The 72,089-nt window shown below is 41.5% G+C and overlaps 2 protein-coding genes across 2 annotated transcripts; both read left to right on the top strand.

The window, feature by feature from the left end:
* Positions 1-21,995: 21,995 nt before the first annotated feature.
* LOC308571880 (vomeronasal type-2 receptor 26-like) lies at positions 21,996-31,847 on the top strand. The gene is made up of 6 exons (XM_081167494.1): positions 21,996-22,388; positions 23,950-24,241; positions 26,031-26,891; positions 28,399-28,626; positions 29,557-29,683; positions 30,473-31,847. Exons 1-6 carry the CDS (start codon positions 22,171-22,173, stop codon positions 31,381-31,383), a joined length of 2,637 nt encoding a protein of 878 aa, XP_081023620.1. The 5' UTR covers positions 21,996-22,170; the 3' UTR covers positions 31,384-31,847.
* A 2,355-nt stretch (positions 31,848-34,202) lies between these two features.
* LOC308571883 (vomeronasal type-2 receptor 26-like) lies at positions 34,203-41,610 on the top strand. Its single transcript, XM_081167499.1, has 5 exons — positions 34,203-34,480; positions 35,519-35,810; positions 37,898-38,113; positions 38,550-38,676; positions 39,549-41,610. The coding sequence occupies exons 1-5, from the start codon at positions 34,230-34,232 to the stop codon at positions 40,448-40,450; spliced, it is 1,788 nt and encodes a 595-aa protein (XP_081023625.1). The 5' UTR covers positions 34,203-34,229; the 3' UTR covers positions 40,451-41,610.
* The last annotated feature ends 30,479 nt before the right edge of the window (positions 41,611-72,089 follow it).

Genomic DNA, 72,089 nt, shown 5'->3' on the forward strand with positions numbered 1-72,089 from the left:
GGGAAGGCTGGACATGCCTTCAAAATTATGCAGAGAGCCTCTACTCTTATAGAAAGCTCTCTGCTGCAGATGGTATGATCAGTACAGTAGTGATGGTTGGGTCATGCAGGACTAAACTGACCACAACAAAACCCCTTCCGCAATTTTGCCCTCTATATGTGAGCAGAGTAAGGTGTGAAGAGGTTTTGTTTCTTTTTGTTTCAGATATGAATGACTGTAATAAATGCACAGATGAAACATACCCAAGCAAGAATCAGGATAAATGCATTCCCAAGATTGTAACCTTCTTATCTTATGAAGAACCTTTGGGGCTCAGTTTAGGCTGCATTGCTCTTTCCTTTTCTTTGATCACAGCTCTGGTGCGGCGGACGTTTATGAAGCACCATGACACTCCCATCATTGTTGCCAACAACCGGCAGCTCACTTACACTCTCCTCATCTCCCTCCTGCTCTGCTTCCTTTCTGCATTGCTATTTATTGGCCAACCTCAGAAGTTGACATGTCTCCTCCAACAAGCTGTATTTGGCATCATCTTCTCAGTGGCTGTTTCTTGTGTGCTGGCCAAAACTGTCACAGTGGTATTGGCTTTCATGGCCACCAAACCAGGTTCCAGAATGAGAAAGTGGGTGAGGAAAAGTCTGAGCAACTCTATTGTTCTTTGTTTTTCCCTTATGCAGGCTGGAATCTCTACCACATGGTTGGCAACTTCTCCCCCCTTCCCAGATGTGGACATGCACTCTGTGACTGAAGAAGTTGTCCTGGAATGTAATGCAGGGTCTGTAACCATGTTTTACAGTGTCCTGGGCTACATGGGCTTCCTGGCAATTGCCAGCTTCACTGTGGCTTTCTTTGCCAGGAAACTACCTGATAGTTTCAATGAAGCCAAGTTCATCACTTTCAGCATGTTGGTCTTCTGCAGTGTGTGGCTATCCTTTATTCCAGCTTATATGAGCTCTAAGGGCAAATACATGGTTGCTGTGGAGATCTTCGCTATCTTAGCCTCCAGTGGTGGTCTTCTGGGTTGCATCTATCTTCCAAAATGCTATCTTATTGTGTTGAGGCCTGAGCTGAACAACAGGGAACATCTAATAAGGAGAAAATTGTGAAGACTGATGAAAAGGAAAGTTGTGTCGATTGAGCTTTCAGCAGCTCTTCTTGAAATTCAGAAGCCCTTATATAGAGTTTGGAACTCTGTGCTCACCATAGATGGACAAATCTGTCATTTCCAGTTGTTTAACCTTCCCGTTTTTTGAAGGACAGCCATTCATATATATCCCATGCCATTCTTACTAAATGCAATATTTCTTCTCAATCTCTGTGATTCTGTTCACTCATTAGTTATATTTTTTAAATAAAAACTTTATCGCTGGTGAGGGTTCTGATTTGCACTACAACAAAGCTGGAGTAAATTAGTTTCAAAGCACTATATCCCTAGTTTTTATTGTTCCAATCCCAATCAGCTTTCATGCAACATGGAGGAATTTAAAGATGCTCTGCTGCATGTTTCCCCTCTTTGGTCAGGTATCAGCAAATTCAGTAAACAGCACTGAAGAAAACGAAGCAGTAGACTGCAATGTGTAAATGTGGGATATAAGTTCCTTTTCACCCCACTAGTGTTCTACCAAATCTATAGAAACCGATTTCCGCCCACTCCCCCCCCGCCACCATATATTTTAACTTGAATGAATGAATCTTTATTTGTGTCAGCCATCAGCCATAGCAATAAAACAACAATACGATATACAAAGAATAGAAATACAAATAAAAAGTTGATTATATAAAATATATTTTAGGGTTTTGAATCAATAGTCAAGTAGCGGATCTTATTCTAATTGCCCCAGCTAAAAACCTTGCAACCTTTTGTGTCACCTGCTCATCTTGATCTGCCAAGAGAAAGGATAGTGTGGCAGTGGCTGGGCAACCCGTAATGGACAATAAAAAGGGGTGATAACCTCATTGCTCAAGTCTTTATAAAGAGTGCAAGCCAGAAGACATGTGTCACTGTTTCAGTACTGCCATCTCCACAGGAACATAAGCGTTTTTCGTGTGGAAACTGTTGAAATTGTCCCTCAAGTACAGCCAAGGGCAATACATTCAATCTTGTGAGAGTAAAAGCGCATCTGTGTTTTATAGTTGCTAGGTTATGCAGATAGGGTGCCAGAGAGTCAAATGGGAAGGTGGAAAATAGTCATACCATGGGCAAAATTTCCTTATTGTGGCCAAGTTGTTCTAGCGCTCGATATCATTTAGGCACAGACAAATTAGACTGATTGCTTTACTAAAACCCAAAGTGAGTAGCTGTTGTGGTGATAAGCCACAAGAGTGAAGTTTTTGATACACAATTTTAGACCAGGCACTCTTGTGACAATCTTGCAGCACTAGGGATATTAGACCGGAGGGATTTGAGTTTAGGCAAAGCCAATAGTTAAGTGTCCTGTGCCAGATCGGTAATTCTACCGAGGGAAGATTAACCTCTAGGTGCAATGATGCATTTGGGACACAGGGTGGTACTTGATACTAAAAAAATATATTTTAATCCACCAGTACCTGTGGTAATTTAAGTGTGGTTCCAAAAGAGCATAGACACCTCTTTTTGAAAGTGAATTAATCAAATGTTTATTTCAATTTTACAAAACAATTATTTAAAAATGGATGGTTATGTTTAATGAAAAGGATACAATGTAAAAACAACAACTCTCAATTCAGTTATTATGATTCAGAATGTTTAATAGGCTGCTGTTTCTTTAACAAGAAGGGGGATAGCTATGAGAGTTTCATTCCCCACAATTCAGATCCATAGCCAATTACACTGACTCAACTCCATTTAACACCGTGTTCACTAGGTCCTGATAACTGCACTTGCAAGTCTTCTCATAAAAAAAACTTAATTTAAATATTTATTCTAATAAACATCATTTTGTATGCAGTTTTTACTAATATACTCATGGGGGGGATCCCCTAATTTTTTTTGTTATTTTTGCTAACATATGTATTTTTAAACAGCTTTCGGTTCATTCTATACAACAAAGTGTATAGGAAGAAGGGTTTCTTCCTGCAGGCTTCTTCTTCTGGAGGCTGATTTCTTGAAACCCTTTTTGATTTCCTGTATTCTAGATGTTCTTAACTCTTTTTTTTCATGTTTTCAAAAATTGTTTAACTGGAGGCCTTACTAAAACCTTAAGTAAAAGCATGGGCTGTTGGTGGTTGGGAGGCATTTGTCTGATGCCTTGCTATTTTCTTAATACCTAAATGCCATAGTATTCTACACAGTATAAGGAGTAGCTTAATAAAGTTAAATATCAATAAAAGAGCTGTTCAATTGAGGCAGCAAGGGTAAAAACAAGCTAACATCCAGCTGGTGGCAGCAGGGAAATTTGGAAGGCAGGGTTCAGTTGCCTCCATTCCCTCTGAGAGTACAGGCTGCATCCCAAACTACCCCAACTCCTGGTGTTGTGGAAAGTCCATTTTAATTATGCTTGCAGCTTACAATGGAAAAGCAATGACTGGGTCATGCTAAGAACAACCCATGTGGCTCATCGATCCCTGTAGTTTTGAAAAGAAGGCTACTCCTATCATGAAAGAAGTTACTTTTGTCTCTAGCTCCGGAGCACAGCATTATTTCTGGTGTCATTTTTTTCTTGTATACCATTCCAAACACATTGTCAGATGTGACAAACATAATTTATTCAACAATTCCATTGGGAACCCCAAGAGTGGAACCCATGACCACCTCCCTCTTTAATTACTATCAAATGCCTAGTAATTCATTCTTCTTGTCTAGCTCCCTGTGGGATTCATGAGCCACAAACAAGATTTACAGCAAACGCTGTTAAGCAAAGGCAACCAAGACTGTTATAAATATACCCAGCACCATGTGGGGCAGGGGAAAGGGACTGGTAGCAGAAACAGTCCTCCAGTGTGATCTCTAATAGTTTCTATTATTCACTCCAAGGCTCAAATAAAGAAGGCTGTTAGTCATCAAGACACTATATATAGTGTTGTAAAAGAAAATAGCAGAATTTCCGTGTAAAAAATAAAATTAGCCTTGTAGTGAGGATGGTGGTTTTAGTGGTCTTCCTGCTGGCACTGCTTCCTCACAAGTTATGGACATCTCATGCTGCTAAATGTAGGGTTTGTGGTCCACGTTACCCACAACACATGTACCATCGGTCAGGAGACCTCATCATTGGTGGCATTGCAACTCATGGTAGCTTTTTCGACAGTTCAATAGCTTTCACTGAAGACCCTCCACCAGCATTGCTTGAAGATTTCTTGTAAGCACTTATTCTCTATTTGTTTTAATCTCTTTGTATTTTGTCACTGAAATGAGCAGTGGTAGAACTACAGTCTATAAACAGTGGCTTCTTGTCTTAGATGTATAAAAAGGTAATACATTAATAGAATGCTGAAATGGAACCCCCCCCCGGGGGGGATACATTTAAGCCTTTAGAAGTTATTTTATTTCTCTTCACTATATCTTTCATTGGCTGTGTTATCAAAATTTTGCTGTGATTTCTTTGTTCCATCATATCTCTCACTTCTTTCTATTCTCACACTTTTGTTCTGCTATCTTAGCATAGGGCATATTAGATTCATGTTATCAAGAAACCCTATTGTAAGGTGTATCCCTTAGTGTTTAATGCTCAGAAACATCATTCTGCACATGATTGTGCAGTGCAAGTGTTTATGGAAGCATGGCAGAGGAAGTGAACAATAACACTAGATAGTCTCATGAACAGAAGGTGTAAGTGTAAAAAAAGAGGAAGGGTAGGAGAGCCTACTTAATGTTGGTTCAAGGAAAAAAGTACAAAGAGGGAGAATTTCCTTTGATGCCAAGAGCCAAGTTTGAGGCAAGTACTATTTGGTGAGAGAACCTCAGAAGAGATTTTAATTCACAAAATAGGCAGCAAAGTAAAGAGTGGAAATATAGGCTTTAAATTGTTTAAGATACACCTTTCCAAGGGAGTCCCAAAATTGCCCTTTATAAAAGTTCCTTCCAAAGATTTCCTATTCCCCAGCATAGGAAAAGACCACAAGTGGAAAGGTTTGTTTTTTTTAAAAAAAATGCTTACTTAACAATCTCTCCACAGGTCAAATTAATGTGCTGTTGCATATATGAGTCAGAAATGCTGCACAGGGAGTAAAACATGGCTTTATTACCAAATGATCAAAGTTCATAAATTATTGGTATAAGAACATGAAAATGGCTGGTGAGAGCTGTGTGGCTGAGCTGGAGCAAGCAGCTCAGATGGCCTTGCATGTTGAATTCTCAGGTAGACTTGGGGAAGGAACAAAGTCTTGATTACCTATTTCCTCCTCAGGCAAGGGGAAGTGACAAAGTTACTTACCCCCAAGGTAAGGGGAAGTGACTCACATGTTAGCTAGGAGAACAATAATCAGTTACTTATCAACTAGTTAAAGTTCAGAGATGGTTCTTCCTGATTCTCTAAAGTTTCCATGGAATCTTCCAGTTAAACCCTTTCACCATTACACAGGCATTCCCATTTTCAGTGTTAATTAAACCAATTTTACTTAAAAAGGGCTTCATCTATTGTTAGGCTCTCTGCTTTCTGTCCTAGCAGTCCCAATGGGCAGCAGCTACCACTGCTCCTGGGGAACAGAAGCAAACCACAGCTTGCTTTTGTATATGCAGGCTGGGCACAAAATCACAAATTGTCATCTCTCTATAGCCACAAGATGCACTCTTGGATCACCATAAGCACCCTGTACCTTCATAACTTCCATCTTCTCTGAAATGGGGAAATAACTGGAATTCAGCATTTCTTTCTCTGTCTTTTGTTTCCTTTATCTCTTCTCTTGGCTCTCTGTCCTACCCCTTGTACTGTTGAAACACTGACTCATTTTGAAATAAAAAAATTCCTTCCAGTAGCACCTTAAAGACCAACTAAGTTAGTTCTTGGTATGAGCTTTCGTGTGCATGCACACTTCTTCAGATACACAGTGTGCATGCACACGAAAGCTCATACCAAGAACTAACTTAGTTGGTCTTTAAGGTGCTACTGGAAGGAATTTTTTTATTTTGACTATGGCAGACCAACACGGTTACCTACCTGTAACTGACTCATTTTGAGTTTGTTCCATTGTATTCAGGACTCCTGACAGATCCCTAGTACCACCCCATTTTCTTATGTGGAATCAGGAATCTTTCTCTCTCTTTCCCATAGCTGTAATTGAATTGTTGATTCAATGGCTTACAGCATTTCTAAAAACATCAAGCATTAAAAACCTTCCAATGCCTTCAGATGTTTTCTAACAGTCCGATAGTTGTTTATTTTCTTGACATCTGAAGGGAGGGTGTTCCACAGGGCGGGTGCCAAAACTGAGAAAGCCCTCTGCCTGGTTCCCTGTAACCTCACTTCTTGCAGTGAGGGAAGCAGCAGAAGACCCTCAGAGGAGGACTTCAGTGTCCACGCTGAACGATGGGGGTGAAGATGCCATTTGGGGCTTTAAAGGGCAGCAACAACACTTTGAATTGTGTGCAGAAACGTACTAGGAGCCAGTGAAGATCCATTAGGACTGGTGTTATATGCACTAGCAGAGGAAGAGGGGGGCAGGGGGAGCGCACCGCCTCCTGCAGTGCGATCCTGGTGGGGTTCCACCATGTCTGCTCCCCCACCCACGCTGGGCGCCCTGCTGCCAGAACGCATGCCCCATCCCTTTGGGTGGCGCACCACACCCCCGAGGCTCGCACCAGCCCTGCCCCCACCTGCTCTCTGCCCCCGGTGCTGGAGCGAAGCTGCCGGTCCCGGCGGCCACTCCCAGTCACCAGTCTAGCTGTCACATTCTGGATTAGTTGTAGTTTCTGAGTCAACTTCAAAAGTGGCCCCATGTAGAGCACATTGCAGTAGTTCAAGCAGGAGACAACCAGGGCATGCAACACTCTGGTGAGAGAGTCTGTGAGCAGGTAGAGGCTCAGCCTATGTACCAGATGGAGCTGGTAGACAGCTGACCTGGACATAGAATTGACCTGCACTTCCATGGACAGCTGTGAGTCCAAAATGACTCCAAGGCTGTGCACTTGGTTACCCCGTTCAGGACACCCCACACCCACCCTCCCCCTGTCCTCCAAAAACAGAACTTCTGTCTTGATAAGCTTCAACCTCAATCTGTTAGCTGCCATCCATCTGCCAACCGCCACAAAACGGTAGCAAAATAATAATAATGCTGAGGAAGATGCAGAATATAGCAGGTTTATTATTATTATTATTTAGATGTGGAATAGTTTGATACAGAATGCAACTTTCATTCTAGTGCAGTGCCAAAGAATTACCAACACATTCTGGCCCTGGAATTTGCAGTGAATGAAATAAATGAAGACCCTCTGATCCTGCCCAATATCACCTTAGGCTTCAACATCTATGACAGCTATTTCAAGGCAAAGCAGACCTACTATTCTACAATGCTACTTGTATCTACATTGGAGAGGTTTGTTCCAAACTACAAATGTGACATCCAGAATAAGCTAACTGCAGTGATTGGAGGACTAGACTCCAAAATCTCTATTGCAATGGCAAATATCCTCGATATCTATAAGATTCCACAAGTAGGTAAGGCACACATGCTCATTTGCATGTGGGAATAGTGCAGAATTAATATCTATCTATCTATCTATCATCTATCTGTCAGGAGTTCAGCCTACACTCGAGTAGGACTCTGGCAGAGACACATGCTCAACTGGCATGTTCCCTCCCTCCTGATATTTCTTTCGGGAGCTTCAAAAGCTTTCTTCAGCCCAAACACCACAGCGACCGATGCCAACCAACACCGGCACACTTAGGGATCCGCAGAGTTTGCGCAACTTGCGTGACAGACCTCAGCAACTCAGTATTTTGGCTAATCTACTTTATTTATATATAAACACACAGAGAGCACTGCAACATGGCTCCCTCTCTAGCATCAGACAGCAAAAAGGAAAAAGGACAATAGTCCCACTTCACAGAACACAGTAACACAAACATCCTGCCTCCGTCACATCCCACTCTGTGGAGTCAAAACATACACCATCATGTGAAAGACAGCAATCCCATGACTGCAATCATGGAGCAGGAATTGTAACACTATCATCTATCTATCTATATCAGATATGTATATAATGCTTAATGTTTGGATATTTAATTGATGTACATAAATAATAATTAGAATTAGAACTCATCATAGAACCAAAAGCATTGCTTTTTCATGCTTTTAAATGTTTTGTGGACTAGAAAAGATTTCAATGTGCAAAGGAAGCACATCAGTGACAGAGCAAGAAGGGAGGTCCACTACCCAAATGTTGGGGGAAAAATGGGGTTCAAAGCCAATGCCTTTGGCTGCCTGGAACAGTCAACAGAATCCAGATACCAATTTTTTCATAAAATGGGACATTTGTTTAGGCAATGAGACATATGTGGATACAATTGTGCAAGGTCTCCTGTTTGTAGGCATTGTACACCATAATACATTGCAGTAAACTCTGGGTTGGACCACCCATGTACACATACATATTTATTTCTTTTTTAAAATATTTGTTTCTGACTGCTTGTGAAAGAGCATGAGTTCTGAGGAAAGAAGTTCTTTCCCCAATCATAAAAGGAATTTGGTTAGACTATATTGTCTCTTGGTCAGCCCTGTATCTTTAGCATGGGATAACAACCACTAACTTTATGAGGTTGACATACACTTTGTGTCTTAATGTCAGGGCTGGAGAACCTTTTTCAGCCAAAGGGCCTCATCTTCTTGTAGGCAACATTCTGAGGGCCACATGGTGGTGGTGGGCTGGGAAAGAATAAGAAGTCGGTGGGGCAATGAATATAAAATTTAACTTTGTGTTGTAGGCTAGGTTCGAGACAAACTCACATACCCTTCTCTATTCTCCATTCAGGAAGATAAGAGGCATAATCATGGATTTGTCAGGAATCTCTGCCGCAGTCAGAGGTAACTGGCCTCACTCCAGGCATCGGCTGAGATCCTTGTTGACCTTCGCCACCTGCGTCTCCCGGCAGGATACAGGCAAGGTCACAAATCGGCGATTCTCCTCAAACGTGAGAAGAACACACCCTCCTCCTCTCCCTCCCTGCATTCCCCCAGGGAGGGGAAAAGAGACAGACAGGAGTCGTATTTACATGTCTTTTATTCCTGTCATTCAGCAGTACAGAGAAACGTGTCTGCACTCTCCAGTCTCCGGCAGTAGAGTCACAGCTCCACCCCTGTACTTCCAGTACAGGTCAGATGATACTCTGAGCTAACATCCGGTGCTCAGTACAGAGAATAGACTGCCCCTTTTTCCCAACAGTACAGCTCCAGACAGCAACATCCTGTTTTGCATTCCAGCCACCTGCAGCTGGCTTTCGCATTGCTGCTTTTTCCTGACAGGATTAAGGACTCACTCTAGCTTGGCAAAAACACTCATTGTAAGAAGCAGGACCAGTGACAGGTGCATATGCGCCACTGAGGTGCAAAGATCCACCCAGTGCCCCCATACTAACTTTTATGGAGTTTTTGGCGGGAGGGGGGAGCCAAAGTTGTTGACTTTTGTAAAGGAGGAACTCGCTCACCTGTAACAACGATGCAGCGGTGAAAAACTGCTTTCTTTCCTGACTCGTCAAGAATATTTGACACTATGGAGTAACAGAGCGACAGAGGCAGGGGTCGGGGATTTTTGTTTCATTGCTTTTAACTGCCAAGCGATCGAGAGGGACAGGTACATAGTAGATATATATTTGGCGCCCCCCAGAATTTGGTGCCCGGGTACCCCTTGCACCCCTGGGTAAAGACAGCCCTGTACTGGTATGGCCTGGGGAGAGTTCTGAGGAACAGATAAAGAGGCCTAGAAAGCTGCATTTGGTCTCCAGGCCTGAGGTTCCAGACCACAGATTTAATTGACCACTACACATGAAACTACAGCTTAGAAATTACTATACTTATCTCTCCTTCTTATATCTTTGTCTTTGTTCAGCTCGTGTATGGTTCTGCTCCAGTGATGAATGATAAAGCCCCGGGACTTTATTTCTTCCAGATGACCCCTAAGGAAACCCTTCAGTATTCAGGGATACTCTCTTTATTACTGCATTTTGGTTGGATATGGATTGGGGTCATTGTTATAGACACAGACAATGGAGAGAGATTTCTGCAAATAGCAGTTTCACTGTTCTCCCAGAAAGGTATTTGTTTTGCCTTCATGGAAGAGCTCCCCTTTGTAACTTCTTTAACTGAATTTGATGATAAGTTAGAACATGGGTCAAAAATACACGCTAAAGCCATGAACAGCAAAGCCAATGTAATAGTGTTTTATGGAGAATCTAATGCTATGATATATCTGAGATGGTTTCCGTATCTGTCAAAAGAGGAACATGAGACAAATATATCAAGAGGGAAAGTGTGGATACTGACAGCCCAGATGGAGCTCACTTCATTGGCCTTTCAAAAGAATTGGGATACAGATATAATCTTTGGTGCTCTCTCTTTCACAATTCACACCACTGACCTACCAGCGTTCAAGCCATTTGTTGAGAGCATCAGTCCTTCCAGGACAAAAGGAGACAGTTTTATCAGAGACTTCTGGCAGCAGGCTTTTGGCTGTGTATTCCCAAATTCTGTTTTTGAGAGGGGAGATGGATACATTTGTACTGGCGATGAGAAACTGCAGAACCTTCCTGGAACGTTTTTTGAAGTGCGCATGACTGGTCACAGTTACAACATCTACAATGCTGTCTATGCTGTGGCCCATGCTTTGCATGCCATGGCCTTGTCTATAGTGAAACACCGTGCAATAGTGGATGGAAGGGTTTTGAAATTTCAGAATCTCCAGATGTGGCAGGTAGGGGCATGAACATCATCATATAACTTTGCATGGTATCTTAGATCTTACAAAAGGTGTAGAAACCTATTCCTCATATTCTTCCTGTGCTCACATTATCATCACTCTTTCTCTCCAAATCATATTAAAGCTATAGACAAGTAAAAGTATAGGGTGTTTATAAACATGTGCAATTTATGAAGCACAAATACTTGGGGAGGTTTTTGGAGCTGCAAATGGAATAGCAACTTTGCTGCAGAGCTTGGCAATCCAAATGACATTCTGTAACTAGGCTAGGAGTAACCTTTCTGTAGCCGTGAGAAAAAGCTGTAAAAATTTATGCCATAACATGACTTTCTCAGATAGTTGGTGATGGTGCTATCAAATTATTATAATTTATTATTTATTAAATTTGTATACTTTCCTGTACCTGTAGATTTCAGGACATTTCATGACATAAAATTACAATATAAAAAAAACCATAAAATACATCCCCACATAAAAGATTTAAAAAGGCATTGGGTGTCAATCATCCAAAGGTCTGGTTGAAGAGGAATGTTTTTGCCTGGCACCTAAAGATATATAATGAAGGCACCAGCCAAACCTCCCTGGCAAGCGCATTCCACAAACAGGGAACCACTGCAGCAAAGGCCTATTCTCATGTTGCCATCTTCTGGACCTCTCGTGGAGGAGGAACACAAAGAAGGGCCTCAGATGATGTTCTCAGGGTTCATATTGAATGCAGGTGGTTCTGTGTTCTAAGCCACTGAGCCTCTTGGGCTTGCCAGTCAAAAGGTCGGTGGTTCGAATCCCCGCAATGGAGTGAGCTCCTGTTGTTCGGTCCTAGCTCCTGCCAACCTAGCAGTTTGAAAGCACGCTAAAAAGTGCAAGTAGATAAATAAGTACCGCTCCAGCGGGAAGGTAAACGGCATTTCTGTGCTCTGCTCTGGTCGCCAGAAGCAGCATGGTCATACTCTGCCGCCAGTACGCTCCACCCTTCCTCCCCTCTCCCCGGAAATGCCCTGGGGTGACACCCATAATAAGCCATGAACGGGCTCATTCCCGTGGACACATGTTCAGCGTTATTGTATGCAAATTCGGCCAACGCTAGTTTCTCCACCCAATCGTTCTGCCTCTCGCTGATGTAGCAGCGTAGGTATTGTTGGAGTATACTGTTCGCTCTTTCCGCTTGCCCGTTGGTCTCCGGGTGTCTCGCCGTCGAGAAGCTCACCTCGACTTGCAGCAGGCTCATGAGCTTCCTCCAGAACCGGGAAATTGTTTCCCGCGGTCGGATAAAACCCTCAAGGGGGCACCATGCAGCCTGAATATGTGATCCACAAACAACCTGGCTGTTTCCTCTGCCGTCACCGCATGCAAGCAAGCAATGAAATGGCACATTTTTCTTAGTAGATCGACTACCACCATGACTGCCGTTTCCCCCCTTGACGTGGGCAAATCGGTCATGAAATCTATGGACACCACCTCCCATGGTCTTTCCGGCGTGGGTAAGGGTTCCAGTAACCCTGCGGGTGCAGCCCTCTCCCCCTTTGCCCGCTGGCAGCGGTTGCACCCCCATACATATTCCCGTACATCTTCCCTCACTCTTGGCCACCAGAACTGCCTGGTGACTAGCAACATGGTTTTGTCTTGACCAAAATGCCCCGCCGTCGGGTTGTCGTGGAGTTGTTTGAGCACCCTTCCCCTCAAGTTCTCCCCCGGTACGTACAGTGCTCCCTTGTAATACAGTACTCCTTCCTTCTCCTCAAAACCACCATGGTTTTACCCTGCGTCCCTGAGTTCCCTGATTTTGGTTCGAGCAAACTCGTCGTCTCTCGTAAGTTCGGCTAGTTCTCGTCTCCTGACCAACACTCCCCCACACACCCATCGGTCCTCGGTGAACACGTGTCTGACTTCTGGCGGTCCCTCTCCTTCCATGTACTCTGGCTTCCGGGAGAGAGCATCTGCTCTTATGTTTTCCTCTCCCGGCACATACTGAATCTCGAAGAAAAACTTGGAGAACTCCTGTGCCCATCGCACCTGTCTCTGGTTGAGCACCCGCGCAGTCCTCCAGTATTCCAGGTTCTTATGGTCCGTACACACCTGGATCTTGTGCTGCGCCCCTATTAGCAAATGCCTCCAGCGTCAAAATGCTGCATAAATCGCAAGCAGTTCACGGTCATACACCGTGTAGTTTTGCTCCGACTTGCTCAGCTTCCTTGAGAAAAAGGCGCACGGTCTCCAGCTCGACTGGTGTCCCAGCTGTAGCAGTACCGCTCTGACGGCTCGGTCTGACGCGTCTGTCTCCAGCCTCATTGGCTTCTGCAGATCTACGTGCAGGAGCTGCTCTTCCGAAGCGAACGCCTTCTTCAGCCTTTCAAAGGATTGCTGTGCATCTTCTGTCCAGACGAACTTCCTTTTGCTACTGAGACAATCTGTGATGGGCACGGTTAAGTGGGTGAAGTTCTTGATGAACTTCCGGTAGAAGTTGCTGAGTCCTAGGAACCTCTGCACGTCCTTCCAGGTTTTGGGGGTCTTCCATTCCAGCACCGCCTGCACCTTGCCGGGGTCCATAGCTAGGCCCTTGTCCGACAACCTGTACCCCAGGAACTCGACCTCTCGGGCGTGGAATTGGCACTTCTCCAGCTTGACCCACAACTGGTGCTTCTGTAGTCTCTTTAGCACTTCCCGGACATCTCTGACATGTTGCTCCTCGTCGTGCGAATAGATTAACACGTCGTCCAAAAAGGCTACGCAGTTCTTGTACAGCAGGGACCCCAACATGTGGTGCATGAAAGCTTGAAAACAGGCAGAGCCCGACTGTAATCCAAAAGGCATAACTAAGTACTCAAAGGCCCCCAAAGGGGTGAACATGGTGGTCTTCCATTCATCCCCCTCCCTCATCCTAATAAAATTGTATGCTCCCCGAAGGTCCAGCTTCATAACAATTTTTCCCTGCCTTACTCGTGTTAAAATGTCGTCAATCCTGGGCATTGGGAAGGTCACGGGTTCTGACACCAAATTGACGGCCCTATAGTCCACAACGAGCCTGGGCTGACTAGTGTCTTTCTTGTCTACAAAGAACACAGGGCTGCCCCCCACCGCCTTTGATTCTCTTATGAAACCTCTTTTCAGGTTTTTATCAATAAAATTCCTTAACTCCTGCATTTCCCGGTCCGACATGGCGTACAGCTTACCCATTGGCAGCTGAGCCCCTGGGATCAAGTTGATTTGGCAGTCGAAGGGCCTATGGGGGGGTAGTCTATCCGCTTCCTTCTCACTGAAGACCTCCTGCAGATCAGCGTATTGAGGTGGTACCTCCCCTTTCTGCTCCACAGCCATCCCAGCCACCCTGGCCACGGCCATTCTCGGGGCTTCCCCCCCTAGACAGTGTTCCAAGCAGTGTGCTGACCCAAAGGTGACTGTCCGCTGATGCCATGCCACTACTGGATCATGTAGCGCCAGCCAGCTCATTCCTAATATGACTGGTGCTCTAGCGTTAAGTCTTTGCTGAAAAAATTGCAAGAACTGCCTGAATCCAGCAGCGCCTTCACTTTAACTGGGTGCCCGTTTGGGAGTTCTAGTACCACCTCTATGGCTATAGCTGCTTTGGGGGGGTCTGGCTGGGGCACTTTTAGTGGTTGCTGGCCTGGCTGCTGTGCCCCATGATTGGCAGCCAAGCGTTGGCATTTCCCTGCCCCTGCTCCTTTTCCCCCTCCTCCTCACAGCCAGCTGCTCCCACCATCCCTTGCCAAGCATTTCTTTGAGGGCAGACCCCGGCAAAATGTCCTAGCTGTTGGCAGAGGAAACACTTCTTGGCTGTTTTCCCGTCCCTTCCCTCCTTCTTGCGAACTTCGCTGGAGTTTGAAACACCGCCCGCGCGTGCGCCATCGTTTTCCATTGGCTCCACTGGCTGGGAAGGCTGCCTCGGTATTTCAGGAATGCGGTTGTCATGCCAACGCTCTCCTCTCCCTTCCCGCTTCTCTTGAGCCCGCGCCTCTTGGCGTACGCCAATCACAAGCACAGCCTTAGTCAGCTGATCCATCGGTTGCGGGCGGGGTGCACGGGAAAGCTCGTCCTTCACCGATGGGGCTAATCCTTCCTCAAACAACATTTGCACGGGTTCCGAGCCCAGATCCCACCCAAGTCTGTGGATAATCATCGCAAAACGTGACCAGTACTCTCTAACTGATTGGATCCCCTGCTTGCAAGCCATCAGTTCCTGGCGAGTCACACTTTGCTCCACTTGACTGGAAAACATAGTATCCATGGCGCCAAAAAATTTCCTAAGGTCTTTTAAGGCAGCGTTCTGCATTGCCATTAAGGGCCTGATCCATTCCCTGTCCGCATCTTGAAGATGCCCTACAACATAAGCCGCCCGCTCGCCATCGTCAGCAAAGTCATCATACTGCAGTTCCAAAGCGTACTGTACCTCCGTTCTGAACGCATTATAGTCTCGGGGGTTTCCCCCAAACTTGTGCACCAGTCCTGGTACCTTCCTTGCGATGGGGGTGGGCCTCCCCTGGGCATCCTGAGTCCGCCTTTCGTCCAGCCGCGCCATCAACAGAGCAACCTGCCGTTCCAAATCTCGGTTTCTCTCCTCCAGATTTGGCACTGCCGCTGCTCCCTCTTGGGCGCCTGCTCCACTGGTTTGACTCATGGTGCTGCCTGTCTTGTCGTTGTGCACAAGCAACGTCAAGGACTGACGGATTGCTGTAATGGGAATTTGCGTAAGTTGCTCATGCGTAAGTTGCCGCCACTCTTGTCCAGGTTGCCTGGATAAACCTTTCCCTGGCTGGACAGCCCTGACGCTGCGGCTGTCTCAGTCACTGGCAGAATCCGTCAGTGGGCGTTTCCCGAACTTCTTCCAACATAAAAGTTCCTTGACGGATAATCTCCGCCTAGTCTCCCTGTGCAGAAGTCTTCTGCGCAGGGTGGGTGTGGGCAGCGGAGGACCCGTGCTCTCCCCGCTGGTCTCTGGCGAAGAGTCCTGGAGCCATCTCTCCGAAGCCCGCCTCTGCCCGCCTTTCTCCCTGGTGTAACGCTGATTTCCTTCCCCGGCCGATGAGTCCCCTCTCTCCCTGCTGGGCCCTTCTCCGGCATCGCTTGGGAGCCTTTCCTCAACTCCTGGCTGTGATGGCAGTTCCCTGAGATCGTGCTGGCCACATGACCCAGAACGCTGTCTATGGAGAAACACCAGCTCCCTTGGCCTGAAAGCAAGATTAGTGCCACAACATCATAGTCACCTTTGACTGGACTTAACCATCCAGGGGTCCTTTACCTTTTTACCTATAGAGAGAAGTGGTTGTTGAGGTATTGCGATCCTGAACAATTAAACAGACTTTGAATCGGAACTGGAAACTAATTGGCAGCCTGTGCAATCAGGCCATATGCTCAAAACATCTTGCTCCACTGAGCAACCTGGCCACTGATTTCTGCATTAGCTGAAATTTCTGAACCATCTTCAGGTTGTCTTTCTTCTTTGTGGTCTCTAAACTTACAGCATGAGCAGCCTACATTCATGTAATTTTGTGGATTCACATAGTGATTCCCCCACCCCATTCCATGGCAGCATTCTGATGCCACAATTAGACCTTAATTTGCAAAATCCATCTCTAGAGATTATTAAATTGTTGCCTTTTCTTTTCCAATCTAGCTCCATCAATTTTTGAGAAGTGTCTCATTTAACAACAGTGCTGGGAACAGGATTTCTTTTGACCATAATTTGGAATTATTAGCAGAATTTGATGTTATCAATTGGATAGTTTCCTCAAATCAAACCTTTCACAGAGTGAAAATTGGGACTGTGGATCCTGACAGACCTTCAGACCGAGTGCTGACCATAAATGAAGATGCCATCACATGGCACAAGTGGTTTAATCAGGTAGGATCTGACTGTTGGCAGCTTTGGAGATCTCCCATTTTTTGAATAGTACTGCCTCTCTGTGTGGAAGTGCAAAGCAAATTTCTGTGAACAATTGTAATCTCTCTTTTAGCCATTATGTTAGAAACTAGCCTTCTGTACTGCACAATAAATTTAAGCAAATTGGGTATCACCCAATCAGTTTTCCAAAATCTGTCAAATATCCGAGAAGTGAATGTGGATAAAAATAACAGAGTTGTTGTTGTTGTTGTTGTTGTTGTTGTTGTTATTATTATTATCATTATTATTATTATTATTATTTTATTTTAAAAAATGCTATAGAAAACAATGAACTTGTAAAGGAAAAAATAATATGATGCATTGGAGTATATTGAATATTATGTTAAACAGAAGGTTCTTAATCCTATTTGTAAAATACATTGTGTTTTAAATAAATATAATTTGAATTCTGAAATACTGTTCAAGGGGCAGAAAGGGGTAATTTATGCTTATGTTTACATGTATACCTTAATCAATATTACTTTTGTTATACAGTTTGGCATGAAAAATAAACAGCAACAAAATAAACAAATAATGTGTTATAAATATAGGCATAATACTACAAAATATACAAGCTTTGAATTGCAACTTGTAAGATCAGACCGATTCATACATGAATGAAATGCCTTCTTGCTATAGAGAGTCCTGGGGTGGGGGGACGGGGACTAAATATGGTTAATAATTTCAAACTATGTATTCTCATTAGGCACAGCCTCTTTCTGTCTGTACAGAGAGTTGCCATCCTGGTTTTAGGAAGAAAGGGAGGGAGTCGGAGGCATCTTGCTGCTATGATTGCATCCCTTGCCCAGAAGGAGAGATTTCCAACCAGGAGGGTATGAAATATATTATTTAGGTCTATCAAAAGAATGGGTGTTATTCAGAGGAGTGTGCTTATAACCGTGAATGCTTCAAGGTTACTTTTTTGTTCTTTGAGTGATAGGTTTTGTTAAATGGTTTGGTGAATTGGATCTAAGAAGAAGCTGGTCCATGTGGTATCATTTGGACCTGCTGATTGTAAAGAAATTAATTCAATTAATATTGCAATGCATTTTTACTAGTGCTGCTCTGCCGATATCTAACTAAAGAAAGCACCATTCAAAGATGTTATTGAGGTACACCTCAAAATCCGGATAATCAAATTAGTGTTGCTCCTTGGCTATAAACTACAAATTGCCTGTTTTTTTGTTATGTTATGTTTTGTTTTTAAAAAGAAAAGCCCATAAACAGTGAAATTTGCAGCTATATTTTGCTTTAGCAGCTATCATTCATGTTTTGTGAATGGCACTGCAACAGGCTTTTACTTCAGTCTTCCTTTAAACTGTTCTTGGATTCTGCAGGGGGTGAACAAAAGTTCCCCCTTTAATGATCATGGGTCTTCTGCCACATTTAGGTTGGCACTGTAATCTCAGGCTGCTTAATACATCATTGTTTTTAGTACTAACAATGCTGCTTAATATCACTGAGGCTCTAAACCACATTTGAGAGTACCAGCACTGAACATATATGAATTTGACTGCATGAAAGAAACATTTTTATGCATCGTCTTGAAATGTTATGGCGTATTTGTAAAATAAAGATCTTGGCTTTTCTATTTCAGACATGAATGACTGCATTAAATGTGCTGATGAAAAGTATCCAAGCAAAAATCAGGATCTATGTATTCCTAAATCTGTAACCTATTTGTCATATGGGGACCTCTTAGGACTTGGCTTAACCTGTTTCGCTCTAGCCTTTTCTTTCACCACTGCTCTGGTGCTAGCAATATTTATAAAACACCATGACACTCCCATCGTCAAAGCCAACAACCAGAACCTCACCTACACTCTCCTAATCTCTCTCCTGCTCTGCTTCCTTTGTGCACTGCTATTCATTGGTAAACCACAGAAGATTATGTGTCTCCTCCGACAAACTGCTTTTAGCATCATCTTCTCCGTGGCTGTTTCTTGTGTGTTGGCCAAAACTACCACAGTGGTCCTGGCTTTCTTAGCCACCAAACCTGGATCTAGGATGAGAAAATGGGTAGGGAAGAGGCTAGCCAACTCCATTGTGCTTTTCTGCTCTATTATTCAAACTGGTATCTGTGCTGTGTGGTTGGCAACCTCTCCCCCCTTCCCAGAAGTAGACATGTACTCAGTGAGTAAAGAAGTTGTATTGGAATGTAATGAAGGGTCTGTGGCTATGTTTTACAGTGTCCTGGGCTACATGGGCTTCTTGGCAATTGCCAGCTTCACTGTGGCCTTTTTTGCCAGGAAACTACCTGATAGTTTCAATGAAGCCAAGTTCATCACTTTCAGCATGTTGGTCTTCTGCAGTGTGTGGCTATCCTTTATTCCAGCTTATATGAGCTCTAAGGGCAAATACATGGTTGCTGTGGAAATCTTCGCTATCTTAGCCTCCAGTGGTGGTCTTCTGGGTTGCATCTATCTTCCAAAATGTTATCTTATTGTGTTGAGGCCTGAGCTGAACAACAGGGAACATCTAATAAGGAGAAAATTGTGAAGATTCTGATGGAGGGGAAAGTGGTGTCCATTGAGCTTTCAGCAGCTTTTCTTGAAATTCAGAAGCCCTTATATAGAGTTTGGAATTCTGTGCTCACCATAGATGGAGAAATCTTTCATTTCCAGTTGTTTAACCTTCCCGTTTTTTGAAGGACAGCCATTCATATATATCCCATGTGATTCTTTCCAAATGCAATATTTCTTCTCAATCTCTGTGATTCTGTTCACTCATTAGTTATATTTTTTAAATAAAAACTTCATCGCTGTTGAGGGTTCTTATTTGCACTACAACAAAGCTAGAGTAAATTAGTTTCAAAGCACTATATCCCTAGTTTTTATTGTTCCAATCATAATCAGGTTTCATGCAACATGGAGGAATTTAAAGGTGCTCTGCTGCATCTTTTCCCTGTTCGGTCAGATATCAGTAAATTCAGTAAACAGCACTGAAGAAAACGAAGCAGTACACTGCAATGTGTAAATGTGGGATATAAGTTCCTTTTCACCCCACCACTGTTCTACGAAATCTATAGAAACCCATTTCCACCCCACCCCCGCCACCATATATTTTAACTTGAATGAATGAATGAATGAATCTTTATTTGCCTCAGCCATCAGCCGTAGCAATAAAACAACAATACAATATACAGAGAATAGAAATACAAATAAAAAGTTGATTATATAAAATACATTTTAGGGTTTTGAATCAATAGTCAAGTAGCGGATCTTATTCTAATTGCCCCAGCTAAAAACCTTGCAACCTTTTGTGTCACCTGCTCATCTTGATCTGCCAAGAGAAAGGATAGTGTGGCAGTGGCTAGGCAACCCGGAATGGACAATAAAAAGGGGTGATAACCTCATTGCTCAAGTCTTTATAAAGAGTGCAAGCCAGAAGACATGTGTCACTGTTTCAGTACTGCCATCTCCACAGGAACATAAGTGTTTTTCGTGTGGAAACTGTTGAAATTGTCCCTCAAGTACAGCCAAGGGCAATACATTCAATCTTGTGAGAGTAAAAGCGCATCTGTGTTTTATAGTTGCTAGGTTATGCAGATAGGGTGCCAGAGAGTCAAATGGGAAGGTGGAAAATAGTCATACCATGGGCAAAATTTCCTTATTGTGGCCAAGTTGTTCTAGCGCTCGATATCATTTAGGCACAGACAAATTAGACTGATTGCTTTACTAAAACCCAAAGTGAGTAGCTGTTGTGGTGATAAGCCACAAGAGTGAAGTTTTTGATACACAATTTTAGACCAGGCACTCTTGTGACAATCTTGCAGCACTAGGGATATTAGACCGGAGGGATTTGAGTTTAGGCAAAGCCAATAGTTAAGTGTCCTGTGCCAGATCGGTAATTCTACCGAGGGAAGATTAACCTCTAGGTGCAATGATGCATTTGGGACACAGGGTGGTACTTGATACTAAAAAAATATATTTTAATCCACCAGTACCTGTGGTAATTTAAGTGTGGTTCCAAAAGAGCATAGACACCTCTTTTTGAAAGTGAATTAATCAAATGTTTATTTCAATTTTACAAAACAATTATTTAAAAATGGATGGTTATGTTTAATGAAAAGGATACAATGTAAAAACAACAACTCTCAATTCAGTTATTATGATTCAGAATGTTTAATAGGCTGCTGTTTCTTTAACAAGAAGGGGGATAGCTATGAGAGTTTCATTCCCCACAATTCAGATCCATAGCCAATTACACTGACTCAACTCCATTTAACACCGTGTTCACTAGGTCCTGATAACTGCACTTGCAAGTCTTCTCATAAAAAAAACTTAATTTAAATATTTATTCTAATAAACATCATTTTGTATGCAGTTTTTACTAATATACTCATGGGGGGGATCCCCTAATTTTTTTTGTTATTTTTGCTAACATATGTATTTTTAAACAGCTTTCGGTTCATTCTATACAACAAAGTGTATAGGAAGAAGGGTTTCTTCCTGCAGGCTTCTTCTTCTGGAGGCTGATTTCTTGAAACCCTTTTTGATTTCCTGTATTCTAGATGTTCTTAACTCTTTTTTTTCATGTTTTCAAAAATTGTTTAACTGGAGGCCTTACTAAAACCTTAAGTAAAAGCATGGGCTGTTGGTGGTTGGGAGGCATTTGTCTGATGCTTTGCTATTTTCTTAATACCTAAATGCCATAGTATTCTACACAGTATAAGGAGTAGCTTAATAAAGTTAAATATCAATAAAAGAGCTGTTCAATTGAGGCAGCAAGGGTAAAAACAAGCTAACATCCAGCTGGTGGCAGCAGTGAAATTTGGAAGGCAGGGTTCAGTTGCCTCCATTCCCTCTGAGAGTACAGGCTGCATCCCAAACTACCCCAACTCCTGGTGTTGTGGAAAGTCCATTTTAATTATGCTTGCAGCTTACAATAGAATAGCAATGACTGGGTCATGCTAGGAACAACTCATGTGGCTCATCGATCCCTGTAGTTTTGAAAAGAAGGCTACTCCTATCATGAAAGAAGTTACTTTTGTCTCTAGCTCCGGAGCACAGCATTATTTCTGGTGTCATTTTTTTCTTGTATACCATTCCAAACACATTGTCAGATGTGACAAACATAATTTATTCAACAATTCCATTGGGAACCCCAAGAGTGGAACCCATGACCACCTCCCTCTTTAATTACTATCAAATGCCTAGTAATTCATTCTTCTTGTCTAGCTCCCTGTGGGATTCATGAGCCACAAACAAGATTTACAGCAAACACTGTTAAGCAAAGGCAACCAAGACTGTTATAAATATACCCAGCACCATGTGGGGCAGGGGAAAGGGACTGGTAGCAGAAACAGTCCTCCAGTGTGATCTCTAATAGTTTCTATTATTCACTCCAAGGCTCAAATAAAGAAGGCTGTTAGTCATCAAGACACTATATATAGTGTTGTAAAAGAAAATAGCAGAATTTCCGTGTAAAAAATAAAATTAGCCTTGTAGTGAGGATGGTGGTTTTAGTGGTCTTCCTGCTGGCAATGCTTCCTCACAAGTTATGGACATCTCATGCTGCTAAATGTAGGGTTTGTGGTCCACGTTACCCACAACACATGTACCATCAGTCAGGAGACCTCATCATTGGTGGCATTGCAACTCATGGTAGCTTTTTCGACAGTTCAATAGCTTTCACTGAAGACCCTCCACCAGCATTGCTTGAAGATTTCTTGTAAGCACTTATTCTTTATTTGTTTTAATCTCTTTGTATTTTGTCACTGAAATGAGCAGTGGTAGAACTACAGTCTATAAACAGTGGCTTCTTGTCTTAGATGTATAAAAAGGTAATACATTAATAGAATGCTGAAATGGAACCCCCCCCCGGGGGGGATACATTTAAGCCTTTAGAAGTTATTTTATTTCTCTTCACTATATCTTTCATTGGCTGTGTTACCAAAATTTTGCTGTGATTTCTTTGTTCCATCATATCTCTCACTTCTTTCTATTCTCACACTTTTGTTCTGCTATCTTAGCACAGGGCATATTAGACTCATGTTATCAAGAAACCCTATTGTAAGGTGTATCCCTTAGTGTTTAATGCTCAGAAACATCATTCTGCACATGATTGTGCAGTGCAAGTGTTTATGGAAGCATGGCAGAGGAAGTGAACAATGACCCTAGATAGTCTCATGAACAGAAGGTGTAAGTGTAAAAAAAGGGGAAGGGTAGGAGAGCCTACTTAATGTTGGTTCAAGGAAAAAAGTACAAAGAGGGAGAATTTCCTTTGATGCCAAGAGCCAAGTTTAAGGCAAGTACTATTTGGTGAGAGAACCTCAGAAGAGATTTTAATTCACAAAATAGGCAGCAAAGTAAAGAGTGGAAATATAGGCTCTAAATTGTTTAGGATACACCTTTCCAAGGGAGTTCCAAAATTGCCCTTTATAAAAGTTCCTTTCAAAGATTCCCTCTTCCCCAGCATAGGAAAAGACCACATGTGGAAAGTTTTTTTTTTAAAAAAAAATGCTTACTTAACAAACTCTCCACAGGTCAAATTAATGTGCTGTTGCATATATGAGTCAGAAATGCTGCACAGGGAGTAAGATGTGGCTTTATAACCAAATGATCAAAGTTCATAAATTATTGGTATAAGAACATGAAAATGGCTGGTGACAGCTGTGTGGCTGAGCTGGAGCAACCATCTCAGACGGCATTGCATGCTGAATTCTCAGGTAGACTGGGGGGAGGAACAAAGGCTTGATTACCTATTTCCTCCTCAGGCAAGGGGAAGTGACAAAGCTACTTACCCCCAAGGTAAGGGGAAGTGACTCACATGTTAGCTAGGAGAACAATAATCATTTACTTATCAACTAGTTAAAGTTCAGAGATGGTTCTTCCTGATTCTCTAAAGTTTCCATGGAATCTTCCAGTTAAACCCTTTCACCATTACACAGGCATTCCCATTTTCAGTGTGAATTAAACCAATTGTACTTACAAAGTGTTTCATCTATTGTTAGGCTCTCTGCTTTCTGTCCGAGCAGTCCCAATGGGCAGCACCTACCACTGCTCCTGGGAAACAGAAACAAACCACAGCTTGCTTTTGTATATGCAGGCTGGGCACAAAATCACAATTTGTCATCTCACAATTTGGCTCGAGACGGTAATAAAAAAATAATAATGAGGAAGAAGATTCAGAACATAGTGGTTTATTATTATTATTATTATTATTATTATTATTATTATCATCATCATTTAGGTGTGGAATAGTTTGATACAGAATGCAACTTTCATTCTAGTGCAGTGCCAAAGAATTACCAACACATTCTGGCCCTGGAATTTGCAGTGAATGAGATAAATGAAGACCCTCTGATCCTACCCAATATCACCTTAGGCTTCAACATCTATGACAGCTATTTCAAGGCAAAGCAGACCTACTATTCTACAATGCTACTTTTATCTACATTGGAGAGATTTGTTCCGAACTACAAATGTGACATCCAGAATAAGCTGACTGCAGTGATTGGAGGACTAGACTCCAAAATCTCTGTTGCAATTGCAAATATCCTCGATATCTATAAGATTCCACAGGTAGGTAAGGCACACATGCTCATTTGTATGTGGGAATAGTGCATAACTAATATTATTTATTTATTTATTTATTTATTTATTTATTTCAGATATGTATATAATGGTTAATGCTTGGATTTTTTATGGATGTACATAAATAATAATCAGAATTAGAATTAGAATTCATCATAGAACCAAAAACATTGCTTTTCATGCTTTTAAATGTTTTGTGGAATAGAAAAGATTTCAAAGTGCAAAGGAAGCACATCAGGGACAGAGCAAGAAGGGAGGTCCACTACCCAAGTGTTGGGGGAATTTAGGGGTTCAAGCCCAATGTCTTTGGCTGCCTGGAACGGTCAACAGAATCCAGACACCAGTTTTTCATAAAATGAGACATTTGTTTCGGCAATGAGACATAGGTGGATACAATTGTGCAAGGTCTCCTGTTTGCAGGCATTGCACACCATAATAGGTAAAGGTAAAGGTACCCCTGCCCGTACGGGCCAGTCTTGCCAGACTCTAGGGTTGTGCGTCCATCTCACTCAAGAGGCCGTGGGCCAGCGCTGTCCGAAGACACTTCCGGGTCACGTGGCCAGCGTGACATCGCTGCTCTGGCGAGCCAGAGCCGCACACGGAAACGCCGTTTACCTTCCTGCTGGTAAGCGGTCCCTATTTATCTACTTGCACCCGGAGGTGCTTTCGAACTGCTAGGTTGGCAGGCGCTGGGACCGAACGACGGGAGCGCACCCCGCCGCAGGGATTCGAACTGCCGACCTTTCGATCGGCAAGCCCTAGGTGCTGAGGCTTTTACCCACAGCGCCACCTGCACACCATAATACATTGCAGTAAACAATGGGTTGGACCACCAATGTACACATACATATTTATATCTTTTAAAAAATATTTGTTTCTGACTGATTGTGAAAGAGCATGAGTTCTGAGGAAATACACTAAGTTCTTTCCCCAACCATAAAAGGAATTTGCTTAGACCCTATTGTCTCTTGGTCAGCCCTGTATCTTTAGCATGGGATAATAACCACTGACTTTATGAGGTTGACGTACACTTTGTGTCTTAATGTCAGGGCTGGAGAACCTTTTTCAGCCAAAGGGCCTTATCTTCTTGTATGCAAAATTTTGAGGGCCACATGGTGGTGGTGGGCTGGGAAAGAATAAGAATTCAGTGGGTCAATGAATGTAAAGTTTAACTTTGTAGTGTAGGCTAGTTTAGAGACAAAGAGGCATTATCATAGATTAAGGACTCACTCTAGCTAGGCAAAAACACTCATTGTAAGAAGCAGGGCCACTGGCAGGTGTGGCCTGGGGAGAGTTCTGAGACACAGATAAAGAGTCCTAGAAAGCTGCTTTTGGTGCCTAGGCCTGAGTTTCCAGACCAGCGGGTGGCGCTGTGGTCTAAACCACAGAGTCTAGGGCTTGCCGATCAGAAGGTTGGTGGTTCGAATCCCTGCGACAGGGTGAGCTCCCATTGTTCGGTCCCAACTCCTACCAACCTAGCAGTTCTAAAGCATGTCAAAGGGCAAGTAGATCAATAGGTACCACTCTGGTGGGAAGGTAAATGGCATTTCCGTGTGCTGCTCTGGTTCGCCAGAAGCAGCTTAGTCATACTGGCCACATGACCCGGAAACTGTATGCCAGCTCCCTCAGCCACTAAAGTGAGATGAGCGCTGCAACCCCAGAGTCGTCCGCGACTGGACCTAACGGTCAGGGGTCCCTTTACCTTTATCTTTACACATGAAACTACAGCTTAAAAATTGCTATACTTATCTCTCCTTAAATCTTTGCCTCTGTTCAGCTCGTGTATGGTTCTGCTCCAGTGATGAACGATAAAGCCCCAGGACTTTCTTTCTTCCAGATGACCCCTAAGGAAACTCTTCAGTATTCAGGGATGCTCTCTTTATTACTGCATTTCAGTTGGATATGGATTGGGGTCATTGTTATGGACACAGACAATGGAGAGAGATTTCTGCAAATAGCAGTTTCACTGTTCTCCCAGAATGGTATTTGTTTTGCCTTCATAGAAGTGCTGCCCTTTTCAATTTCTTTCACTGAATTTGATGATAAGTTAGAACATGGGTCAAAAATACACGCTAAAGCCATGAACAGCAAAGCCAATGTAATAGTGTTTTATGGAGAATCTAATGCTATGATGTATCTGAGATGGTTTCCATATCTGTCAAAAGAGGAACATGAGACAAATATATCAAGAGGGAAAGTGTGGATACTGACAGCCCACATGGAGCTCACTTCATTGGCCTTTCAAAAGAATTGGGATACAGATATAATCTTTGGTGCTCTGTCATTCACAATTCACACCACTGACCTACCAGCGTTCAAGCCATTTGTTGAGAGCATCAGTCCTTCCAGGACAAAAGGAGACAGTTTTATCAGAGACTTCTGGCAGCAGGCTTTTGGCTGTGTATTCCCAAATACTGTTTTGGAGAGGGGAGATGGATATATTTGTACTGGTGATGAGAAACTGCAGAACCTTCCTGGAACGTTTTTTGAAGTGAGCATGACTGGTCACAGTTACAACATCTACAATGCTGTCTATGCTGTGGCCCATGCTTTGCATGCCATTGCCTTGTCTAGAGTGAAACACAGTGCAATAGTGGATGGAAGGGTTTTGAAGTTTCAGAATCTCCAGATGTGGCAAGTAGGGGCATGAACATCATCATATAACTTTGCATGGTATCTTAGGTCTTGCAAAAGGCCTCCAGTGTAGAAACCTATTCCTCATATTCTTTGCATGGTATCTTAGGTCTTACAAAAGCCTCCAGTATAGAAACCTATTCCTCACATTCGTCCTGTGCTCACATTATCATCACTCTTTCTCTCCAAATCATATTAAAGCTATAGAAAATGAAAAGTATAGGGCGTTTATAAACATGTGCAATTTATCAAGCACAAATACTTGGGGAGTTTTTTGGAGCTGCAAATGGAATAGCAACTTTGCTGCAGAGCTTGGCAATCCAAATGACATTCTTTAACTAGGCTAGGAGTAACCTTTCTGTAGCTGTGAGAAAAAGCTGTAAGGATTTATGGCATAACATGACTTTCTCAGATAGTTGGTGTTGGCTGCTGTCAAATTATTATAATTTATTATTTATTAAATTTGTATACTTTCCTGTACCTGTAGATCTCAGGGCAGTTCACAACATAGAATTACAATATAAAAAACCCCACAAAATACATTCCCACACAAAACATTTAAAAAGGCATCGGGTGTCAATCAGCCAAAGGTCTGGTTGAAGAGGAATGTTTTTGCCGGGCACCTAAATGTATATAAGCCAAACCTCCCTGGCAAGAACATTCCACAAACAGGGAACCACTGCAGCAAAGGCCCATTCTCATCTTCTGGACCTCGCGTGGAGGAGGAACACAAAGAAGGGCCTCAGATTATGTTCTCAGGGTTCATGTGGGACGCAGGTGGTGCTGTGGTCTAAGGCACTGAGCCTCTTGGGCTTGCCGATCAGAAGGTTGGTGGTTTGAATCCCCGCGATGGAGTGAGCTCCTATTGCTCTGTCCCAGCTCCTGCCAACCTAGCAGTTTGAAAGCACACCAAAAAGTACAAGTACATAAATAGTTGCAGCTCTGGTGGGAAGGTAAACGGCATTTCCGTACACTGCTCTGCTTTCAGTGTTGCACCAAAAGTGGCTTAGTCATGCTGGCCACATGACCCGGAAAGCTGTCTGTGGAGAAATACCGGCTTCCTCGGCCTGAAAGCAAGATTAGTGCCACTGACTGGACTTAACCATCCAGGGGTCCTTTACCTTTACCTTTTTACCTATGGAGAGAAGTGTTGAGGTATTGCGATCCTCAGAAATTAAATGCACTTTGAATTGGATCTGGAAACTAATTGGCAGCCAGTGCAATAAGGCCATATGCTCAAACCGTCTTGCTCCACTGAGCAACCTGGCCACTGATTTCTGCACTAGATGAAATTTCTGAACCATCTTCAGGCTGTCTTTCCTCTTTGTGGTTTCTAAACTTACAGCATGAGCAGCCTACATTCATGTAATTTTGTGGATTCACATAGAGATTCCTCCATCCCATTCCATGGCAGCATTCTGATGCCACAATTAGACCTTAATTTGCAAAATCCATCTCTAGACATTCTTAAATATCTATTTAAGATATTTGCCTTTTATTTTCCAATCTAGCTCCATCAATTTTTGAGAAGTGTCTCATTTAACAACAGTGCTGGGAACAGGATTTCTTTTGACCATAATTTGGAATTATTAGCAGAATTTGATGTTATCAATTGGATAGTTTCCTCAAATCAAACCTTTCACAGAGTGAAAATTGGGACTGTGGATCCTGACAGACCTTCAGACCGAGTCCTGACCATAAATGAAGATGCCATCACATGGCACAAGTGGTTTAACCAGGTAGGATCTAACTGTTGGCAGCTCTGGAGATTTCCCATTTTTGAATAGTACTGCCTCTCTGCGTGGAAGTGCAAAGCAAATTTCTGTGAACGATCGTAAGCTCTCTTTTAACACTTATGTTAGAAACCAGCCTTCTATACTGCACAATAAATTTAAGCAAATTGGGTATCACCCAATCAGTTTTCCAAAATCTGTCAAATATCCGAGAAGTGAATGTGGATAAAAATAACAGAATTATTATTATTATGATTTTTAAAAAAGTTATACAAAACAATGAACTTGTAAAGGAAAAAATAATATGATGCATTGGAGTATATGGAATATTATGTTAAATGGAAGGTTCTTAATCCTATTTGTAAAATACATTGTGTTTTAAATAAATATAATTTGAATTATGAAATACTGTTCATGGGCAGACAGGGGTAATTTATTCTTATGTTTACATTTATACCTTAATCAATATTACTTTTGTTATACAGTTTGGCATGAAAAAATAAACAGCAACAAAAATAAACAAATAATGAGTTATAAATATAGGCATAATACTACAAAATATACAAGCTTTTAATCACAACTTGTAAGATTGAACCCATTCATACATGAATGAAATGCCTTCTTGCTATAGAGAGTCTTGGGGTGGGGGGACGGGGACTAAATATGTGCCAGTGTGGTGTAGTGGTTAAGAGCAGTAGTCTCATAATCTGGGGAACCGGGTTCGCGTCTCCGCTCCTCCACATGCAGCTGCTGGGTGACCTTGGGCTAGTCACACTTCTTTGAAGTCTCTCAGCCCCACTCACCTCACAGAGTGTTTGTTGTGGGGGAGGAAGGGAAAGGAGAATATTAGCCACTTTGAGCCTCCTTAAAGGGAGTGAAAGGCGTGATATCAAATGCAAACTCTTCTAATAATTTCATACTATGTATTCTCATTAGGCACAGCCTCTTTCTGTCTGTACAGAGAGTTGCCATCCTGGTTTTAGGAAGAAAGGGAGGGAGTCGGAAGCATCTTGCTGCTATGATTGTATCCCTTGCCCAGTAGGAGAAATTTCTAATCAGGAAGGTATGAAATATATTATTTAGGTTTATCAAAAGAATGGGTGTCATTCAGAGGAGTATGTTTATAACTGTGAATGCTTCAAGGTTACTTTTTTGTTCCTTGAGTGATAGGTTTTGTTAAATGGTTTGGTGAGCTGGATCTAAGAAGAAGCTGCTGCTTAGGGAGAATCTGGTCCATGTGGTATCATTTTGACCTGGTGATTGTAAAGAAATTAATTCAATTAAAATTGCAATGCATTATTAGTAGTGCTGCTCTGCTGATATCTCACCAAAGAAATCACCATTCAAAGATGTTATTGAGGTACACCTCAAAATCAGGATTCTTAAATTCGTGTTGCTCCTTGGCTATAAACTACAAATTGTCTGTTTTTTGTTTTCTTTTATTTTTAAAAGGGAAAGTACATAAACAGAGAAATTTGCAGCTATATTTTGCTTTAGCAGCTATCATTCATGTTTTGTGAATGGCACTGCAACATGCTTTTACTTCGGTCTTTCTTTAAACACTACTTAGATGCTGCAGGAGATGAACAAAAGTTCCCCCTTTAATGATCATGGGTCTTCTGCCACATTTAGGTTGGCACTGTAATCTCAGGCTGCTTAAAAAATCATTGTTTTTAGTACTAACGATGCTGCTTAATATCACTGAGGCTCTAAACCACATTTGAGAGTACCAGCACTGAACATATATGAATTTGTACAAACAGTTTTGACTGCGTGAAAGAAACATTTTTATGCATCGTGTTGAAATGTTATGGTGTATTTGTAAAATCAAGATCTGGCTTTTCTATTTCAGACATGAATGACTGCATTAAATGTGCTGATGAAAAGTATCCAAGCAAAAATCAGGATCTATGTATTCCTAAATCTGTAACCTATTTGTCATATGGGGACCTCTTAGGACTTGGCTTAACCTGTTTTGCTCTAGCCTTTTCTTTCACCACTGCTCTGCTGCTAGGAATATTTATAAAACACCATCACACTCCCATCGTCAAAGCCAACAACCAGAACCTCACCTATACTCTCCTAATCTCTCTCCTGCTCTGCTTCCTTTGTGTACTGCTATTCATTGGGAAACCACAGAAGATGATGTGTCTCCTCCGACAAACTGCTTTTAGCATCATCTTCTCTGTGGCTGTTTCTTGTGTGTTGGCCAAAACTACCACAGTGGTCCTGGCTTTCTTAGCCACCAAACCTGGATCTAGGATGAGGAAATGGGTAGGGAAGAGGCTAGCCAACTCCACTGTGCTTTTCTGCTCTGTTATTCAAACTGGTATCTGTGCTGTGTGGTTGGCAACCTCTCCCCCCTTCCCAGATGTGGACATGCACTCAGTGAGTAAAGAAGTTGTCTTGGAATGTAATGAAGGGTCTGTGGCTATGTTTTCCAGTGTGCTGAGCTACATGGGCTTCCTGGCAATTGCCAGCTTCACTGTGGCTTTCTTTGCCAGGAAACTACCTGACAGTTTCAACGAAGCAAAGTTCATCACTTTCAGCATGTTGGTCTTTTGCAGTGTTTGGGTATCTTTTGTTCCAGCTTATATGAGCTCTAAGGGAAAATACATGGTTGCTGTGGAGATCTTCGCTATCTTAGCCTCCAGCGCTGGATTGCTAGGCTGCATCTTTTTTCCAAAATGTTACATTATTCTTTTGAGGCCTGAGCTGAACAACAAGGAACATCTAATGAAGAGGAAAGGCAGAATAATTTGAATATAGATTTAAATATAGCACAGAAGCTGCTATGTGTATGTGCCTCTTATACATTGTGTCTACACTGCAGAATATTTCTAAGGGGTTTTTTCCTAAAATGTGACCTAGACAAATATTCACTCAAATTCCATCAATTTCCTCTAATTAAAAAAATCCAATGGAAAAGTGGAATCTTCCTGAATGGATGCCATGTATTGAGTAAAGTACATTACATCAACTTATATTCACTTACATACTATGCCCACCAAACCTGGTGGTAGGTTGGAAATGCCAAAAAGTAAAACCTAATCATACGAGGCAAATGACCACCACATCACCTGCAGCCACATCACTAGTATAAACTACCCTGTTAAGGGGATTAAATGTTTAGGAAGAAAAAGGCTGTGATGAACACCAAATTATAATATAATATTTATATGATCTTACCCAAATACCAGATGTTAGAAGTGTATTTTTATACTGTAAACCATTCTGTGATAGTCTGATGCAGGTATATAAATTTAATAAATATATAAAAGTAAGATTCACTCATTTTCTGTGTTTTCAAATTCAACCATTTTGCAAAATAATTTGTGAAATAAGTGTGTACAGGAGAATGAAAGCTATCCAAATGTTAGACCTTCAACAGTCAGGCAGTGTTCACATGTTCCATGTTCACAATCTGAGGACAGGTGGGGAGGATTATAGCCATTCGCATCTGTAATCAATAAAGTTGTGGCCTATTTGAACCAAATTATAAGTTGCTGTCTTGGGAGCGACAGGGTCATGGGGCCTTGGCATGCAATTCTTAATACACTAAGTCAGTACAAGATATATGGAAATAAATCCCTTTTGTCAAAAGTGTATCAATTGTAGAAGGTTAGCTTCAGTGGTTTCCCTTCAATGGGATGAAATGTATGAAAAAAATAAAATAAGGATTCACCAGCTACAGCCATCCCTGCGTCTGGAAGGCTTGACTTCAGTTGTTTGTGCTGTGGTGGCCTCCTGTCCCATCTACTGCAATGTGTTTATGTGGGACCTACCTTGAGGGTGGTCCAGAGACCTCAGTTATTACAGACTGCATCTGCTAGGCTGGTAAGTGGGAAGCCTGATGGGATAATGTGTCACTGGTCCTGAAAGCAGTGCATTGGCAGCCAATGAGCTATTGGGCTTAATTCCTGGTGTTAGTACTAGCATATGAAGTCCTAAATGGCCTGGAATCTAAGTACTTAAAAGTGTGCCTTCCCCAGTATCAACCATTTTGCACTCTATAATTGGAAGGTACAACTTTCTCTCATGTTGAATTTCAGGAGGGGGTGGGATCCTGTTTAATCTTTCCAAATCACATTGATTGAGCCTGGCATTTGTGATTCCTGTGAATCCTGTGTTATACCATTACTTCATGCATATATTATAAAGAATGGATACACATTGAAATCAACTGTTCAAACATGATCAGACCCTGTGGCTAGGAGTGGAAACACAATATCCCCGACTCCTGCATCTTAGAGTCAATTCAGTTGGATGCCATGGTCTGTGGTATCAAAAGTTCTTGAGTGAATTGGGAGAATCAACAGGGTTACACTTTCTAATAACTAAGAAGGGAAATGTTTAAGCATGTAGGTAACAGGCAAATCCTCTCTACCAAAGCACCGTGTCCACATCCAGAGGCTTTATTATCTGAAAAATGTTCCCCCAGAAAATGATTAGATGTTGCTCCGGATATCTACACAGGACTTGTATCAAGAGTGGTTCAGTATGAATAAGAGCAGCTTTGCCCACAATATGCCTTGCCAATTTGTCAGAGCAGGCTTCTGAGTTTTTGTTTTAATCACTGTAAAGATCCAGACACTCAAAGGAGAAGTATCAGTCCAGTTACTTTGTAGTGAGTGCAGCCTCCCTCCCACCCCAAGGTCTCAGTGTTTTGCTGACAATGCTGGGAGCAATCATGTGGGATGCACTGGAAGTTTCCCAGGATGTGCTGGTGGGAGGTCAGAGGGCAATCTGACCACAATCCTGGACATTACTGGAATTTCAAAGGTGGAAATGACATTCAGGGGGGATTAACTGGAAGCAGAGGTCTGTCCTGGATCTTCAGCAAGCTCAACAATTTTGGGGTGTCCTGGCTTTTACTTTTTGAAATATGGGAGCCCTCCTTGACCATGACTCTTAATAGTTGCTACAGGGCCTGGTTACTGACCCCACATTTTTTCTTTTCCCTTTCCAGCCATCACCACTTTTTTGAAGCCATTTTACACATTGGAATTTTTAAAAAAAGTTCTGTTCACAAAATGGCTGACATGGTATATCACAAAATGGCCATATTGGGGAGGGGAGAATAATGACTTCAATGTAGGAGAGGCTGAGCTAATGCCAACAGGAAACATTGTTGTGGTTGTGGTGGTTGTTTTGAAAATAGTGTTGTCGTCTTTCTCATTTCAAACTTTTTTGCCCCTTCCTTTCCTAACTGAAAGAGAAAATCTGTGTCAAAAAAGAACTTTCCAGAGTATGAGACAAACAACTTTGTTCATTTGCACAGGGACTTTCCAATTTTAACTCAACAATTACATTTAATTTAACAACTGACTTCTCAATTAAAGGACAGTAATTAGTTCTGATAGTCATCCAAACCTCTGTGGAATTTGCATGGCCATTACCAAAACAAAGAGCAAAGACTGTGAAGGATGTCATAAATATACCCAATACAATTCAGAGCTGGGGAGAAGGACTGGGGACAGGGGGAGGTTCACAGCTCTGATCTTGGCTATTCCACGCTTCAGGCTTATCAGGAAAATGTAAAACGTTCAAATCATGAAGTTTTAACCACAGAAGCTGTAGTTATTGTGCTATAAAAGCGGGGGGACTTTATGTGCAGAGGAAAGATTTGTACTGTATTGAGGATGGTAGTTTTAGTGCTCTTGCTGCTAACACTGTTTCCTCACATGGTATGCAAGGCTCACACTGTTCAGTGCAGTATGGTTTATCCACACTCTCCACTTCACACATATCATCAGTCAGGAGACCTCATCATCGGTGGTGTGGCTTATCATGCTGGCATCGTCACCAGTTTACTACCTTTCAAAGAAGAACCTTTGCCTGTGCTGATGGAACCATTTGTGTAAGGTCTTAATAACTGTTTGCTTTTCTTGTCTTTTTCAGACACTGGGATAACTACAGCCTTGAAACATTGGCGTCTTGAGTTGAGTTGTAGGAAAAAGCTAAAGTGTTTAAGGCAAGGGTTGAGGGTCTGGTGAGAAAAGGTAGCTTTATAAAATAAGTTACAGTCATTGCACACACAGAATATAAAAGCATAAAAATAAAGAAAGCATAGAATAACACAAAAAACCACCCCAATTCCATTTAGATAAAGAGCAATATCCTCCTGATCTTTAAACAGTTTTCCTTTTACAATTCTGAATAAAAATATTGTAGGTTCTAGCCTCAGTCTTTCTGCTAAGATAACATTAATAACTTGCTATCTTAGTTTCCAAAAGCCATTAACAGATTTACAGATTCATGTACAATAGATAAAATCTCACTCATCATATTTAAAATTATCACCAGGGGTTGATACCATATCTATCACCTTTAAACAATTTTCCTGCAGTAGAGAAGCTACAATAAAGTTACTGAGCTTCCCCCATAAACAATCATTCCTAGGATTTTCTTTTAGTAAATTTGCTGCTTATTTTTCCAAATATGATAGGCTAATTTTGCTAATGCAATGCCTGGTGGTATATTTTGGAAACTGCTTTCTTTGGGTTATTAAACAAAATATTTTCAAACCATGATAACTCTTGATAAGTTGTCATTATCCTCACCACCCTCCTAATTTAAAATGTATAATTTCTGAGTATTCAAATAGTAATGGTCTCATTGACATGTTGAAAAGTGTTTTTTTGTGTGTGTGCTTTTATCCAGTCTCTTTGCATGCTGTACACCATGATACATCTATTGGTCAAAATATGCTAATTGTCCATTGTTGAAATTTCAATGTAAACACTGGTGTTGTTTATCTTTTTATAAATATATATACCTTATAAATGCTGTAATACTTGCTTTTTGAAAAAAGTAGGTACAGAAGACCGTGACATTGCTTTTTTTTTTTTTTAAGTGTGGAATAACTTTCTGAAACAGAATCTCACTTTCATTTCAGTGTAGTCTCTAAGCATTACCAACACATCCTGGCTTTGGCTTTTGCAGTAAAGGAGATAAATGAAAACTCTCTGATCTTACCCAATCTCACTCTGGGCTTCCATATCTATGACAGTTATAACAACGCAAGGAGGACTTATCATGCCACAATGCTGCTTCTATCAGCACTGGAGAGATTTATCCCCAACTACCTATGTGACAAGCAAAAGAATCTAATAGCAGTTGTTGGAGGACTGGATGCCCAAATTTCCATTCACGTGGCAACTCTCTTGAGTAACTATAAGGTTCCACAGGTAGGAATCTCTCTGTCTGTAGGTGAGTGGGTGTAACATGGGGAGTTAACGCATATATTCTTAGACATACTGTATTTCCTATTCTATGATTCAAAGACATTAATGTGTGCCTTGCAAAAAAAGAGACAGACTTATTTTTTCCATGCATCTCAGAGCCAAACTTGAAAAACAAGAAGTTTAGTCCGATGTTGCTGATAGAGTTTTTATGATGCTGCCAGTTCTGCTGTTTCTTTTGTTTTATTGTTTCAATTGTATTAAATTCAGGAGGTTAAAAGAGGGCTTAAACTGTAGAAGAAAATATTCTTCATAGTACATTCACCATTGTGGAAAAAATTAAGTGCAAATAGGACTACATAAAAACCATCAATGTATGGAAGAACCACACCTTGCCAGGTGAACTCTGCATGTAATTTAAAGAAAATCAAGTGCTCAGAACTTGAGCAACAAGGAGAGTTCAAGGGAGATAAGCATTCACTATTTATGTGGACATCCAGGTAGACACAATTAGGAGGAAACACAGTTAGCGGCAAGGGAAAGCTATGTGTAGTTGGACATGCACTCTGGATTGTAAGAATGCTGATTTCAAAAAAGCTTAAAGAACTACTAGGTGAGATCTCATGGTCAGAAATACTCAGAGAGAAGGGAGCCCAAGATGGATGGGAGTTTCTTAAAGGTGAAATACGGAAGGCACAAATGCAGATGATTCCAACAAGAAAGAAATGGGGGAGGCACCTAGAAACCAGTGTAGCTGCATAAGGAGCTTACAGATGAGCTGAGTTTTGTTTTTGGTTTGTTTTTTTAAAAAAATCCTCTTGTCCCCTTTAGCCCCCATACTCCACAAATAACTGTTCTAGGTTTAGGGAGCAGTGCTTTCCCTTGAGGTGAGCGGGAATCAACAAAATGTAATTCCCTATCTTGTTGACATATGGCTTTCATCTGAAAAGGGAACAACCTACATGGATATGTTTTAAAACCTTCAATATACCTACATGGATATGTTTTTAAAACCTTCAATATACTATATATATCTGATTATTATTGCCTTCTTCATCTCTTCAGCTCATATATGGCTCTGTCCCATTGTTGAATGATAGAAACCTAGGACTTTCTTTCTACCAGATGGTACCCCATGAAGCCCTTCAGTACAAAGGGATTCTTTCTTTGCTTCTGCATTTCAGGTGGACATGGATTGGGGTCCTTGTAATGGATAATGAAAATGGTGAAAGATTTTTGCAAGCTGTTTTGCCAGTATTTAACCAGAGAGGTGTCTGCTTTGACTTTAAAATAAGAGTCCCTATGTTAACTTCTGGCTCTGAACTGGATGAAATGTTAGAAGATGGGACAAGGATACACAATATAATAATGAAAAGTACAACCAATGTGGTTGTGTTTTATGGTGAATCTAATTCCATGGTGTTTTTGAGATGGCTTCCCTATTATTCGAGAACTCCACCAAGCCTACCAAAGGGCTTAGTGTGGATATCAACAGCTGAAATGGAGCTCACTTCCTTGGGTTACCAAAAGAATTGGGAAACAGAAATATTCCATGGTGTCCTGTCCTTCACAATTCATTCCAGTTACGTCCCCAATTTCAAACCATTTCTTGAGAGCCGAAATCCTCCCATTACAAAAGAAGATGGTTTTATCAAGGACTTCTGGCAACAGACATTTAGTTGTGTATTCTCAGATCCAGATGTGGAAGATGTGGAAGGGGATATTTGCACTGGGGAGGAGAAACTGGAGAGCCTTCCAGCACCATTCTTTGAGATGGGAATGAATGGCCACAGCTACAGCATCTACAATGCTGTCTATGCTGTAGCCCATGCTTTACATGACAAGTCTTCATTTAGATTCAGAGCAAAGGAAGGCAAAGGAGGCCGGAAGTATCAGAATCAACAGTTTGGGCAGGTAATAGGCTCAAGTGACAGAGCATTGCAACTGTATAATCTATCTCTGAATTCCAAAGAGTTAGCACATTTATCATGAATATTTTCTCACTCAGAATGTTGTACCCAACATTCAATTTTGTTATGAAAGCCCCAGCTGTGTCCGCTTCTAAATTCTGGCCTTTTCCTTATTCAAACTAGATCCATCACTTTCTCAGAAGTGTGTCCTTTAACAACAGTGGAGGAGACAAGATTTCTTTTGACCAAAATGGGGAGTTAGTGGCTGGATTTGATATAATCAACTGGATTGTTTCTTCAAACCAATCATTTCACAGAGTGAAAGTTGGGAGTGTAGATGCCAACCAAGTGTTCAGTATCAATGCGAATGCTATTACATGGTACGACTGGTTTAACCAGGTAGGCCCCAATTGTTAGCCATTTGAGTAGCATTGCCACTCATCTTCCAAGCCCCTGTACAGGGAAGCTAAGTGAACAGCAACACTTTGAAGTGTACCCCAACTCCCAATGAATTCTGGGAGACTCGGGTTATTCCTGCACACAATTTTGTCAATTGACCTCTCCCAGAGGGAAAATGATCAGCAACACTTTGAGGAGCACCCTGGTTCCCATCAATTTATGTGAGAGCCAGGACATGGTGGAGGGGCCATGAGGCAGCAATTCCTGTTTTGCCTCAGGTGGTAAAATAGGATGAGCTGCCTCTGACTCCATTCAGAGATGGAGTCTCTTGAAAAGAGGTATGACTTTAGTAACAAATGAAATGTTCACACAAAGGAAAGGATTCTAATCTCATCATTCTGAACATTATTTTTCTGCTCTCTCTTTTATGGATTAGTCCCAGCCTCTTTCATTATGTACTGAGAGGTGCCACCCAGGTCTTAGGAAGAAAGTGAAAGAGGGAAAGCCATTTTGCTGCTATGATTGCATCCCATGTCCAGAAGGGAAGATTTCAGATCAGGAGGGTAAGTATCTGATATATGAGATCACTTGAATCAGGGTATTAAAGACAGATCCAGTCAATAAAAATGACGGTGCCTTCTGTGTATCTATATAATGGGTAGCTCTACTGATATCTTAGCAGAGAAGAAAACTTTCAAAGGTAGTGTTTAGTATCACCTACACATTGAGGTTTCAAACACATTACCTGTTTGTTTGCTTTTTTAAAATTGAAGTTTGTGATTCCCCTCCCCCCCAACTTAGCTATTCTGGTTCATGCATTTGTGAAATGGACACTTAACTTTTGTAATGTAGCTTAAGGGGCCCTGCCTTCAAAGAATTTCACTTCCTTCAATGGATGTGAAATAAGGAGATCACTCTGTGATCATCCAGGACCACATCGTTTTCATCATTTTATTTTCTACATGTCTGTTTGTCTGTGTATTTACTGTATATATATTTAATTTACTTCTCCCTCCCCCACCTCATCTCCTCTCTTTCCCATGCCTGAACTTTTTCGTAACCCCTAGAGGGCTATGAAGAACAACCACCATTAACTTGTTGGTGTGGCTGGAAACCGTAAATGCTCAAAAATTAATTAATGAAGGAAGAAGGGGAAAATAAACAGAATACAAGAACCAATCAAAATGTATCAATTGCCAAATATATGGTTCTTACATATTTTATGGTCATGACCTAAGATTAGATCATATTGTGACCAGGTATTAACTGAAATAAATGTCACAATGTGGTATGAAGTGTCAAGAGATGCTCAGCGTAGCTTTAGAGCTACAAAAACACTGACATTGCTATAGCATATGAACATAGAATCTTATCTGTCAGGAAAGAGCAATTTCAGCATGTTGCTGAGACTAAGGCTACATGTTTTCTTTTATAGACATGAATGACTGTAATAAATGTTCAGATGAAGAATATCCAAACAAGAACCAGGACATGTGTATTCCCAAGGATATAAGCTTCTTGTCTTATGAAGAACCTTTGGGCATTAGCTTAGCTTGCTTTGCTCTTTCATTTTCTTTGATCACTGCTCTGGTTCTGGGAACATTTATGAAGCACCACAACACAGCCCTTGTCAAAGCCAACAACCGAGACCTCACCTACACTCTCCTCATCTCACTCCTACTCTGCTTTCTTTGTGCATTGCTATTTATTGGCCGACGTGACAAGACGACCTGTCTCCTTCGACAAACTGCTTTTGGCATCATCTTCTCAGTAGCTGTTTCCTGTGTGTTGGCAAAAACCATCACAGTGGTTCTGGCTTTCATGGCTACTAAACCAGGATCCAGGATGAGGATGTGGGTGGGAAAGAGACTGACCAATTCCGTTGTTATTTCCTGTTTTCTTATTCAAGCAGGCATCTGTATTGTGTGGCTGGGATCCTCACCCCCCTTCCCAGATGTTGATATGCACTCAATGGCTAAGGAAGTTGTTCTAGAGTGTAATGAGGGATCTGTGACTATGTTTTACTGTGTTCTGTGCTACATGGGCTTCCTGGCTCTTGTCAGCTTCACTGTAGCTTTCTTTGCCAGGAAGTTACCTGACAGTTTCAATGAAGCAAAATTCATCACTTTCAGTATGCTGGTCTTTTGCAGTGTCTGGGTATCTTTTGTTCCAACCTACCTCAGCACAAAGGGAAAACACATGGTAGCTGTGGAGATCTTCTCTATCTTAGCCTCTGGTGCTGGTCTTCTGGCTTGCATCTTTGCTCCCAAATGCTACATTATTTTGTTGCGACCTGAGTTGAACAACAAGGAACATCTAATAAGAAATAAGGCCTGAAGAATTTGCATCTCTTTATCATACTTTTTAGTTTTTAATTCTATAGTTGCTCTATGTAGATTTTCCAACAGACTTCCACATTCTTCTAATATGAAATTTTAATTTGGGAAACTGAATTAAGATTTGTAAGGGGGAAAGATTGTGTCTGTATCCCATCCCTCCATTGTACTGTCTTTTTTTGCTTTTCAGCAATTTTTGCTGCTGCCACCTGCCCCACCCCCGGCACGGTGCTTTTTGAATGTTAAGAAATCAGCTGAAAACAATCTCACTCTTAAAGTGTCCTGAATCATGTTGTCTCCAAACTTTTGATGGTGGTTTGTAATGCTTGTCACGTTGTTAAAAACAATCCTCTATACTTTCCAGAGAATGTTAATATGTAGCTAAAGTGTGAGAGAAAACCTTTCTTTAGAATATAACAAACAACCATTCCTTTTTCTCTGGGGGTTATGAGCTACCGGCACATATTTTTCTAAGAAAAGTGCTGCAAATGTTTCTTAATTCCAAAAGCACTCCAAATCCTTCGCTTAAGAATTGCCTTTGATGTAATAATTAACTACACAATTACCTAGTCAGAAGGACAGTAATTAGTTACTATGTTCAACCAAACCCCTGTGGAGTTTCAGTTGCCACTAGGAAAACAAAGAACAAAGACTGTGAAGGTCATCCTAAATATCCCAGTACAATTCAGAGATAAAGAGAGGGGCTGGGAACAGGCAAAAGCCTACAGTGGTGATCTTTATTCCAGGCTTCAGACCTCTCAGGGAAATGCAAAATGTTCAACGTGGGCAGTTTTAATAGCAGAGGTTTAATGCTTCTACTGTAGAAGAAAATATAGGTTTTTATACAGAGAGGGAAGATTCGGACTTGTACCGAGGATGGTGATTTTAATCATTTTCCTGCTGGTCCTGTTTCCTTGCATGACATGCAAGTCACATATTGTTCAATGTAATATCTATTATCCACAGCCTCCTTTTCACACATTTCACCATCCAGGAGATGTCATCATTGGTGGGGTTGCTTATCACGCTGGATTCATCATCAGTGAAATACACTTCATGGAAGAACCCCGGCAAAAACTGGGAGAACAATTTGTGTATGGCCTGACTGTTTACTTTTCCTCCTATGTGTTTTATTCACTTATTTTATTTAACAAACTATTGTCACAGGGTGAATGGGTGCTATTGCTGCAGCCTTAGAAATCTGGCTGTTTGGCTTGGGCTGTAGGGAAAACATCACTGCACTTCCTGCAGCAGTAGGCAATATTGTGCTCATGAGATGTTGTTGAACTGAACTAGAAGTTATTATCAGCCCCAGCCAGGATGTCCAATAGGCAGGTATTAGGGAGTTGTGGTACAAAAAGCATTTGGAGGAGGGCAGCACATTGGCTACCCCCGAGTTAGTGGGTGGGTATATTATATAAACCTACAGATGTATTACAATATATGAGTATGTGTGTTGGTGTCTGTATATACAGTCATACCTCTGTTTACATATCCCTTTGGAGATGTAATCTTCAGGTTACAGCTGTGGCAAACCTGGAAGTGTATGCTTCTGGGTTCCACCGTGTGCGCAGAAGCGCTCAATCACGCTGCGCATGTGCACAGAGTGCACCTCTATTTACATAATTTTCGGGGTGCAAACGGACCCCCAGAGGGTGGGTCAACTGTACACCTGTATTTGCCATTGATAGCTAAGGCACATTTCCCTCCATAGTTACTCTCCTCTCTACTTGTGTCTTCCTGTTCATCTCCACTCTTACCTCAGTTGGCTGGCTTTCCTTCTTTTAATAAATTTTCTTCCTTAACAAAATTGGACTTCTCAAAAAGTTTGCTTAAGGCTTATTTAGTCCTTTTTACTCTATTGGTTATTTATTTAAAACTTCTTTTGTCCCTATTAAGGAGACTTGCATGCTAATACAAAACTAATGGAGCAATCCTATGTGCAAGAAGCTGGTGTAAAGCAAACTGGTATAAATTAAAGCAGCATAAAGTTACACCAGATCCAAACCTAATGCAGCAGAAAAGCAGCTACTGATGCCCTGCCTAAGCCTGGGAGAGGGAAAACAAAGAATTAAAAAATGGTATTCTATGCCAGGTTGCCAGGTAATGCGACTAAGCAGAACATGCTTATGATCCAGTTTAATGCCCCCCCCTCTGTGGTCCCATGCCGCCATGCCCCCAGTATGTCCACGTTTCAGATTTAAACTGTTCAGGCAGCTCAAGCTCAGGTGGCTCAATATGGGCATCTTGAAACCCTATAAAGAACAACCCTGCAAAGAAAAGCCAGTAAATAAAATTTCAAGGGAAAAGAAAGCATTATGTTCACCAGCATGTTTATCAGAGATTTCTTAAGCCCATGGTGAATATTCGCCCCTTGCCTCTATTCGGCTATGCTTTTAGTTTTATTTTGTATTTTAAAAAAAAGAAAAAGCTAATGATGAAATATTATAGAGTGTGTGATCTTCTAAATGTGACCACTCCTATACTTCAGCCTTTATATTTATGTAGGCCAACATAGAAACATTATATATAAATACTGTAATGGTTAATTATTGATAAAGGAGACCCAGAACACAGCAGCAATAACTAAACTAAGTTTGGAATAGCATTCTGATACAGAATCTCACTCTTATTCCAGCACAGTCAGTAAGCATTACCAGCATATCCTGGCTTTGGCATTTGCAGTAAAAGAGATCAATGAAAACCCTCATATTTTACCCAATCTCACATTGGGCTTCCATATCTATGACAGCTATAACAATGCAAGGAAGACTTATGATGCCACAATGCGACTTCTATCATCATTGGAAAGAGTCATCCCTAACTACCTATGTGACAGCCAGAAAAATCTAATAGCAGTTGTTGGAGGACTGGATGTCCAAATTTCCATTAATGTGGGAACTCTCTTGAATAACTATAAAATTCCACAGGTAGGACAGCTCTGCCTGCTTGTGTGTGTGTGTGTTGGGAATTTAACAATCATATTCTTAGTCCCACCATTTTTCCTATTCTATTGTGCCAAGACATTACCTTGGTTTGCAAACAGTCTGGTTTGCATACATTTTGGATTACAAACATGTCAAACCAGGAAGTGCGTGTCCCGGTTTGCAAACTTTTTTGGATTACAACCCTTTGGGGGGGATTACGAACAAATTTTTTTGGGAGGCCCCATTGGCAAAAGCGCGCCTTGGGTTACAGCCTGTTTTGGTTTACAAACGGACCTCCAGAACAGATTATGGTTGTAGACCAAGCTACCACTGTACCGGGCACCTTGAAAGCAATGAATCAAGCTTCATATTTTTAGAAATCACACTTCCAAACTGGAAAAATGAGATTCTAATCTGCTGTTGTTCATACCATTTTTTAATGTTCTGAGTACTGCTGCTTCTTTTGTTTTATTGGTAGGATTATATTTAATTAAAGATGAGTTAACTGATGAGATGAAAAAACAAAAGAAAATACACTTTATGATTCATTCATAATTCAGAAAAAGTGTAAATACACTTCAGAACTATATAAAAATAGCCTATATAAAAAGGGACCCCATGCTGCCAAGGGAATGCTGAATAAAATTTGAAGCAAAGCTATAGTGCTCTGAACTTTGGTAACTGATATCCAAGCAACAGGGAAAGTTTAAATGGGATAAAGGGGGTATTGCATGTGTACACCCAGATATGGGCAAGAGGAAGATTGGCCTCTCCTGAAACCTGGGATAATTCTTTTGTGCACCTATAGCATGTTATGTAGAAATACAGAATATAGGAATTATAGTAAAACATCAAGAACCTTCACTGTCCTGATTATGATTATTTTTTACAAACTCTTCTATGAAAATATATTTTTTTGGCAAGAGAATTGCTGTCGGTGAGTGGTAGAGCATCCACTTTGCATGAAGAAGACTCCAAGTTCAATCCCCAGCATTTCCTAGTAGGACTGTCTGAAATTCTGCAAAGCCACTGCTGTCCTGGAGATAGATGGGCAGATGGTCTGAGTTGGTATGAGGCAGCTACTTAAATTCCAATATAGCTGGAGTTATGATTTCTCATGTAGACTGTACAAAACCTTTGACAGAAGTTAGCTCCCAAATACAAACTCATTACTGCAAAATATTTTGAAAACCTTGCTCTCAGAAAGATGTGATTTAGCAATTGAAGAATGAAAAATAATAACAGTACAGTGGTACCTTGGCTTTCGAATGGCTTGGCTCCCGAACAAATTGGCTCCCGAACGCCGCAAACCCGGAAGTAAGTGTTCCGGCTTGCAAACATTTTTTGAAAGCCGAACATCCGATGTGGCTTCCGATTGAGCACAGGAAGCTCTTGCAGCCAATCAGAAGCCACGCCTTGGTTTTTGAACAGCTCCAGGAATCAAACAGACTCCTGGAATGGATTAAGTTTGACAACCAAGGCATCACTGTACATTAAGTACCTAGTACAATCAATGTCCTTAAGTCAATCTATTCACTTTCAGTCACCACTCGCTATCTGGAGAATGAGAATAATAAAAGTCCTCCTACGTTTTACTTGTAAAGCTTGCTAATGTGATTATAGGGGTTCCAATTGTACCACCCTGTATTAACAAAAAGCATACATCAGTGGAACATGTAGAGGGTCCATTTTTTTGCTATTCCTCTTGCCCCCTGTAGCCCCCACACACCACAGTTTCCTTCTCTGGAACATTACTCAATGCTCTCAAAAAAGATTTAAGGAGTGGTGGTTGCTTGACAGAAAAAGGGAACAGTACTAGATTCCAAAAGGGGAACAACACTAGATTCTAACCTACCTTAATTGTTTGGAAACCTTTAAGATGCAACATACATTCTATTTTTACTATCTTTTTTCTTCTCCCCCAATCTCTCTCCAGCTAATATATGGCTCTGTCCCATTGATGAACGATAGAAACCTCGGACTTTCTTTCTACCAGATGGTACCCCATGAAGCCCTTCAGTACAAAGGGATTCTCTCTTTGCTTCTTCATTTCAGATGGATATGGATTGGGTTCCTTGTAATAGATAATGATAGTGGTGAAAGATTGTTACAAACTGTTTTGCCAATGTTTTCCCAGAGAGGTGTCTGTTTTAACTTCGTAAAAAGAGTCCCTTTGATAAGATCTGTCTCTAAACTGAACAAAATGCTAGAAGATGGGTCAGAAATACATAATGCAGTAATGAGCAGTACAACCAATGTAGTTGTGTTTTATGGTGAATCAAATTCCATGGTGTTTTTAAGATGGATTCCATATTTTGCAGAATATCCACCAAAGCTACCCAAAAGTATAGTGTGGATAACAACAGCCCAAATGGAACTCACTTCACAATTTTATCAAAGGGACTGGGAAACAGAAATATTCCATGGTGTCCTCTCCTTCACAATTCACTCTAATGATGTACCAAATTTCAAACAATTTATTAAGAGTCGAAATCCTTTCAGAACAAAAGAAGATGGTTTTATCAGGGACTTCTGGCAACAAGCCTTTGGCTGTGTATTCCCAAACACTAATGTGGTAGATGTGGAGGGGAATATATGCACCGGGGAGGAGAAACTGGAGAGCCTTCCAGCACCATTCTTTGAGATGGGCATGAATGGCCACAGCTACAGCATCTACAATGCTCTATATGCTGTAGTCTATGCTTTGCAAGATATGTCCTTACAAGCAATGGAGGACAGAAGGGGACAGAAGTATCAGTTGTGGCAGGTAATAGGCTCATTATTGTCAGATGGCAGAGCACTACAACTCTGCTACAATAGACCCAAATATATGTAATAAAACTGTCTCCCCAAACTCTGACCATCCTCATATTTTCAACTCCCCTTCATTTCCCATCCCAGACCACCAGCCTTCTCTCATTTTGAGCACATTAACAGTATGCATTTTTATTATGTTCCTGATTTATGTAGGCTATCTTTAAGCGTTCTTTAGGTTATTGAAATGGTATGCAGTTATTGCTTTAGGAACTCTTCTTCTTATCCTTCCTTATCTTCTTGAGTGGTCTCCATCTGACTGTTTGATCCTTTTAATCAGCCAGGTCCAGCCAATGGACAGTGTCCTCCAGATATTGTTAAACTACAGTTCCCATCAACCCAGACTATTGTCCATGCTGTTTAGGGCTGATATCTTTTCTAATAAAAAGACATCTGTTGAGTTCCACATTGGCTAGTTCTATTCTATATTGTGCATTATGGTTGCCATCTGATTAAGACTTTAATGCATCTGACTAATTTATGATCCCAAGGACAGCCTTTCTGGGAGTGGATATACATGAGCATGCATGCCTATGAAATCACTTTTCTAAAAAAACAAAACAAACAAAAACCACATTACATGGTGTAAGAAGTAGGCTTTTTCACACTGTGTAAACCCAAAGTACAAGCACGTTGAGTTTGGGTGGTGGTGGAGTGGAGGGCAGCACCTGAGAGATGTGGGGAGCCAGAATGCTAGCTTCCCAGTAGGTGTGTCACTGGCAAATGGGGGCGAGCTACTACTGCCAACGAAACACAAATGAGGGGTATTTTAACTACCACCTCTGCTTTTCCTTTATGGTCCAAGAACTTTCTATATGAAAGTGAATAAAAATATTTTATCAGCCTTTGTACTGGTATGAAAATATTTTGTTTGTATATTGAATTTTGGAAATCACTTTGAAATCTCTAGGAATTGCAGCTAATAATTTCTCCTGTCCCTGAATCACACAGCACATCTGTAATGAATACAACACCATAAACAATATCAGACCTTAATACAGAAGATCCAACTGCAGACTTTTCTTAACTTTTGCCTTTTCCTTTCTTATTGAGCTCCATCGATTTCTCAGAAGTGTCTCCTTTAACAACAGTGGTGGGGACAAGATTTCCTTTGACCAGAATGGGATGTTAAAGGCTGGATTTGATGTGATCAACTGGATTGTTTCCCCAAACCAATCATTTCATAGAGTGAAGGTTGGGAATGTTGATCCCAACCAATGGTTGACCATCAATGGGGATGCCATAACATGGCCCAACCATTTTAACCAGGTAAGCCTCAGTGGTCACTGTCTATCTGTCTTGATGTCAGAAATCAATTTCATTAGACAATGAGGATGTCCAATAAATACAACATAAAAAAATTGTAAAAAGCACAATAAATGGATTGAAAAAATAGGATACTTTTGGTTGCTGTATTCTTGTCTATACAGTGGTACCTCAGGTTAAGAACCTAATTCATTCTGGAGGTCCTTTCTTAATCTGAAACTGTTCTTAACCTGAGGTACCACTTTATCTAATAGGGCCTCCCACTGCCACAGTGCCGCCAGAGCACAATTTCTGTTCTCATCCTGAAGCAAAGATCTTAACCCGAGGTACTATTTCTGGGTTAGCGGAGTCTGTAACCTGAAGCGTCTGTAACCTGAAGCGTCTGTAACCCAAGGTAGGAAGTACAATTAATTATATTGACACTAGTTTAAGTATATATGAAATCACAATCAATGTCATTTAACATTCAACCAAGTTCCATTCATTCAAGTAGATGGTTTCTTAAAAGTCTGTGGTACCACAGTTGTGCAAATATAGGGAATGAACACTTGCTCGTAGCATTGATCATACCTTACTGGATGGAGGCGTTACTTAGGAAAATAAGAAAAATTTCCCCAAATATTCTAATCTCATTATTCTCAATTTTATCTCACTTGTGGATTAGTCTCGGCCTGTTTCTTTATGTACTGAGCAATGCCATCCTGGCTCTAGGAAGAAAGTGAAAGAGGGAAGGCCATTTTGCTGCTATGATTGTATCCCATGCTCAGAAGGAGAGATTTCAGTCCAGGAGGGTAAGAATTATACATATACCATACAGAGCAAAGGCTGAAAGTCAGAGGAGTGAGTGATATCAGAATTAATTTTCTTGCATGTTTGAAATGTGATACAAACATTTCTCTGTCTTGGGAGACAATAGAGGAGTGTTCCTTTGGGAGTGGAGTCAAACTGTTGGAAGGTTACAGTGCCTGCTGTGACTGTAGTGACCAATATGGAAGAGACATGTTTTGTTGCAGCTGGGGCAGCTGAAGGCATCCAGTTGTGCTGCTGCAAATGCACCATTGCGTGCTCCTCCCAGCAGTCCTTCCTCCACTGGTTACTGCTATGGATGGGCAATCTGACTGCTGGTTTCCAGGCACTGCAGTTGTCTGAAAGGCATACAACATATATTACAACATCCCATTCTGGTCAAAGGAAATCTTGTCCCCACCACTGTTGTTAAAGGAGACACTTCTGAGAAAGTGATGGAGCTCAATAAGAAAGGAAAAGGCATACAACAATGAATATCAGAAGATGTTTTTTAAAGCCATTAAATTACAGGATTTCTGTTCAATATGTTTATTGTTGTTTTTTTCAAAATCAGACTCCCCCCCCCCCCCGCAGACATAGAATCATAGAATAGAATCATAGAATCATAGAGTTGGAAGAGACCACAAGGGCCATCAAGTCCAACCCCCTGCCAAGCAGGAAACACCATCAGAGTACTCCTGACATATGGTTGTCAAGCCTCTGCTTAAAGACCTCCAAAGTAGGAGACTCCACCACACTCCTTGGCAGCAAATTCCACTGTCGAACAGCTCTTACTGTCAGGAAGTTCTTCCTAATGTTTAGGTGGAATCTTCTTTCTTGTAGTTTGGATCCACTGCTCCGTGTCCGCTTCTCTGGAGCAGCAGAAAACAACCTTTCTCCCTCCTCTATATGACATCCTTTTATATATTTGAACATGGCTATCATATCACCCCTTAACCTCCTCTTCTCCAGGCTAAACATGCCCAGCTCCCTTAGCCGTTCCTCATAAGGCATCCTTTCCAGGCCTTTGACCATTTTGTTTGTCCTCCTCTGGACACGTTCCAGTTTGTCAGTGTCCTTCTTGAACTGTGGTGCCCAGAACTGGACACAGTACTCCAGGTGAGGTCTGACCAGAGCAGAATACAGTGGCACTATTACTTCCCTTGATCTAGATGCTATACTCCTATTGATGCAGCCCAGAATTGCATTGGCTTTTTTAGCTGCCGCGTCACACTGTTGGCTCATGTCAAGTTTGTGGTCAACCAAGACTCCTAGATCCTTTTCACATGTACTGCTCTCAAGCCAGGTGTCACCCATCTTGTATTTGTGCCTCTCATTCCCCCCCCCCAAGTGCAATACTTTACATTTCTTCCTGTTATAATGTTCATCTTGTTTGTTGAATGACTGTAAAAAAATGCCCAGAAGAAGGCTAACAAAACAATAATCACAATATGTGTATTCCAAAGAAAATAAAATTATTGTCCTATGAGGAAATTCTGGGCATCAGTTTAGCCTTAACTCCTAGCCTTATTTTGCTTACAGATTATTCTAACACACAATGTAGGTTAGAACTCCAAACACCACTTAATAGGGATTCACCAGACAAGACAGAAAACTTTCGTAATCAAACATCTTTAAAGATTAAACAATAGCCATTAAAACATAATTCAGGTAGACATGATTTCTACAGAATATGTGTTCACTTTCTCTGATTAAGACCACGTATTTTCATTTTCAGACATGAACGAGTGTAATATATGCTCAGAAGAAAAATATCCAAATAATAATCAGGATATGTGTATTCCCAAGGAAACAACCTTTTTGTCCTATGAGGAACCTCTGGGCATCAGTTTAGCCTGCTTTGCTTTTACTTTTTCTGTGCTCACAGTTTTGGTCCTGGGAACATTTTTGAAGCACCACCACACACCCATTGTCAAAGCAAACAACAAAGACCTCACTTATATGCTGCTAATTTCTCTCCTGCTCTGCTTCCTGTCTGCATTGCTATTCATTGGAAAACCTGAAATTGTGGCATGCCTCCTCCGACAGACAGCTTTTGGCATTATCTTCTCAGTGGCTGTTTCTTGTGTGCTAGCAAAAACCATGACGGTGGTTTTGGCTTTCATGGCCACCAAGCCAGGATCCAGGATGAGGAAGTGGGTGGGGAAGAGACTGGCTATTGCCATTGTGGTGTCTTGTTCCTTTATTCAAGCAGGCATCTGTACTGTGTGGCTGGCATCTTCACCACCATTTCCAGATGTCGACTTGCACTCAGTCACTAAAGAAATTGTACTGGAATGTAATGAGGGCTCCGTGACTATGTTTTGCTCTGTCTTGAGCTACATGGGATTCCTGGCTCTTGTCAGCTTCACTGTAGCTTTCTTTGCCAGGAAGTTACCTGACAGTTTCAATGAAGCGAAGTTCATCACTTTCAGTATGCTGGTCTTTTGCAGTGTTTGGGTATCTTTTGTTCCAACCTATCTCAGTACCAAGGGAAAATACATGGTTGCGGAGGAGATCTTTTCTATTTTAGCATCTGGTGCTGGTCTGCTGGGTTGCATCTTTGCCCCCAAATGCTACATTATTGTGTTGCGGCCTGAGTTGAATGAAAGGGAACATCTAATAAGAAATAAGACCTGAAGAATTTGAGTGCATAGCATGCATGTATGAAGAGTGATCACCAGACAAGGGGTTAAAATTGGCTTGTTCTGCTATGTTATCTTCTTTTCTTCATTGTTTTGCATGCTCCTGTATTGAATAAAATTGTTTAATTGTACACTGAAATGGAAAATAAATCTGTAATGTGTCTGTATTTAGGTTGTGAAGCATAGCATGGAAATTTCTATTGAAGCTAAAGAAGAGCTGAGAGAAGAGTTTAGCAGTTAATGATTAAGTGGGGCTAAATCTCATCTGGGTCCATCACAAGGTGTTTAGCTTAGAATCACATGAAACCTCTAGTGTTACAAGTCCATTTGCTTATCTCTTTCCAAGGAAAGAACCTCAGGCTAATGGAGACTGGAACAGAGGAAAGACAAAGCTTGGAATTTTAGCACTTGAAGATATATATATTGGAATCCAAATGTGCTACGCTTGGACAAGTATAAGACATTATTCAACTATCAGAATGTAACTTTATTTGTTTCAAGTTGCTTCAGAGTAAAGTTCTGCAGTAAATCTTTTGAACCATATTTTTGCACTGAATAATTTTTATTTCAAAGAGTCAGCTTTTATTCACATTATATGGCTCCATATGTGCACTGTTAATGGCCTCAATAGCCCGGGTTCTGAGATCTTTGGGGGAAGTCCTTTTCATGTTCTTGCCACCATCACAGGTTCACTTGGTAGCGAAGCAGGAGAGGGCCTTCTCAGTGGCTACACACAGACTTGGGAACTTCCTCCAAAGAGAATTTCTCTCTCCCGGTTGTCCTTCCTTCAGCAGGTGACAGCAGGTGACAGCAGGTGACAGCAGGCAGAATACATATGGAGTCTGTCAGTGCCCATAGCTTGATGCATCACAGGTCAATATTACTAAGCGTCTCACAGTTGGCATTCAAACTCATAACTCTCTGGTAAAAGGGGTTCTTTGAGGCAGTTAATGCTTCTCAAGTGCCCCCCCACATATCCTGACCAACATCCTTTTGTTTAATGTGGATTTATGAGGGAACATTTATTGAGACCGCTCATAGTGCAATAAGAAGGAGACGCAGGCATAAGGTATCCATGAATAAAGGTAAAGGTAAAGGTACCCCTGCCCGTACAGGTTAGTCGTTTCTGACTCTAGGGTTGTGCGCCTATCTCACTTAAGAGGCCGGGTGCCAGCGCTGTCCAGAGACACTTCCGGGTCACGTGGCCAGCGTGACGAAGCTGCTCTGGTGAGCCTGCACCAGCGCAGCACACGGAAACCTTCCCCTATAAAGCGGTACCTATTTATCTACTTGCACTTAAGAGTGCTTTTGAACTGCTAGGTGGGCAGGAGCTGGGACCGAACGACGGGAGCTCACCCCGCCGCGGGGATTCGAACCGCCGACCATACAATCGGCAAGTCCTAGGCGCTGAGGTTTTACCCACAGCGCCACCCGCATCCCTGAATACCTTGTTGCTAACCCCTACCACAAATATTTGAATCCAGTGTCCTCTTCATGCTGCGGGTCATTCCAAACTTTACCGTGCCTTCCTATCTAACTAAAGCGTGAGTGAAATCTTCTCTCCAGAATACGTGACAAACAACTTTTCTTAATTCCTAAAGGACTCCACACCCTCCATTTAGGAATTGTTGTTAATGTAATAATTAACTACACAATTAGCTAGTCAGAAGGGCTGTCATTTGTTATGATATTCAGCCAAACCCCTGAGGAACTTCTTTGGCTGTTAGCAGAACAGAGAGCAAAGAGTGTGAAGGTTGTCATAAATATATCCAGTAAAAGTCAGGGATATGGAGTGGTGCTGGGTACACACAGGGGTTCACAGCTCTGCTCTTGGATACTCCAGCCTTCAGACTTCTGTACTGAGGATGGTGGTTGTAGTCATTTTGCTGCTGGCTCTGCTTCCTCCAATGGGATGCCACACTCACGCAGTTCAGTGCAATATCTGTTACCCACAGCCTCCACTTCACAAATATCATCAACAAGGAGATTTCATAATTGGTGGAATTGCTTATGATGCTGGTGTCATGCTCAGTGAAATAGCCTTCAGGGAAGAACCCCTGCCAACATTGACAGAACCATTAGTGTAAATCCTGAATGATTGTTTTCTTTTCTTTCCAAGTATTGTATTAATTTATTTTATATAATAATAAGATTCCACTAGGACAATTTGTGCTAGAGCTGCAGCTAAAGAACGCAAAATGGAAGCATAAATCCTATCCACCAAAAGCTAGTGTGAAGTGAGATGCTGCAAGTTAATGCAGCATAAAGTTACACCAGATCTAAACCCTGTTCGGCAGCAGGGCTCCTGCTGCTACTCTGTCCATGCCTGGCTGAGGGGGGAAATCGTACTATGCTAGATTGCCAGGTTACATGACCAACTGAACATGCTTAGGATCTAGCAAAAGTTCTGCTCTCTGGTTCCACCTCTGCCTTGCCCCTGGCATGCTCCTTTTTTCAGTCTTAGACCAGCTTGGCTCAACCAGCTTCATCACAGCCATCTGAACCCTCCATTTTCTATGATGACTAAGTTATGCTCATGTATGCTAAGCTGAACTGGGGTTGAGGAATTAATACCAACTGAGCAAGGTTAAGCCAGAGATCCAGTGAATTCTAAAATGCTCATTCTGGTAGATCTTGCCACAGGATTGCCTCCCCAATCTGCTCCATCTTCACCAGTTAAAAAAAACAAAAACAAAAAACCCACCATCCCATCTGTTTTGGTGGGGGTTTTTTTTGCTTATTTTCAAAAAAGCTTTATAATAAAATAAATGATAAAAATCTAAAAACTTATTTTAATCAGAATGGAGAGTTTTATATTGTAAATGTGACTGCTTATATAGTTAATTTTTTTATATTTATGTAGGCCACCTTATAATTATATCCAACTTATACTGTAATAATTAATTGTTAATAAAAGAGGCACAGAACACATTGGTAATAACTAAACTAAGTATGGAATATCCTTCTGAAAAAGAATCTCACACTTCTTTCAGCATAGTCCCTAAGCATTACCAGCACATCCTGGCTTTGGCATTCACAGTCAAAGAGATCAATGAAAACCCTCACCTCTTACCCAATCTCACTTTGGGCTTCCACATCTACGACAGCTATTGCAATGCAAGGAGGACTTATCATGCTACAATGCTACTTTTATCCACAGAGGAGAGATTTATCCCTAACTACATATGTGAGCAACAGAAAAATCTAATAGCAGTTGTTGGAGGAGTGGATGCCCCAATTTCCATTAATGTGGCCACGCTCTTGAAAAACTATAAAGTTCCACAGGTAGGAGAGCTCTGCCTTTCTCTTTCCCTCCCTCCCTCTATGTGTCCTCCCACATTTCCTATTCTATTATTTCCAGACATTAATGTGAGTCTTAAAAATACGGAGACTTCCTTTTTTATGAATCTCACATGCAAACTGAGTTTTAGGATCCTGTTTCTGATATGGTTTTTAAGATGCTGTGAGTGCTGCTGTTTCTTTGTGTTACTTTATTTATTTCAGGAGTTTAAATGTGCAATTTTGGGTTGCTAGTTGACATGGCTGGAAATGATTTTTTCCTCTCAACCTGATTGGCATTTGGTTGGGGTTTGTTTCATATTTCCTTATTTCACTGCTGTCATTTGTCAAATAATGTGCCTAACTGGGCAATAAGAATTTTCTTTTGTGTTACTGTATTTATTTCAGGAGGAGTTTAAAATGCAATTTAGGGTTACTAGGTGACAGGACTGGAAATGATTTTTTTTCCTCTCAACTTGATTGGCATTTGGTTGGGGTTTGTTTCATGTTTCCTTAGTAAAATTGTGTCCTTTTTTGTTAGGTGGAAGAAAATTTTTGTATGTTTGTATGAAGGGGGAAATGGCATCAGGCAAGATCAACATAGTATAGGGAGCCCCCATAAGGGGCTATGAGATGGGCTTGGGCTGATACAAATCCAGCAGATCCGTTCCATCGTCATGGAGCTTGTGGAATATGAACTGATCCTGTCGCTAATGGCATGACAAATATTACCCTTCCTGCTGATGTTAATCAAAATTTGGTCTGATTTTATCCCATAACCGTTGTACAGTCTGATTATTTCGCTTCTCTCATTGGTCAAAAAATGTGTCAATAAGAATTTTGCTCTAAGAATGTTGCTGTAATCAAGCAATTATAGACGCAAACTTTGAGCAGGAAATCCACAGTGCATTTCCTCTCAGTGCATAAATCCACTTGATGGCTATTGATCATTGTATATTCTTTCAGCCATGAATGCCTAACTCAAGCATTTGAATAGTCAAATTCAGTACCTGACGTTGTATTTCTAAGGGTTGCTAATATAATATATGGGTGGAATTCACTGGCAAAATCCATTTATCAGTGGAAATTGGAGCGGTGTGGTGTGGTGTTGGAGTTTTGGGGTTTTTTTTGCAATTTTCTCGCTTCCTTTTGCCCTCAAACTTGAATATATCTGCTGGGGTGCGGTCCCCAATCCTCTATAACAGATATATTTCATTCTTCCTGGAGATGGAATTGTGAGAATTCATTCTCTGATGGATGGCTATCTATCCTGGGTGCCTTAGTAGATTCTTGCTTTGCAAGGGCTTGGACTAAATGACTCTTGGGGTCCCTTCCAACTCTACAATTCTATGAGATTCTATAGTTGGCTTCCATCAGCAGAGGTGAAAGCACTGGTTTCCAATTTCCATGAATGGGTTTGAAAACTTTAATATGCAATATGCATTCTATTATTATTGCCTTTCTTTTTCTCCACTAAAATCCCTTTAGCTCATATATGGCTCTGCTCCATTGAAGACAGATGGAAACCCAGGAATTTCTTTCTACCAGATGGTACCTAATCAAGCACTTCAATACACAGGAATTCTCTCTTTGCTTCTTTATTTCAAATGGATATGGATTGGAGTACTAGTAATGGATAATGAAAATGGTGAAATTTTTTTACAAACTGCTTTACCAAAATTTTCCCAGAGAGGTGTCTGCTTTGACTTTATAACAACAATGCCTATCTTTATGTCCACCTCTGAATTGGCTGGAATTCTTGAAGATGGATTAAAAATACATAATGAACTTATGAATAGTACAGCCAGTGTGGTTGTGTTTTATGGTGAATCTTATTCCATGTTGATTTTGAGATGGATTCCGTATTTTGCAGAACATCCACCAAGTCTACCAAAGGGATTAGTGTGGATAACAACAGCTGAAATGGAACTCACTTCCTCAGTTTATCAAAGAGATTGGGAAACAGAAATATTCCATGGTGTCCTGTCCTTCTCAATACATTCCAATGACCTATTAGCATTCCAAGCATTTGTTGAGAACCGAAATCCTTTAAACACAAAAGGAGATGGTTTCATCAGGGACTTCTGGGAACAGGCCTTTAACTGTGTATTCTCAGATCCAAATGTGGAAGATGTGATGGGGAATATTTGTACTGGGAAGGAGAAACTGGAGAGCCTTCCTGCTCCATTCTTTGAGAAGAACATGAATGGCCACAGCTACAGCATCTACAATGCTGTCTGCGCTGTAGCCCATGCTTTGCATTACATGTCTTCAACTAGATTCAAATATCAAGCAATGGAAAGAAGAGGTGGATGGAAGTACCAGAATCAACAGTTGTGGCAGGTAACATACTAAATATTGTCAAGAGGCAGATCAACATAAGTGTGCTACAATAGTTTTTAATTTGCACAAATACTGTGTCCCCAATTCCTTCACATCCTAATCTATATAAATATCGCTTTAATATTCTTTTCCCCTTTCTGTCCTTAAATTCCTAGAAGGTTTCCAAATTACTATTTGATTTCCTCAATCAGCCAAGTTCACCCAACTGGTCGTGCCCTCCAGATGTTGTTGGACTTCAATTCCCATCTTCCAGGCCATTTTCCATGCTGACTGGTGCTAATGGCATTTGTAGTGAAAGCCCTGTTATATATCTTGTGATAAGTAGCCATTCTGTTATGAATTTTGCGCATCTGATTCATTTTGTTAAATTATTGAACCAGACCCAAGCCTTCTGGGAGCAGATCTACATGAATATGTATGTCCCTTGAAGTCCCATATTTTATTTAAAAAAAATAATACATTATGGTGTCAGAAGTAGGCTTGTTTGCTCACTCAGTTAGCCCAAACTGAAATGGTGTTGGCATTAGAGACTATTAAAACACTAACCGTATAATTCAACGCTCTTGAAAACATAGAAGCTTTAGAACCTAAAGTGCTTTAAAGTCAATTTATTAGAATTTCCTCTGCCTTCTTTATTAAAATTTATTACCCTTAGTATAGGTTTTTATATTCTCATCTTGTATTTTGTGTTGTATTTTGCAATGCTACCTTCCAAGTGGCTGCATATGCATTAATAAGTATGGCACTTGAATCACATGTTAATTTTTTTAAGAAATACTTTATGATGTCCAAAGCAAGCTCATTTTCTCACTGAGTCAACACAAACTAAAATCGCATTGGCCTTATTGACTATTAAAACATTAACTGCGTTTCAACACTCTCAAAAATATAGAAACAGAAGCTTCAGAACCTAACGTGCTTTAAATTCAATTTATTAGAATTTCCTCCTCCTTTTCTGAATTATAAAGAGTGAGCTTCTTTATCATACTTTCTCACTCAAAAACCATAAACAAGGAATGACTTTACTATCAACGATCCAACTGCAGGCTTTTCTCAACTCTTCCCTTCTCCTCTTCAAATCAGCTACATAATTTTCTCAGACGTGTCTCTTTTAACAACAGCAGTGGGGACAAGATTTCCTTTGATGAGAATGGGGAGTTAGTGGCTGGATTTGATGTGATCAACTGGATTGTTTCCCCAAACCAATCATTTCATAGAGTGAAGGTTGGGAATGTTGACCACAACCAAGGGTTGACCATCAGTGGGGATACCATAACTTGGCCCAACCATTTTAACCAGGTAAGTCTCAATGGTCACCCATTTGAGAAGACACCTGGTTCTGAGTAAGCACTTGCACTCTGCCCTGATGTGTAAAATTAGATTCATCAGACAATAAGGAAATGCAATAAAATACTGAGGGTCTGATTTGGAACTTTTTAGAAAACGTAAAAATTACATTGGATGGATGAGGAAGTTTTTTGGAGCTAGTATTAAACAAAAAGATCCACACCAGTGCCCGTCTTGGCTGATTAGAGCATGTCCAGATGAGGTGTGGGGCCCCCTGGGGGATATAATCAATTTGTCCCTTAGTACCGGGACATTCCCAGGGAAATTGAAGGAGGCAGTGGTGCACCCGCTCTTAAAGAAAACATCATTAGATCCCTTAGATCTATCCAATTACCGCCCGGTTTCGAATCTTCCATTCCTGGGCAAGGTGATTGAGAGAGTGGTTGCTGAACTTGGTGGGTTCTGGATGAAACATCGGCTCTGGATCCATTCCAGTCCAGCTGGTCATGGGACCGAGACGGCTCTGGTCGCCCTAACAGATGATCTCCGCTGGCAGCTGGATCGAGGCGGGTTGGGGCTGCTGATTCTTCTAGACCTGTTATCAGCCTTCGACATGGTCGATCACGAACTCCTGGACCACTGCCTTGCTGATGTGGGGATCCAGGGCACAGTCCTTCAATGGCTGCGCTCGTTTCTCTCTGGTCAGGGACAGAGGGTGGCACTTGGGGGGGGAATTGCCATCGGTCCACTCCTTTGTGTGTGGAGTGCCTCAGGGTGTGATACGCTCCCCGATGCTTTTTAACATCTTTATGTGCCCCCTCGCCTAGCTTGTCTGGAGTTTTGGGCTGGGCTGCCATCAGTATGCTGATGACACCCAACTCTATATGTTGATGGATGGCCATCCTGACTCGGCCCCAGACACCACTGATCAGATGTTTGGAAGCTGTGGCTGGATGGTTACATGGGAGCCGGTTGAAGTTAAATCCTTTGAAGACAGAGGTCCTCTGGCTGGGACGGGACGATACGGGATTGAGGGGGCAACTCCCATCTCTTGCGGGGGTGCAATTAGTGCTAGCACTGTCCGTTAAGAGTTTGGGTGTAATCTTCAATAGCTCCCTCTCCATGGAGGCGCAGATTACAGCTATAACAAAGGCGGCATTTTTTCATCTCCGCCAAGCTAAGCAGTTGGCTCCTTACCTCTCTCGCCCTGACCTAGCCACTGTGATCCATGCGACGGTCACCTCCAGACTGGATTATTGTAACTCGCTCTACTTGGGGCTGCCCTTGCGACCCAGAAACTCCAGCAGGTGCAGAATGCCGCGGCGAGACTCCTTACGGGGTTTTCGCTGTGAGATCACATTCACCCAGTGCTATACCAGCTGCACTGGCTCCCGGTGGAGTACAGGATCAGGTTTAAAGTGCTGGTTTTAACCTTTAAAGCCCTATACGGCCTAGGACCCTTGTACCTATGGGACCGCGTCTCCTGGTATCTCCCACAGAGGACCGTACGGTCTTCAAATAAAAACATCCTGAAGGTCCCAGGCCACAGAGAGTTTAGCCTGGCCTCAAATAGAGCCAGGCCTTTTTCGGCTGCGGCTCCAATCTGGTGGAATGCTCTGTCACAAGAGACTAGGGCCCTGCGGGATTTGACATCTTTTCGCAGGGCCTGCAAGACAGAGCTGTTCCACCAGGCCTTTGGTCAGGGCGCAGCCTGACTCCCTCCTTTGGCAATCTTTACAGAACGTAAGCTTATGGTTGCCATCAATTTGATTTTAATTAATTTTTATAATGAAATGTTTTTAGAATGTTGCACTATTTTATTGTAGTTAGCCACCCTGAGCCCGGCTTCGGCTGGGGAGGGCGGGATATAAATAAACTATTATTATTATTATCTTGACCGGTTTATGTATACATGAAATCACAATCTATGCCATTAACCAAGCTCCATCCTTTCCAGAAGATGGTTTCTTAAGAATGTGTAGTACTATAATTATTAGGTTAATTTAAAAAGGTGCACTTGCTAGCAGCATTTGTGACACATTACCGAAAGGAAGTATCACTTACGTACACCTAAAAGTTGGCTTCAATATTCTAATCTCATACTTCTCAAAATTACTATTCTGGGTTCTCATATATGGATTAGTCTCAGCCTCTTTCCTTATGTACTGAGCGGTGCCATCCCGGAACTAGGAAAAGAGTGAAAGATGGGGAGCCATTTTGCTGTTATGATTGCATCCCATGTCCAGAAGGGAAGATTTCGGCTCAGGAGGGTGAGTATTCTGCACAAACTGTACAGTTGAAAAGTGAATGGCTTTAGCTGGAATTCATAGGAATGTGCCTACAAATTAATGGCTATATACCAGGTTTAGCATGTGATTGAAATGTTTGTTAAGGTGGAGCCTGTAGGTAGTTGCTGAAGAAGAAACTGGTTTGTGTCTGTGATTATTTGCCTCAGTCGCTGTCAGCGAAAAATGTTGGGTATTAAGTACAGTGGTTTTTGTACAGCAGCTAGATAATGGGCAGTACTAGTAACAGTTTATCAGAGAAGATAACTTCCAAATGTATGATCAAGCTTCAAACACACACACACACACACACACACACACACAGAGAGAGAGAGAGAGAGAGAGAGAGAGAGAGAGAGAGAGAGAGAGAGAGAGGTGTATCAAAAATGGTTTTCTGACTTATCATCAATGGCAATAAGCCTGAAAGAAAGTTTTAGGAATGAACTTAACTTGGTCCAGTCTTTGAAGAGTATTTCGATCCTTCAATTGTTGCAAAAGCAGGAGACCGATTCTTTATGATAGTTGGATCCCACCATCTATTCATCTAACACAACACACAATGATACGAATACATTTCCATGATAAAATGGAAATTTACAAAGAAGGAATTCAGAAATGAAGAATGAGCAGAATACATGATCAACCTAAACAGAGCAGTACAGACGAAAATAATTGGAAATTCATAAAAAGAAAAGTTTAGGGTTTTTGCTCTATTTTTTAATCCATTGACTTTAAAATGGATTGCAACTTTTTATTCCAGTAGAGGAGGACTTTCAAAATTACGATGCTTTGCATTTTTCTATGTGAATAATTTTTAGCATTTTAATAAAGTGAAAATAATATCTATGTAGTCTAGTGGTCAAAATGTGAGGTTTTATCTGTGACACCAAGGTTTAAAGAACGCTTTCAATACCACACAAAACAGGCATAACTCCTAGCCTTATTTTGCTTACAGATTATTCTAACATACAATGTTCCCCGCAGATGTCAGTTAAAACTCCAAACACCACTTAATAGGGCTTTCGCCAGACAAGACAGAAAACTTTGGTAATCAAATGTATGACATTGTACATTAGAATACAAATATCATTACACATGGAAAAAAATAGCCATTACAAATGTGATCCTCCTAAATCGAGGATCCTGGTTGTGCTTGGGACCCTTAAGCCACCCTCACGGGGTGTGTTGTTGCTAGGCGTGGCCGAAGCCTTGTCTGTTGCGCCCCAGGATCGCACTTGACTGTTTGAGCCAACTGGGGCGAGTGGCGTGATCCCAGGGACCTATAAATGTAGCAGCACAATGGGAATGAAGCACTTGCTTTGCGCTCCCTATTTTAGGTGTTACTGTTTTGGCCTTGCTTTGGATTGGGTCACCTGCTTTGGAGCAGGGGCTGGCTAGGAATTTTTCCATTTGGCAAATTGGCTTTAGCCACTTGGTTTTCGCCTACCCCCTTAGCAATCGCCACAACTTTGTAAGGTTTGGCGGTTAGGCATTGGTTTATAGAAATGTGTGGGAGGGGAAGTGTGGTCATCACCTGCACCTCCAGAAATAGGGTATTCTGGTAAAGGAATCTGGGGGTCCTGGATCTCGTCCGAAGTCCGCTTGAGGAGCTAGGGCATGCCAGGACCACAGGAACACCAGGATGAGCTTCAATCAATCTTCACCAATGTTTCTCCCTCGTTTGGTGTTTACACTTACAGACTGCCAGCCAGAGAGGCAGGATTCATTTATAGTCCCTGACAATACCATTCAATAAAGTTGTGGCCTAAATTTTGCCCAAAAACTTAAAAGTAATATTATGTGTCTTTTTGAAGTTATTCACTGGGAAAGAGCTTGGGGGCCTTGGGGCGCAACATAATACAGGTAGACATGATTTCTACAGAATATGTGTTCACTTTCACTGATTAAGACCACATATTTTTGTTTTCAGACGTGAATGAGTGTAATATATGCTCAGAAGAAAAATATCCAAATAATAATCAGGATATGTGTATTCCCAAGGAAAGAACCTTTTTGTCCTATGAGGAACCTCTGGGCATCAGTTTAGCCTGCTTTGCTTTTACTTTTTCTGTGCTCACAGTTCTGGTCCTGGGAACATTTTTGAAGCACCACCACACGCCCATTGTTAAAGCAAACAACAAAGACCTCACTTATATGCTGCTAATTTCTCTCCTGCTCTGCTTCCTGTCTGCATTGCTATTCATTGGAAAACCTGAAATTGTGGCGTGCCTCCTCCGACAGACAGCTTTTGGTATTATCTTCTCAGTGGCTGTTTCTTGTGTGCTAGCAAAAACCATGACAGTGGTTTTGGCTTTCATGGCCACCAAACCAGGATCCAGGATGAGGAAGTGGGTGGGGAAGAGACTGGCTATTGCCATTGTGGTTTCCTGTTCCTTTATTCAAGCAGGCATCTGTACTGTGTGGATGGCATCTTCGCCACCATTTCCAGATGTTGACATGCACTCAATCACTAAAGAAATTGTACTGGAATGTAATGAGGGCTCTGTGACTATGTTTTACTCTGTCTTGAGCTACATGGGCTTCCTGGCTCTTGTCAGCTTCACTGTAGCTTTCTTTGCCAGGACGTTACCTGACAGTTTCAATGAAGCGAAGTTCATCACTTTCAGCATGTTGGTCTTTTGCAGTGTTTGGGTATCTTTTGTTCCAACCTACCTCAGTACCAAGGGAAAATACATGGTTGCTGTGGAGATCTTTTCTATCTTAGCATCTGGTGCTGGCCTGCTGGGTTGCATCTTTGCCCCCAAATGCTACATTATTGTGTTGCGGCCTGAGTTGAACGAAAGGGAACATCTAATAAGAAATAAGACCTGAAGAATTTGAGTGCATAGCATGCATGTATGAAGAGTGATCACTAGACAAGGGGTTAAAATTGGCTTGTTCTGCTATGTTATCTTCTTTTCTTCATTGTTTTGCATGCTCCTGTGTTGAATAAAATTGTTTAATTGTACACTGAAATGGAAAATAAATCTGTAATGTGTCTGTATTTAGGTTGTGAAGCATAGCATGGAAACTTCTATTGAAGCTAAAGAAGAGCTGAGAGAAGAGTTTAGCAGTTAATGATTAAGTGGGGCTAAATCTCATATGGGTCCATCACAAGGTGTTTAGCTTAGAATCACATGAAACCTCTAGTGTTACAAGTCCATTTGCTTATTTCTCTCCAAGAAAATAAACTCGGGCTAATGGAGACTGGAATGGAGGAAAGACAAAGCTTGGAATTTTAGCACTCGAAGATATATATATTGGAATCCAAGTGTGCTACGCTTGGACAAGTATAAGACATTATTCAACTATCTGAATGTAACTTTATTTGCTTCAAGTTGCTTCAGAGTAAAGTTCTGCAGTAAATCTTTTGAACCATATTTTTGCACTAAATAATTTTTATTTCAAAGAGTCAGCTTTTATTCACATTATTTGCCTCCATATGTGCACTGTTAATGGCCTCAATAGCCCGGGTTCTGAGATCTTTGGGGGAAGTCTTTTTCATGTTCTTGCCAGCCTCATAGGTTCACTTGGTAGCGAAGCAGGAGAGGGCCTTCTCAGTGGCTACATACAGACTTGGAAACTTCCTCCAAAGAGAATTTCTCTCTCCCGGTTGTCCTTCCTTCAGCAGGTGACAGCAGGTGTTAGCCGGTGACAGCAGGCAGAATACATATGGAGTCTGTCAGTGCCTATAGCTTGATGGATCACAGGTCAATATTACTAATTGTCTCACAGTTGGCGTTCAAACTCATAACTCTCTGGTAAAAGTGGTTCTTTGAGGCAGCTAATGCTTCTCAAGTCCCCCCCCCACATATCTTGACCAACATCCTCTTGTTTAATGTGGATTTATGAGGGAAACTTTATTGAGACCGCTCATAGTGCAATAAGAAGGAGACGTAGGCAGAAGGTATCCATGAATAAAGGTAAAGGTAAAGGTACCCCTGCCCGTACGGGCCAGTCATGTCCGATTCTAGGGTTGTGTGCCCATCTCACTTAAGAGGCCGGGTGCCAGCGCTGTCCGGAGACACTTCCAGGTCACTTGGCCAGCGTGACGAAGCTGCTCTGGCGAGCCTGCACCAGCGCAGTACACAGAAACGCCGTTTACCTTCCCGCTATAAAGCGGTACCTATTTATCTACTTGCACTTAAGAGTGCTTTTGAACTGCTAGGTGGGCAGGAGCTGGGACCGAACGATGGGAGCTCATCCCGCCGCGGGGATTCGAACCGCCGACCATACAATTGGCAAGTCCTAGGCGCTGGGGTTTTACCCACAGCGCCACGCACGTCCCTGAATACCTTGTTGCTAACCCCTACCACAAATATTTGAATCCAGTGTCCTCTTCATGCTGCGGGTCATTCCAAACTTTACCATGCCTTCCTACCTAACTAAAGCATGAGGGAAATGTTCTCTCCAGAATACGTGACAAACAACTTTTCTTAATTCCTAAAGGACTCCACATCCTCCATTTAGGAATTGTTGTTAATGTAATAATTAACTACACAATTAGCTAGTCAGAAGGACGGTCATTAGTTATGATGTTCAACCAAACGCCTGTGGAACTTCTTTGGCTCTTAGCAGAACAAAGAGCAAAGACTGTGAAGGCTGTCATAAATATATCCAGTGCAAATCAGAGATATGGAGTGGCACTGGAAACAGACAGGGGTTTACAGATGTGCTCTTGGATACTCCAGCCTTCATACTTCTGTATTGAGGATGGTGGTTGTAGTCATTTTACTGCTGGCTCTGCTTCCTACCATGGGATGCAAGACTCGCGCAGTTCAGTGCAATATCTATTACCCACAGCCTCCACTTCACAAATATCATCAAGAAGGAGACTTAATAATTGGTGGAATTGCTTATCATGCTGGTGCCATCGTCAGTGAACTAGCCTTCTGGGAAGAACCCCTGCCGACACTGACAGAACCATTTGTGTAAAGCCTAAATGATCGTTTGATTTTCTTTCCAAATATTGTATTAATTTATTTTATATAATAAAAAATGCCACTTAGATAATTTGTGCTAGAGCTGCAGCTAAAGAACAAAAAATGTAGGGAGAAATCCTATCCACCAAAAGCTAGTGTGAATTAAGATACAGCAAATTAATGCCACATAAAGTTACTCCAGATCTAAACCCTGTTTGCCAGCAGGGCTCCTGCTGCTATTCTGTCCATGCCTGGCTTAGGGAAAACCTGCTTTTAAAATATGTACTATGCCAGGTTACCAGGTCACATGACCAAGGTGGACATGCTTAGGATCTAACAAAGTCTCCGCTCTCTGATTCCACCTCTGCCTTGCTCCTGGAATGCTCCCTTTTTCAGTCTCAGACCAGCTTGGCGCAACCAGCTTCATCACAGGCAGCTTGGTTGAGATGACCAGGTTATGCTGATATATGCTCAGCTGCACTGGGTTTGGGGACTTAATGCCAACTGAGCATGGTTGATCCAGAGATCCAGTGCATCCTAAAATGCTCCTCCTCATGGATCTTGCCATAGGATTGCCTCACCAATCTGCTCCATCTTCACCATGACAGCATTTAAAGATAAACACCATCCCATCTGTTTTGTTATATTTTAACTCTATTTTTAAATAAGCTTTATAATGAAATAAATCATTAAAATCTAAAAAACTTACCTAAATCAGAATGGAGAGTTTCTGGAGAGCCTTGGCCCAGTATACCTGAAGGAGCGTCTCCACCCCCATCCTTCAGCCTGGACACTGAGGTTCAGCTCTGAGGGCCTTCTAGAGGTTCCCTCAATGTTATGTCAAGGAAATAAACAACTATCTGACTTTTAGAAGACATCTGAAGGCAGCCCTGTTTAGGGAAGTTTTTAAAGTTTGATGTTTTATTGTGCTTTTAATACAGTGGTACCTTGAGTTAGAAATGCCTCAGGTTACAAACGCTTCAGGTTATAAACGCTGCTAACCTGGAAGAGTTACCTTGAGCTGACAACTTTGCCCCAGGATTACAACGGAAATCATGTGCCTGCAGCGCAGTGGCAGCAAGAGGCCCCATTAGCGAAAGCACGCCTCTAGTTAAGAACAGTTTCAGGTTAAGAACAGACCTCCAGAACAAATTAAGTTTGTAACTAGAGATACTACTGTATTCTGTAGGGAGCCGCCCAAAGTAGTTGGGAAAACCCAGCCAGATGGGTGGGGTATAAATAAAAAATTGTTGTTGTTGTTGCTGTTGCTGTTGTTGTAGTAAATGTCACTTCTGATATAGTTAATCTTTTATATTTATGTAGGCCACCTTATAAATATATCCACCTTATATATAAATACTGTAATAATTGATTGTTAAAAAAGGAGACACAGAACACAGTGCTAATAACTAAACTAAGTATGGAATATCCTTCTGAAAAAGAATCTCACACTTCTTTCAGCATAGTCCCTAAGCATTACCAGCACATCCTGGCTTTGGCTTTCACAGTCAAACAGATCAATGAAAACCCTCACCTCTTACCCAATCTCACTTTGGGCTTCCACATCTATGACAGCTATTGCAATGCAAGGAGGACTTATCATGCTACACTGCTACTCTTATCCACAGAGGAGAGATTTATCCCTAACTACATATGTGAGCAACAGAAAAATCTAATAGCAGTGATTGGAGGAGTGGATGCCCAAATTTCCATCAATGTGGCTACAGTCTTGGAAAACTATAAGGTTCCACAGGTAGGTCAACTCTGCTTTCTCTTTCCCTCCCTCACTCTATGTGGCCCTCCACATTTCCTATTCTATTATTTCCAGACATTAATGTGACTCTTAAAAATACAGAGACTTCCTTTTTTATGAATCTCACATGCAAACTGAGTTTTAGGATCCTGTTTATGATATGGTTTTTAAGATGCTGTGAGTGCTGCTGTTTCTTTGTGTTACTGTATTTATTTCAGGAGTTTAAATGTGCAATTTTGGGTTGCTAGTTGGCATGGCTGGAAATGTTTTTTTCCTCTCAACCTGATTGGCATTTGGTTGGGGTTTGTTTCATATTTCCTTATTTCGCTGCTGTCATTGGTCAAATAACATGCGTAACTGGGCAATAAGAATTTTGCTCTGAGAGTGTTGCTGTAATCTATCAATTATAAATGCAAAGTTTGAGCCAGGAAGACCTCGGTGCATTTTCCTCTCAGTCATAAATCCACTTAATGGCTAATGATCAGTCTATATTCTTTCAGCCTTGAATCCCTAACTTGAGCATTGGTATAGTCAAATACAGTTCCCTGACGTTGTATTTCTAAGGGCTGCTAATATAATATTTGGGTGGAATCCACTGACAAAATCCATTCATCAATGGAAATTAGAGAGGAATGGGTTTTTTTTTGTTGTTGTTGTTTTGCTATTTTCTTGCTTCCTTATGCTCCCAAACTTGAAGATATCTGCTAGGGGGTGGTCCCCAATCCTCTGTAACAGATATATTTCATTCTTCCTGGAGATGGAATTGTGAGAATTCATTCTCTGATGGATGGCTTTCTGTCCTAGGTGCCTTAGCAGAGATTCTTGCTTTGCAAGGGCTTGGACTAAATGACTCTTGGGGTCCCTTCCAACTCTACAATTCTATGAGATTCTATAGTTGGCTTCCATCAGCAGAGGTGAAAGCACTGGTTTCCAATTTCCATGAATAGTTTTGAAAACTTTAATATGCAATATGCATTCTATTATTATTGCCTTTCTTTTTCTCCACTAAAATCCCTTTAGCTCATATATGGCTCTACTCCATTGAAGACAGATGGAACCCCAGGAATTTCTTTCTACCAGATGGTTCCTCATCAAGCACTTCAATACACAGGAATTCTCTCTTTGCTTCTTTATTTCAAATGGATATGGATTGGAGTACTAGTAATGGATAATGAAAATGGTGAAATGTTTTTGCAAACTGTTTTGCTGAAGTTTTCCCAGAGGGGTATCTGCTTTGACTTTATAAAAAAAATCCCTATGTTTAGGTCCACCTCTGAATTGGATAAAATTCTTGAAGATGGATTAAAAATACATAATGAACTTCTGAATAGTACAGCCAGTGTGGTTGTGTTTTATGGTGACTCTTATTCCATGGTTCTGTTGAGATGGATTCCATATTTTGCAGAACATCCACCAAATCTACCAAAAGGTATAGTGTGGATAACAACAGCTGCAATGGAGCTCACTTCACAGCTCTATCAAAAGAATTGGGACACAGAAATATTCCATGGTGTCCTGTCCTTCACAATCCATTCCAATGACGTACCAACATTCAAAGCATTTGTTGAGAGCCAAAATCCTAAAAGTACAAAAGGAGATGGTTTCATCAGAGACTTCTGGCAACAGGCCTTTGACTGTGTATTCTCTGATCCAAATGTGGAAGATGTGAAGGGGAATATTTGTACTGGGGAGGAGAAACTAGAGAGCCTTCCTGCTCCATTCTTAGAGATGAGTATGAATGGCCACAGCTACAGCATCTACAATTCTGTCTGTGCTGTAGCCTATGCTTTACATTACATGTCTTCAACTAGATTCAAATATAAAGCAATGGAAAGAAGAGGTGGGTGGAAGTACCAGAATCAACAGTTGTGGCAGGTAACATGCTCAACATTATCAAGAGACAGAGCACCCTAAGTGTACTACAATAGTCCTTAATTTGCATAAATACTGTCCCCCCAATTCCTTCCCATCCTATGGTATATAACATATATCGCTTTAATAACTCTTCTTCCTTTCCATCCTTAAATTCCTAGATGGTTTCCAAATTACTGTTTGATTCTCTCCATTCACCAAATCCACCCAACTGGTCATGCCCTCCAGATGTTGTTGGACTACAATTCCCATCACCCCAGAACACTTTCTACATTGACTGGGGCTAATGGCAGTTTTAGTGAAACCCTACTTCATATTTTTTGATAGGTAGAAATTCTGTTATGAATTTGGTGTATATAATACATTATGTTGAATAATTCATCCTGAACCAGGCCTTCTGGGAGCAGATATATATGAATATGTTTGCCCTTTGAAGTCACATATTTTATTTAAAAATAATAATACATAGAAACAGAAGTTTCAGAAACTAACATGTTTTAAAGTCAATTTCTAAGAATTTCCCCTGCCTTCTTCATTATCAGCTTTATTAAAATTTACTACCGTTGGTATAGGTTTCTATATGTTCATCTTATATTTTGTGTTGTATTTTGCCATCCAACCTTCTGAGTGGGTTCATATACATGAAGAAGTTAGGCACTTCAATCACATTTTTATATATTTTTTAAAAATACATTCTGGTGTCTGAAGTCGGCTCATTTTCTGAGTCAACCCTAACTAAATTGGTGTTGGCCTTATTGACTAAGACATTAACAGTGTTTCAACACTCTCTAAAAATAGAATCAGAAGGTTCAGGACCTAACGTGCTTTAAAGTCAATTCATTAGAATTTGCTCCTTCTTCTCTGAATTATAAAGAGTGAGCTTCTTTATCATGAATAGTTTCTCACTCAGAAACTGCAAACAAGGTATGACTTTACTATCAACGATCCAACTGCAGACTTTTCTCAACTCTTCCCTTCTCCTCTTCAAACCAGCTACATAATTTTCTCAGATGTGTCTCTTTTAACAACAGCCGTGGGGACAAGATTTCCTTTGATGAGAATGGGGAGTTAGTGGCTGGATTTGATGTGATCAACTGGATTGTTTCCTCAAACCAATCATTTCATAGAGTGAAGGTTGGGAATGTTGATCCCAACCAAGGGTTGACCATCAGTGGGGATGCCATAACTTGGCCCAGCCATTTTAACCAGGTAAGCTTCAATGGTGTGGTTTGTAACTTTTTAGAAAATAGAAAAATTACAATGGATGGATGGATAGAAAAGATATTCCTGTCTATATTAATTGAGAAGTTGTTTTGAAGAAGTATAAAAAGCAAAACTCTATATCTTGTTTGGTTTATGTATGCATGAAATCAGAATCTATGCCATTAACCAGGCTCCATCGTTTGCAAAAGATGGTTTCTTAACAGTCTGTTGTACTCTGATTATCATGTTGATTAGCAAAACTGGTGATACATTACTGAAAGAAAGCATCACCTAAGAACACCTAAAAGTTGCTTTAAATATTCTAATCTCAAAATTCTCAAAATTACTATTCTGGGCTCTCATGTATGGATTAGTCTCAGCCTCTTTCCTTATGTACTGAGCGGTGCCATCCTGGAACTAGGAAAAGAGTGAAAGATGGGGAGCCATTTTGCTGTTATGATTGCATCCCATGTCCAGAAGGAAAGATTTCGGCTCAGGAGGGTGAGTATTCTGCACAAACTGTACAGTTTAAAAGTGAATGGCTTTAGCTGCAATTCAGAGGAATGTCCCTACAAATTAACGACTATATACCAAGTTTAGCATGCGATTGAAATGTTTGTTAAGTTGGAGCCTGTTGTTGTTGTTGTTGTTTAGCCGTTTAGTCATGTCTGACTCTTCGTGACTTCATGGACCAGAGCACGCCAGGCACTCCTGTCTTCCACTGCCTCCTGCAGTTTGATCAGACTCATGTTTGTAGCTTCGAGAACACTGTATCCAAACATCTCGTCCTCTGTTGTCCCCTTCTCCTTGTGCCCTCCATCTTTCCCAGCACCAGGGTCTTTTCCAGGGAGTCTTCTCTTCTCATGAGATGGCCAAAGTATTGGAGCCTCAGCTTCACGATCTGTCCTTCCAGTGAGCACTCAGGGCTGAGTTCCTTAAAAATGGAAAGGTTTGATCTTCTTGCAGTCCATGGGACTCGCAAGAGTCTCCTCCAACACCATAATTCAAAAGCATCAATTCTTCGGCAATCAGCCTTCTTTATGGTCCAGCTCTCACTTCCATACATCCCTACTGGGAAAACCATGGCTTTAACTATATGGACCTTTGTTGGCAAGGTGATGTCTCTGCTTTTTAAGATGCTGTCTACATTTGTCATTGCTTTTCTCCCAAGAAGCAGGCGTCTTTTAGTTTCGTAACTGCTGTCACCATCTGCAGTGATCATGGAGCCCAAGAAAGTAAAATCTCTCACTGCCTCCATTTCTTCCCCTTCTATTTGCCAGGAGGTGATGGGCTCAGTGGCCATGATCTTTGTGGTTTTTTTTTTTATGTTGAGCTTCAGACCATATTTTGCGCTCTCCTCTTTCACCCTCATTAAAAGGTTCTTTAATTCCTCCTCACTTTCTGCCATCAAGGTTGTGTCATCTGCATATCTGAGGTTGTTGATATTTCTTCCAGCAATCTTAATTCCAGCTTGGGATTCATCCAGCCCAGCCTTTCGCATGATGAATTCTGCATATAATTTTGAACCAATTTTGAACCAATCAGTTGTTCCATATCCAGTTCTAACTGTAGCTTCTTGTCCCACATAGAGATTTCTGAGGAGACAGATGAGGTGATCAGGCATTCCCATTTCTTTAAGAACTTGCCATAGTTTGCTGCGGTCGACATAGTCAAAGGCTTTTGCATAGTCAATGAAGCAGACGTAGATGTCTTTCTGGAACTCTCTAGCTTTCCCCATAATCCAGCGCATGTTTGCAATTTGGTCTCTGGCTCCTCTGCCCCTTCGAAATCCAGCTTGCACTTCTGGGAATTCTCGGTCCACATACTGCTTATGCCTGCCTTGTAGAATTTTAAGCATAACCTTGCTAGCATGTGAAATGAGTGCAAATGTGCTGTAGATGGAGCATTCTTTGGCACTGCCCTTCTTTGGGATTGGGATGTAGACTGATCTTCTCCAATCCTCTGGCCACTGCTGAGTTTTCCAAACTTGCTGGCATATTGAGTGTAGCACCTTAACAGCATCATCTTTTAAAATTTTAAATAGTTCAGCTGGAATATCATCACCTCCACTGGCCTTGTTATTTGCAGTGCTTTCTAAGGCCCATTTGACTTCACTCTCCAGGATGTCTGGCTCAAGGTCAGCAACCACACTACCTGAGGTGTACGAGACATCCATATCTTTCTGGTATAATTCCTCTGTGTATTCTTGCCACCTCTTCTTGATGTCTTCTGCTTCTCTTAGGTCCTTACCACTTTTG

The sequence above is a fragment of the Podarcis bocagei genome (assembly GCF_964188305.1).
Source record: "Podarcis bocagei genome assembly, chromosome: 13".
NCBI lineage: Eukaryota > Metazoa > Chordata > Lepidosauria > Squamata > Lacertidae > Podarcis > Podarcis bocagei.

Coding starts and splice junctions, on each gene's coding strand:
- LOC308571880 (XM_081167494.1), top strand. CDS start 22,171: ATGGTGGTTTTAGTGGTCTTCCTGCTGGCAATGCTTCCTCACAAGTTA. Junction 24,242..26,030: donor ATATCTATAAGATTCCACAG/GTAGGTAAGGCA, acceptor GCCTCTGTTCAG/CTCGTGTATGGTTCTGCTCC. Junction 28,627..29,556: donor GGCACAAGTGGTTTAACCAG/GTAGGATCTAAC, acceptor TATTCTCATTAG/GCACAGCCTCTTTCTGTCTG.
- LOC308571883 (XM_081167499.1), top strand. CDS start 34,230: ATGTGCAGAGGAAAGATTTGTACTGTATTGAGGATGGTAGTTTTAGTG. Junction 34,481..35,518: donor GTGCTGATGGAACCATTTGT/GTAAGGTCTTAA, acceptor CTTTCATTTCAG/TGTAGTCTCTAAGCATTACC. Junction 35,811..37,897: donor GTAACTATAAGGTTCCACAG/GTAGGAATCTCT, acceptor TATTCAAACTAG/ATCCATCACTTTCTCAGAAG.